Source organism: Manacus candei, unplaced genomic scaffold, assembly GCF_025592945.1.
Source record: "Manacus candei isolate 608988 ecotype Guabito, Panama unplaced genomic scaffold, ASM2559294v1 h1tg000015l, whole genome shotgun sequence".
NCBI classification, from domain to species: domain Eukaryota; kingdom Metazoa; phylum Chordata; class Aves; order Passeriformes; family Pipridae; genus Manacus; species Manacus candei.
The window spans coordinates 14298612-14370700 of record NW_026138063.1 but is presented as its reverse complement, the minus strand read 5'-3'; the positions used below and the strand labels follow the sequence as shown (position 1 = coordinate 14370700).

The window sequence follows — 72089 nt, the reverse complement described above, 5'->3', positions numbered from 1 at the left end:
CCCCTTTCCCTAGTGTTTTCGAAGAATTAGTCACCGAAGTCTATTGAACACTCATAATATTTGATCAACCCAAAACTGCATTTTCCAAAAGTTCAGCTCTTTGACTAAGCACATCTGCTCTATAAGAAGACAAGCTGAGAGAGTTGGAATTGTTCAGCCTGAAGAAGAGAAAGAGCCAGGGAGACCATATAGCACATTCCAGTACTTAAATGAGTTACAACAGGGCTGGAAATGGACTTTTTATTCATACATATTTGAGATAAAGATTACATTTGAGAACCTCCCAGGCGGTTTATGGAGAGTTTATAAATAGCAAAAATTAGTAGAAACACTGAAACTATCCTTGATGAGGTGTTTGCTCAGATATAGCTACCGGTTCTTTCCTCTGACATTTTAAAAAATTGGCCTATTAGAGTACCTCAGTTCTTCTTCATTGGATTTCTTGGCTGTTTTCATGCTGTAAAATTTCCCCTGTGATCCCAACTCAAAATATGAAACTTTTAATGTGAAACTTTAAACTGTAAATTATTCTGGGCTATTTTTTTAGGACAGAGCAGGATCGTATTTACATTAAGATTCATGGAATAAATTCTTGTATTTTAATTGCATATAATGCTAAGGGGCTTTTGTTTGCACAGATTAAATAAGGAGTGCAACAATGTAGTTTAAATCCTCCAGAAACCTGATGAAGACAGCAGTATACTATACAGTTTATTTCTAATTTAATGGTTTAGAAAACCATTGCAATTCTCATTCTCTAACAGCCTGATGGAGCAGCTGAGGAAGTGACAAGATGGAATGTAGAGCATGTACCAAGCTAATCAAATAGGGAGTGAGCAATTTCAATTCACAGTGTTATAGTGCTGATGTTTCCTATATTCCCACAACAAGCTCAGGCAAGGAGGATTGTAAAATCACATCCTTTTTCGGTTTGCTGTAGTTTATACTTCCCAAAGACCATTGGGATACTAGATTCAATCAGACACAGCAGAAGAGAAGTCCCCAGACAAGTCATTTATTCCTCAGTATGGTACAAACAGTGTTCCTGTAAGAGCTGAGGAAAGAAAGGCCACTGTAATATAATAGGATACAATGCAGAGGTCCCTTCATGTCTCTAAGTGCATCCAGATTTGTAGAGAACATTTTATCCCTTATAGGACAGCTACTGAACAAGCAGATCCACATTTTTTTTCCCCCCTTATGTGTAATAATACCTTAGATAATACCTTACACCTCCAACACCAGGAAAGCCTTTTCTTCCTTCCTGAAGTAAACATCCAGAAATCAATACTAGTTTTTGCAACTCTTCATAGGAGATACTTAAACAAAATCTGCTCTGAATTGAACCTAAGTATTTACTCTGTGTTTTGGACTACATGGAAGAAACCTCTGGAGGACTCTTAGCTTGAATATCTTTAAAAGCAACAGATGCAATCTGACTGCAACCAACTGATCCTCAAAACTGGGATATAAATACTCCAATACATCTCAGTGATGTTAGCAATATGACCTTTACAGATTAATGTATTCTTGTCTTTGCAAACAGCCCTATTTATGGCTGACCTAATTACTTAAGAACTCATTAATCTGAGATCTAAATTCTTAGATAGGGAAGTTTAGAGTTGTCTTTAGAGTAAGCTACGTGTCCCTATTATTTTGGACAAATATAATCAGACCTCCCGGGGATCGATATACAGCTGATTTAGATTTATAATTAGAACAGGGCTCCTGTTGGTGCTGGAGAAGGTAAGTGATGAACAAAGCATGGGAATGAAAGGCCTAAGAGCATTTTCAGTGCTCACTGCTGCAGTTGTCTCAATCTCTGGATTTTCCATTCTGAAAACACAGAGAAGGCTGCTGAAGTATCACTGCCATCTCTTCCCAGCAATGAACCACCTTCAATCCAAACCTTCACAAATATTTCAGCTCAAAAAATGAGCACTTACCACTGCCCCCCAAAAAAGACAGGTGGCAGTGCTGTGAAACTATGAGCCCCCAAGCTTTCCTTTACTGCTGCTCCTAAATCCACACAGAGAAATGGCCACCTCATCCTGGGCTGCTCAGCCTTAAGCCTTGCCCAAGGTCCAGACTGGCCATATGTTGGGCCTTAAGCAGCAACACCAAACAGTTCCAAAAAGCAAGATAAGGTGCTGCAGCCGTGCAGTGTAGCTGAAAAATCCCTGCCTCAGCATTGCCAGGCAGTCCAGAAACATCTATTTCCTGAATTACTCACCACTGTCTGTAACCATAACCTTAGGCATCACCACATGCTTTTGGCATGGGAATAGAATTGGTGCCTGGGAAAGGCAGTCTGCTGCCATTTTGTCCCAGCCATAAGCTCTCCTCTATTGACCTTTTACATGTTATCAAGCCCTGTGCCAGCCCCAGGCTCCCACCTCTGCTGCAGATGTGGAGAAGGGCAGTTTCACACAGGTGGTCCCCCAACTTTCCCTGGCTAACAATTCGAGAATAAACCTCACTGATTATCTCCTCCTCCTGATTAAAGACCCAAGCCCTAACCCAAGTGCGAGAGTTAGCTGTTTTTAAAGGGAGGGAGGGAGAAGGCCTTCAATACCAAGGAGTGCAGGCAATGACAGAGCCCTTAATGGCCCCACTCCAGAATTCATTTTTCCTGTCACGCTTTTGGTTTTGTACTAAGGAAACCCTAGATTTAACTCTCCCTACATATGTCTGCTGGTCCAGAAAAAAACAAGTAGTTGACTCCAGATAGAGGAAACCCTGAGGACTGCTTGAAAATGGTATCAAAGCACACTGATGTTAAGCAAGGTGTTAAACAGCAGATTATACTAAACATTTACTGAGGGCAGACCTCATCACAGTCTACAACTTCCTTTTGAGGAAGGACAAGCACTGGTCTCTGTGGTGACCAGTGACAGGACCCAAGGAAATGGCCTGAAATTGTGTCAGGGAAGGTTTAGGTTGGATATTAGACCACTCAGAGGATGGTTGGGTACTGAACAGGCTCCCCAGGGAAGTGGTCGCAGCACCAAGCCTGACAGAGTTCAAGAGGTGTTTGGATGATACTCTCAGACACATGGTGTGACTCTTGGGGATGGTCCCATGCAGAGCCAGGGGTTGGACTTGATGATCCTTGTGGGTCCCTTCCAACTCAGGATATTCTGTGATTCTGTGAAATAATCACCTCCTGTTAGTTGACATCCATTTAAAGTAGGAAGATTCCCAATACTATTATTTACTGTTTTCTATATGGTTCAGCTACATTTTAGATAGGTTATAGGGGGGAAAGCTTTGAAACTTTATAGTGAGGCATAAATTATTTTAATAACACTTCATATAATTGTGTTTATATTAATTCTCAATGGTCTTAAAATGTCTTAACTATCTAAAAGTATGTGAAGAGGAAACAAACTCAAAAAAACTGTGATGTAGATCCTCTTATAATTTTTAGACTGAATACATCAAAAGCCATATATATTTATTAGTTGTATTTTATATGTCTCTAAGTTTATTCAGTTTCTAAAATAAAATCTAGAATAAACCTACTGGTGTCATGACCACATTCATGTTAAATGTAATTTCTCTGATGACAATTGCAGCTGTGTTCAGGACTTATGAGTGCTGACCCCAAAGGACAATACAGTCACAGTGTATATGCAAATACACTAAAACACTGTAACAACATATGCACACCTGCACTCCAAATATCATCACAACAGGTTCTTGTGATGAGTCAAGCTGTGCTCAGAGGGCTTGGAGGTTTTTTGCTAAAGCAATAACTGGTTCTGTCAGATACCAGTAACTTCATGTGACAGCCATAATTTTCCTACTTTGTCTTGATTCAGGACAGTATTGCTCCAGTGGCTGTAAAACATGACAAAGGATTGTAACAAGCTGCAGTTCAAAATACTTTTAAATTAAAACAGTGCTGAAAGGGTTCAAATAGCAAGCTAAAAATATGAGAGAGATCAATGTATATTTAACAACACCTCTTTAAAAGCCAGCCTTATATAACTCTGGGCTGTTACAAGCCCCTTATGAGCAGTGACATTTTAAGAAAGGCTTCTGTCCATTTCTCTTCCCTTTTACCCTGTAGAATGCTTGCTTTTCCCTGTGCCCTTTTCAATCAGGCTGGCATTAATAAAATAAGGGGAAACAGTGAAAAATGCGCAGTAGAAAAAGGAGACAAGTTTGTAAAAGTGCTAAAAAGCTTCAGCTCCCAAGGCAGAGGTTCTGAAGTAAAATTTCTGACATTTGTTGCTGAGGTGCTGTGCTATGTGAGTGAATAGTGGAAGGTGGAAGGCTGACACTAATAGTTTAAGTATGCTTTCAAATCTGAATACAACTTCATTCAACAATATATATCCAGGAATATTGACCATCCAACTCATAGATACTTGGTACCCCGGTAGTACATCAAGAGTCAGGGAAAAATATCATACTCATTATATTCCCCTAAATACTATACTGGAGAGGGATAAAGACCTTGCACCTTACCATTTACTTCTCTGTAGTTGAAAAAGAGATTTAACAGAGACAGCAGTATAAATTATTTTAGTATTAATCTAAAAACAGCTATTCCTTGAATGCCTATAGCTTGAGAAAGCCATTCCTTTTACTGTTTTAAATTTGCATGTGATTTGGTGATGCCTTAGTTTGCTGTACATGTAGCACGGCTGGTGCTTACACAATTGTGTAAGTGACTAACACTTCCTTCCAGTTATGAGTTAATAAAAGAAAGTTTCTATGTTAGAAAAACAGATATGATTTTTAGAAAGTCAATGACAGTTTTGTCACTGGCCACATTGGAAGTTTAGTATATTCCTAGAGGAATGTTATGATGCACAGGTGATAGAGTTTCTGGAGGCAATAAACAAGCATGACCCTGCTTGAGCAGTTGGACAAGATCTCCATAGATCCCTTCCACCTTCAACCATTCTGTGATTCTGTGAAGTGTGGACTATTGAAAAAGAAAATATAATTAATGATAGCCAACATTAATGGCAAATAGATTACTGAAATTTTGAAACAAAATGCCCCTTTTCAATTCAAATTTTGTTAGTGTTGAAAGTTTTGGAGTTTAAGCAACATTTATATGCTGTAGGCTTGCAAAGTGTAAGGCTGTTTGGAAAGACAGTAATATCATTAAATGTTGCATTCTGGAGGTAAGTTTGTACCAGTATAAATCATTTCATTTGACTTAATTATACAGAAACAGTGCTTACTGTTATTATCTGATTATTAACCCCTATGTGAGCTATTTACATCTCAGTCTTGATTAATCAGCATAATGATTACCTGCCTGTTGTGGTAATTAAGTAGACAATCTAGCAACAAAATAATGAGATTTTTGGTATTCTTTTTAGGTTGGACATAATGAGCATGGAATGTAACAGTGGGTCTTGAATATAATGCTAATGAGATTAACTTTTAAGAGGCCGATTTTTTTTTTCCACTTACAGGTATTTATTTTTTTGTCAAAGGAAAGCTAAAAATGTTTAGGAGCCAAATAAACTAAAAGGTCTGATTATAATGCATAAGACTTCATGACATGCCAGAAGAGGAAGGGTCTGTGTACACCTGAACCACGTTTGTGCCAGCATTCACACAGGTGCTTAGCAAATCCTCAGTGGTGTGAAATGCCACCCTTCCTTTTCCACTGGTGGTACTTCAACAGGTTTCCTCCAACTGATGAGTAACATCAGGAGAAAATTTTTAAAATCAATGAGATTCTTCATCATCAGATTTTTTTTCCAGGCACTTAAAGTTATGTATGTTCAGTGTTTAGTCAAATGAGGAAAATACTTTCAGTTTAGAATCAGAACAATATCACGTAAGACTGATCCAAGTTGCAGAGTTATCTCCAAAGGGAAATGAGAGAAGTTTGCTGACTGTGGGCATTGGAAATTAGATTCAATAACGCTCTAAGAAATTTACAGCAAGGTACTAATATTGCAAATGCTCCAGTGTACAGCATATGGCTCTGATCTGAAAATACTGAAGCATGAGCTCATTTTTACTTGAGTAGTCCTATGGGACTAACATCTTAAATTCATCTGGAATTCTGCAGCTGGTGTACATTTTGGAGGATTACTTGTAAGTGTTCATTTTGCCAGCATATTTAACTACTGCTGCATCACATTATTGTTTCTGCCCTTAATCCCAAATTAAGCATTTTTCACTATGATTTCTTAGTATATTTTACTCTCTTCTGTATTGGCTGCTTGGTGAACATATAATAGCCCACAGAAGATAAAGCCACTCACTGTATGAATAGATACCTTTAGAAGACCAGACCTTTAGAGATTTTAATGGTTTCCTCTGAGCTTAGAGTTTAGAGTTAATTATCTGCTCTTCATCTCAAGACAACTGAAAGCAACACCTTCAAACCACATTACAAATATATGTGGAAAGTTGTTATCTCCCTTCTTGATAATAATGTGCCCTGATAGCACATCTGACATGTTGGCATTATTTGCTTCATACTTACAAAGTAATCTTATATGCAAGTGGCTCTGTGTGCTGGGAAAATTCTTTTCTGACTGTCTAACTTCATCTCAGCCAGTTTGTAAACCATACCTCACTATTTTCATTCAGTGTTTCAAACATATTTTCATTGTTTAATTATTTTTTTTATTATGTTTAAAATCCCTCATTACTCTTGGTTAGTTCAAACTCACAAAGTGTGGTAGGACACACATGCTAATCAAGTACAGGTATTTTCTCTGTGTAGGGAAAATCCAAACACAAATCATCACTGACATCATCTTTTGTAAGATAGAAAAATCAAAATCTTCTTTATTTCATTAGAACAACATTTTCAAGAAAGATAGTTCTTAATGGGGTGCTACTAAGCTGTCCATGGATTAAGAACTAAAGCTTTAGTATTCTTACTTGATTTTGATTCTGACCTCTTTGAAACATTGATTGCTTGTGATCATATTCCAACTCTGCTCTCAAAAGTCTCTTTCATCATCTCTCTGAATGTTACATGGAGCACTCAGGGAGTCCCATACCACTTCTCCCCTGAGGCCTTTCTCATCTGGTTTTGCTCTTTGTCTTTTTCTGTAATTGCGTTTGTGTATTAAAGGTTACCATGTTTTATTTCTCTAAGGATAGACATTTGGGGATGGTTTTGTTTTCTAATGCAGAATAGTATTGAAGGCCTCAACTCTGCATTAAACTGAATAGTGAATACATGATAAATACAGGAGGGCTGTTGAGGCCTGTCCAGAGGTTATTGCATAGTTGAGACCAAAACAGAAAACAGATTTTATGCATACACTAAGGAATATGCAGCACCAACTTATTATAAAGTCCTCTGATACTTCAAATGCTCATGTGTATTTAACTTCACAGCCATGAGTAATTCATTGAGAGTAATGGAACTGCTCGTGTCCACTTCACATTAAGTGTTTGCTTATCCAGGAATGAATGTTTATGTCCTCAGTTGCAGTATAGTTCCTTGGAGGAAAGTTTTAACTTGCTTTTCTTCTCAGTGCAATGAACCTTACATAAGCTCTACATTTGAAGAACTGTCTTTAAACAAAAGGGAACTGTGTCTTCTACTTTCAGTGGATATATTTTACAACCAAGGTATTTTAAACCTTTTATTATTTTTTTTAGTGAAGAGTTTTAGTTTTAGAGTTGTTTTTCTCAGTAAAGAAAAAATACTGGTGTTTTGCTTTGCTCTAAGGATGGGCTTAAAAGAGGTCATTCTGTAGGCTGCATGAATAATTGGAGAATGGAGGAGAGAGAAGAGCAATAGCTTTTATTTCTTAATCTTATTTTTTTAAATATTGTTAATGATGAAAATGTTTGCAGAAAAGATTAAACTCAACCAAAGCTTCAGTAGATTGAAAGGAAGATGAGTTTAATGTCTGAGATTATCTTTTGAATAGTTTCTCTTTTTTAAGCATTGCTCTGTCAGCTAAATATAGTTCTGATTTTTACATTTTTATAGACCATGTGAGTTCCCTGCAGGCATATTGTCTCTCTTCAGTGATTTATATAGTTTGAATTATAGGGGATGATAAGCATTTGCTGTTCAATAGTGTAGTTAATGCTCAGCCCCCCCGGGTAACAGAGCAGTGAAGCATTTACTACTCAGTGGTAGTTCTGCAACAATCAGCAGCAGTGCGGCTCTATCACAGTAAATTTATATCAGTACACATTCACTCAACATAGCTTAGGGAAAACAATTAGAATGGACATTTTCCAGTCTTTTTGGGTGGCACAACAGGAGGAGTTAACTATTGTAACCAAATCAGAAACAGAAATCACAGATGTGCAACATGAAAATTACCAACTTTTATTTTCTCTCCTTTTTTTCCCTTCTAGCATGAAAAATAAATAAATGCTTGGAGTAGGAAGCTTTTGGAAAGCTGAAAGCTGAAAAAGTTTCCATATTGGCAGACTCACTGTCGTTCTGGTGTAGATGCCAGAGACTCTGGGACGGCTCCTAGCCCTTCACTCCAGTGTTTAGGAGGACCCTCCTCTATCAGGTAGGTCAGCTTTCAGGCACTGTAGCTATATAACACTTCTGTTCCTGTGACTGTGATGAGAAAAGAGCAAGGACTGCATCAGCCAAGCAATAATAGCGTTTCTCTTCCAGGTTATTTTTCTTTAGCATGGCTGAAAGTGTTTTATAAAGGAAGTCAATATTGTCAGGGAAGAGGAGCACAAGTAGTGTTCTCCTCTATATTTCTAGTTGCAGGACAGGATAAGGCAAAAAGCATGTAAAGCTTTGAGCCTGGTGTCACTGGCAGAATTGTGGTGGGTTTGATTGTGGGTCAGTTTACAAAACCTGCTGGCAATAGATGAGGTACACCTGCCTCGGAGGGGGAAAAGGTTCTTTGCACAGGAGTTAGCAGGGCTCACTGAGAGATTAAGCTGGATTTGAAGTGGAAAAGGGCTAAAAATAGGGTCCCTAGAGATAAGCGGGGGGCAGCACACCAATATTTGAGGGACTCAAGCAACATCCTTGAGTCTGCCATCTCAGTGGAGGTAGGGGACAGAGATACATGCAGCAGCAAAGATCCAAAGGTTACTGATGTGTTAGAAACCGTGGAACTACTTGAGAATGGTCATTTAGGAATTAGGATTTCTCCCCCAGGGAAAGTGGTGGGATCTACACCAATGCATGCAGCATGGGCAACAAACAAGAGGAACTGGAAGCCCTTATGCAGCAGCAAAAAATACGACATAGTTGGCATCATGGAAACATGGTGGCATGAATCCCACAACTGGAGTTCTGCAGCTCTTCAGAAGGGATAGGCAAGAAAGGAGAGATGATGGAGTATCCCTATAGTTTAGGGAATGCCTTGATTGTCTAGAGCTTATTGATGGTGGCAACAGGGTTGAGTGTTTATGGGTAAGAATCAGTAGGAAGGCCAACAAGGCAGATATTATCATGGAAGTCTTCTTAGATCACCCGACCAGGATGAAGAGGCAGATGAAATATTCTCAAAGCAGGTGGGAGAAGTTTCGCCATTTCTAGCCCTTTTTCTCGTGGGGGACTTAAATTTACCAGATATCTGCTGGAAATACAATACAACAGAGAAGTTTAGTCGGGAGAAAAGGAGGCTCAGGGGAGACCTTATCACTCTCTACAACTACCTGAAAAGAGACTGTAGCAAGGTGGGGGTTGGCCTCTTCTCTTAGATAATAAGAGGTAGGATAAGAGAAAATGGCCTTAAGTTGCAGCAGGGTAGGTTTAGATTGGATTTTAGGAAAATTTCCTTAACCAAAAAGGGTTGTCAAGCACTGGAACAGGCTCCCCAGGGAATTGCTTGAGTCACAATCCCTGAAGGTATTTAAAAGACATGTAGATGTGGCATTTAGGGACATGGTTTAGTGGTGAACTTGGCAGTATTCAATTAACAATTGGACTTGGTGATCTTAATGGTCTTTTCCAACCTGAAAAATTCTATGATTCTATCTTTGTAGGAAAAATGTAGAAACCAAAGCAGAAAGAGGCCTCAGGAGTTAGCCACAGTCCTTCAACAAGACTGTGACAGAGTAAAAAGTAAAGCTGAGATTCCCAGGGTGTCTTGCTTAATGCTTTAGCTGCTGCAGTCAACACTGCCCTCTCTCTCTGAAATGAATCTGGAAGCCTCAGGCTGCCGTACAACCTGTAGCAAGAATAAGGACTGGCAAAGTTATTTTTTCACTTGTAAAATATAAAAGATGTGGCAGAGTAAGATACAAAAGATAAAGAAAAGAAACTACAGTAGACAAGATGAGTTTCAGCCTAGAAAACACAGAGGGAAAGTGTGAAGTGGGATTTCTGTGAGTACTCCATTCCCACAGATGCTGTTGTGATTGTGAGAAAAGATGATTGCAGTGAACTGAAGAGGTGTTAACTCTGCTTTGGTGACAGGGAATCTATATGTAGTGACCATTATACCTACACTACATTTTTAAGCCTGACTGGCTGTAGAGAGCCAGCAGGCATAAATATAGGCATGCTTAAGTGCATCTCTCATGGCCCTCAAATCTCAACATTGTACATTTGCCAGCATCTTACTGCACCAGAGAGCCTGAACAGGCTGTCTGCGGGAAGCCTTCAAGCTGAGAGGGCAAGTCAGGTTTCCAGAAGATGTCTGTGTTATGCTTTGTGCTTGCCTGCCTGCTACAGTGTGGAAACAGCATAAGGGCATTGTGAAGAACCTCAGAAAGGGTACTGTTGACAGGCAAGTGGAGAAGATTGAGAGAAAAAAGTATGATTTTTATTAAAGTCACGGAGACAAAACTGCTGACATCCTCTGACAGTGGTGAGAATGTGACACTACCCTGTGGTTGTGAATTAGAATTGGGACTGTTTTAGAATCAGCATAAAAATTAGGAGTTGCAAAACTTTCAAAGAACAGGAATCTGATGAGTAATGGGGGAAAAAATTAAATGTAAACAGCTAATTGACTGAGAATCCTGAGAAAATCCTAGATGAGCTCTTCCAGCCCGTGCTCCAATGGGCATGGATTTGTCCCTGCAGTCAGCAGGCATAAGCATCATTCCCCCACATCCAGGCTGACTCTGACCTTAAAGCGTGGGCACTGACAATAAAGCAAGGAGGACTACTTACGTAAAGCCTGGAATGAATCCTACAGTGCTGACAAAGATAAATCTTATCCAGTAAAACAGTGTGGCCTGTTTGGTCACTCTAGTCAAGGAAATCAAAATTATATTTGAGTCCTAGAAGAAAGTTTAAAACTGTGAAATGGAAAAAGAAAAGAGCTATGTATAAAATCAAAGAGAAAAATGAAAAGGTCACACTTAGAGTCAAAGAGAAGAGGAAGGGGCACTAAACTAATAGCAAACCAGCTTACTGTGAGGCAGAATAATAATCTCAGCAGCTTCAGGATTCAGGTAACTAACCTGTTTCTTCACCTAAAGCTAAAATACAGGTCTCTTGGGGAGAGTGGTAGTAATATTTGAATAATTTCAGTAGTAATATCAGAAGGAAGTTGAGAATAATGAAGGATTCATTAGGTCAGGATTCAGAACCTGTGGTCTCGGAAATAGGAGAGGAGCAGCTGTGGAAGGCAGATACAGTATTGATATTGTAAGTCTCAGTGCACATGTACATAATACAAAGAATCTGTATCACTTTATCTCTGATAAAGCATTTACCTCTGCTGTTACCTCCATCCCCTTCCTTGCATCACAGTATGCCTAAGGCAAGAGGAGTGAGCTGAGGCATAATGTGGAGTTACACAATGCAAATAAAGGCAAAGGAGCTGCACAGAACATCTATTATAAGTGATAGTGTGTATGATTGAAAGAGCAGATGTCTTCAACTGATAAGAAAAAGATATTTCTTTAAACTTCGTCCAGCTGAAAGAGAAATCATGGATGCAGTCAGAATGGCACTGTACCAACCACTTTTATAGGCTCTTTCCAGAGCAGAATTACATATGGAGACGATTTTTTATAATGTGCTGTAAAATACATTCCAGGGAGCAATCCCATACTGGCAGAGATTGAACTAGACAGTTTAATAAACCTTCCATCCCTAATTTCTTTCTGCCTGTGATTCTTTAAGCTGAAGCCACATAATTTTATGTTCTCTATAGCTTTTCAGTCATCCAATATCTTCTGACTTATAGCTTGACCTGTGTGTAACAAACACCAGGTTGCTTGAGGAAGAAAGACACCCTAATCATAACAGCAGGTTTCAGATACCCAACTGCCAACTCCAGACCCTGCTTTTATTTATTTATTTAGTCTGGGGAATTAAATATACCAATAAGAAATACCTACATTGGCTAGCCTCACTTAGGGCCTTTATTAAATCCTCATATTAAGAAAGTGCCGAGTAATAAAATTAATATAAAAATACAAGGCAAAAACTGGAACATTTCTGATTTTTTTTCATTGAAAAACAATAGGTGTTTAAGAAGGCTGAAGTCTGTAACAAAGTTGTGCTGGAATCCAAGGCTTTAATAGCCCGCATTCTCACCAGTGCAAGCATGAGAAAAGTTGTAAAACTGCTAGAAACATTTATAAAAACATTTCAAAAATACTTTGATCTGTGCAAGATCTTTCAACAAGAAGCTGTCAGGTGAGATTGTTCACTGTTTTGTTAATGAGCAGTACAATCAAAAGAAGTGCGAACCGTTAGTAGGTGAACAAATTGGGAATAGAGATCTGTGCAATTGTAATAATGCCATACCAAAAGTAGTAAGATAAATGCTCCCCCCGCCCCAAATTGTACTCATTGTCACACTGAATGCTACATTTTTCCAAATGATAGTAAGTGAGGGAGGACCTGAATTGCAAGTTAATATCCAGCATTTTTTTACTCATAATTTTCATCGGAGGGGGTCTGGGGCTATTAAGAAGGAGGGAGAGTAAGAAATCAAAAAATATATGTTTGTAATACTTCTGAACATTATGTCATTTTCTATTTTTAAGAGTGTTTTAAATAGTGTGAGGACTGATTATGAATCAGTAAATCATAATTAATTATAAATCAGTTTTCGCTCCCGGTGTAATATCAAGTTTTGAAAGAGCTCTTGTTTGAACAACTAGAATTTCAATTTTTATGCTCAAGACATGACAGTATCACCCAGGATTCTACCAGGAAGTCTGTTTCACTATGAATGTGTCAAACTCAAGCATGGCAGTGTTGATTCCTCATGAAGTAGACATGCAGAAAGCAAGTGACTGGACATATCAACCTGTATTGATTTTTCTATCAGTGAGAGCTTGCTGAGTCTGTCTTAATAATACAATTGAATCTGAGACAGGGCAATTAAACATATCTATGATGGGCTTAATCCAGGGAAATACAGAACACCCAAACTCTACTTTAACAAAGCAACAAACAGCATATTTTAAGACTGTGTTTAGATCTGGAAGCTTCCTAAACACGGTCACTGTGGGAGCTGAGTGCAGTGACTGTCTAAACCAACCTCCCAGAGGTGTGTGTGCAATGGCATGGAAAGCCCACACTTAGTGTCCTGTGGTTTTGGGTCAGTTTCAGTTAAAATTCAGTTTGGAACATCCAGATGAGAAGTGCTAAAGTAGATGAATTAGTCAGGGAAGAATCTGGTGTACATTCATTTACCTTCAGCTTGACCAATATGCTATTGCCATGTGCAGTAGTGCAGGCTCTAGAGGCTCTCAGTGCCTGAATCTGACCTGGTGAGCTACTCTTATAAACACCTCAGACAAGAGGAATCAAGATTATTTATTGAAAGAAGACTGCTTCAAACATGTGACATTTGTGTTATGTGGCAATGTTGAAGCGGGTCTGTGATTTGTATTTCCTTTTTCCAGAATAACAGATCAAAATTTGAAGCCACATATGAGAATAAAGTGCAGGTTCAATGATGAGGTGGCAAATGAAAAAGGCAATTGATTTGTACTTGTAAATTATGTCTTTACCTTGAACACAATGCAGTGGTCCAATGTGCTGTAGATTTGACTTTGTTCAAGGTAATTTGATATTGATCAGCCTTCAGCTGTAGTGCTACAACAATCAAACTGATCAAATGTAATGCTACACAGATATGGGTTTTTAGATACGTTATTTCTATGAGAAATCATCGCATCAGACAGAAACAAAGCAGACTGGCAAAAGAATATTTGTCATCCTTAGTTTCTTTTTCTCCCTTCTCATGTGTTTGAATTGAGTTTTATTTTTAACATTGGCAAATAGCTAAGAAATATGTGGTTATTTCCGAAATTCTGTGAACATTGTTTTTTTCATTTGAACCTCTTAAGTGCACTAATAATATGAACAAAGAACTTAAACCAGACATTTGAAAAAGAGGCAATAGCTGAAATCTTTCTTTTAAATTCAATTACTTACTCCAGCCCATCTCTGGAATTCAGTAAGTTCCTTAAATTCAATGGAGTCTGTTCTCACTCACTTTAATGAAGAGAGTGTTTAGACCCTGCCAAAACTCATAAATGACACCTGTCTTCTTCTAACTCCCTGTGTTAGAGTACTGGCAATGGGGTCTATAGCAGTTTAAACTCAGTAGCAGTTTAAGTTTCCTGTAATTCACCATTTGCAGCTGATCAACCCAGTGACCACATGAGCCTATATATATACTTTCATACATAATTCTATTGTTTCTGCTGTGACAGTAAGATTGATCCAAGGTGTATTGACATCTAGAAAATTTATTTGGTCTTTGACCAGTATAATTTGTGTTGCATTTCTACAACCAGGCACATTTTGAAAGATATTTTATTTATAGAAAAGGTATGAATGTCTTATATATGCTGTCTTGTTTTCCTCCATATTCAACATTTTAATTTTAACACTTTTTTTTCTTGAAAATCAAAAAGTGTTTTTTAATGGGGAAATAGATGTTCGCAAGAGTCATGCAATTTAAACTTGGGTAGTGATTTACCTTCATGCTAAAAGGGATTTAGAATTATAGGCTTCACTCCCAAGTTCAATATATAAATAGAGGTAATCAGTGTGATTGCTTAAAATAACCTATTTTCAGTGGGAATTGCAGAGACATTCAAAATTCATCAAGATATGGACTTATGTTGCTCAGCCAAATAATCACCATGGTGTTGTAGACAATTAAAGGCATTAAATCTTCACATATTAGATTCTGAGTAACAGAGTCTTGGGCAGGCTTCTTATACAAAGAATATAAAACATGTTAATTAATAAATCCAAGTGCAAACTCATTAGCTTAAGACTGTATAGCACAAACATGAAAACAGTTACGGTTTTCCCCTTAGGATGAAACCTTCACAATTATAAACAGAGCCTGGGAAGACGTGCTTAGGAGGTACTTCTTTTGGATGAGCTAATTAAAAATGTTCTGTTTATATTTGTGTGCACCCAAGTGAACAGGACTATTATGGCAGGAGGAACAAGATAATTTTAAAATCCCAGTCACAGTTGGTTCAAGTGGCTAAGCTCAGTTTTGAGACAGTGGTTTGAATTCAGGTTGGACACATTTTCTGCAGTATAATTTTAGAAGATAATAAAAATTCAAACAACTCCTGAGGGTAAGTCGTATCACCTAGAAGAGGAATTCAGATGTCCTTTTTAAATTAAAAGCACTGAGTTAGAAAAAATAGAAACCATACTGGATTCAGCTAAATGCTTAATAAAAGATTTAGAAGCCATGGCATTCAGAATCCTCTTGTCCACTATTCAAGAGTAAGAACTACAGTCTTTCCTGTGCAGCATTTACACTTGCTGCAGCATCATGTCTTTTGTCATTAAATATACATATACCCATCAAAACAAATCCCATTGGTTACACTGGTGCTTCATTTTGTCATGATGCTTTGTCATCTGACAAGAATAGATTGATGTCAGTGAAACAAGCTCAGCAGTAATCTCTGCTGATGTATTCATCTGTTCAGGAGCTGTTGTATGTGAAAATATACACATACAAACATTTCTGCTGAGAATAATTCTTTTTATACTATCTTGTGAGCAATAATATTAACAATAAAATAAGAGAGCTGCAGATGTAGCCCTGAGCATGTAAAATTCTACAACAGCCTTCTCAATTGTAATATTAAGGGTCAAACTGCTGTCATTGCAGGCAAATACAACAGTGCCGACTACATGACTCCTTACTCCCTCTATGAACAGGGTGAGAATCAAGTTAGCTTTTGTAATTAGGAAAATACCTCTAGCTGAATTGCCAGATATATTGCATGTATATGTACATTGTGCATTATAGAAAGATGGAAATCAATGCACTTGGTCATGTCAGGGAACATGTCAAAAAGCTGTGTGGGAAATTCTGCCATAATGTAGTTATATTGCTTTACCTTTGCCCAATATAACAATATTTGTTTACTTATTCTTGGTTTATTATCAAAATGTATGTTAGTCAGACATGGAGTCACTGCTTCATAGAAGTCACTATTGAAATTTGATGGTTATCCTAGTGGAGGAAGGAATGAATTCTCTTTGTTTTGAATTCAATGTCCACAGTTCTACTTGGTTCACAGTATTTTTAAGCAGAGGGGTTTTTGTTTCCTGTTGAGAAGGAAAGCATTTCGACTGGCTTGAAGGTTTAATATGCTCCCATGCACTTTTTATGACTTAATCATTAGAAACAAACAGCTTCTTGATCTCTGTTACTTGATGCAAGTCTATTGTTTTTTACAGTCCATCTTGATTACAAGAAATAGAAATGTCTTGCTGATGAGCCAGTAAAAAATAGTTTGCAATCATTTACTATCTGTAGAAAATATCTGAATCATGTTCTTGAAATTTAGGCAATGAAATTTGGCTAATTTTATTCTGAGACAACCAGTTGTTGGGCAGTGTCTATGTTAATGGAATTCCCATCTTTCTTCTGTTGATCTGTCTCTCCATGCATGTTTGTCTATGTTCTCCTACTTTTGAACTGATTGACTAGTTTAAACTGAAGTCTCCCAGGTATTTGTTCAAGGTATTACTACAAATTTAAGAAAATATATAGCCAGTTAGAAAAGGGAGATTTAGTGTGCCTTCTCAAAGGTACACTAATGCTTTAGAGAAAGCAAAGTCACTTTTTCATCTCTGCAATGGAAAAATAACAAGTCACTTTTTCACATCTGGTCCAACTAACAGGGTAAGGTAAATTCTCTGAATTTGCTTCTCATGCAGTTTGTCCAGAATCACAGCTGCTCTTGGCTGAAATTAAATGGAAAATGCCAAGGCTGCCGTTCTGATCACTTATTTAAATTAGTAAGAATATTTTCCTGGAGCTTCCTTGTATTCTGGAAAAATTCCATGAACACTCTTTAGGAGAAAAAGCTTTCTGTTTCTACCTAGTAAATGGAAATTTGTGAAGTAGATACTGTCTCATGTTTTCTTGATAAAACAAAAGCCCCGTAAAACAAAATGTTAGCAGGTGAAATGGAATTATGGTGCAGTTAGGTTTTCAATGCATTAATAGCTAAGGAGCTGTGCAAGAAATCACCTAGTACCATGAGAAGAGAAGGGAAGAGAACATGATCACAAATGTGTGAGAGTACTATTTCAATCTGAGAAATGCTAGTTTCTCCTTGAACAAAACAAATTCTTGCACAGAGAAGGAGGTTTTACATCACTTCATGTTGCACAATTTTCTTCTTTCTTTAAGGTAGGTGTTTGTGAAAGAGCTACAAAGGAAGTGAGTGTACTGAATGTAGGAGACAAACCATCCTTAGTGAGTTTTGCTGTGGGGTAGAGATAGTCATGGATTTGGTGACAGTGGGTGGTGACAGAGCTTACATATGAGATGAGACACTGGATTTTTCTCAGCATTGTCGCAGCTGTGCCCCTGCTCGAGTTTGTTAAGATAACAAGAGACTTTCCTGCTAGTACCACACAAGTAACAACTCTAAGACTCTTCACAAGCCCATTACAACAAACCATATCATGTAAACCTTTCCAATTAATTCAAGCTGAAAACAGAAAGCAACAGAGGGTGTGGATGACAAGGTGTAACACAGACTTATTTGGGTTGAGCTGATTGACAACAAACTTGAAGCTGACCATAAATTCTGACTGTGTGTCCTAGTCCTCCTTGTACAAAAGAAACAGTTGTCCTCGTGAATAGCTACAAGGCTGTTCAATGAAATATTAGATACTGAAGTAAAAAGTTAGGCACTGGAATTCTCCATTTGAAGATTTCTCTAAGTATTTTTTTCATCTGCCAACTTCTTAATGAAAAAATTCCTGTATTTCTACTGTGCTCAAATTAAATGTCAGAAGTTAATCCCTACTCTTCAAACTTTAGCCCAGTTCCTTGTTTGGCAAATTTGAAATATATGTAGATATGAAATATGTGTAGATTTGTTAGGGCTTGACATCAAATTAAAAAGAAGCAATTCGCTCATCTATACCACCTAACACATTCTGACTTCATCCATTCTGGGGTTGGATAAAAAGTGACAAAGGAAATTCATTAGTCACAATGCCAGGTGAGCCCAAGATCATGGGAAAAAATAATTTTTTAAAAATAGAAAGAGAATTTATTCTCCGATGGATATTTCTATACTCCATGGCAGAATCCTGCTAAAGATCTGAGGAAAAAAAGTTCCTGAAAATGGGAAAGGTCATCTTCTGTGCACTATTTACATCCATCATAAATCAGCCTTAGGCTTCTGCTGAAATGCTTTATGTTCAGGCTTGATTGCCTTTTAAAAGTGCAGCGTTTTTACTCATTTTTTCTTTACTTGTGGTTCATCTGGAGATGGAAAATCTGTGACAAAGAGCAGGTAAGGAGACAAAATGGGCAGTGACAAGGTAAAAGAATCTAGCCAGAGAAGCAGGCATGCCAAACAGAAGAATAGTATTTTTATAGGCACCTTAGGGTCCCTGAAAATGCTCTTTTTGCAGAATATGAACTTGAAGATGTAGCTGCAAACAGAGAGCATGTCTAGGACCTCCTATCACACCTGTACACACAGTTCTTTCCACATGCCTACAGTGATTACATCTACTTTATGTACATTTGACACATATGAAGTGCACATTCAATAAAAAGCTCACTAGACTAAATTTTGAAGCTGTCTGGAAGCTGCTTGTTATATCCATTGTTTGGTAAACTGAGAATACAGAATGTGTAGAATACAGACATCTTAGAATGAAATTCTTGCTCTTTGTTTAACTTGAAACTTCCAAGTATACGCCTGCTTTACTAAATCTTAGCTGTAAAAATTCTAACTAGGTGAAATAATTAGGGCAAACAAAGCCCAAGCCAGATACAACAATTTAGAAGCAATATACGATTGGAACATGAGTCCAATTCTTACCATATTCCTAACTTAATTGTGCAGATTCACCAGTTCAGGGTGTTTTACATAGGCAGCTGAATGTCTAGGCACCTCTTTGGTTTGTATTGTTTTATTCAATGTTATATAAGCTGAGAGCTGATTTATTTGAGACTGGACTTCTACTGAATGTGAACCTGGTGCCCTCCAGTTTTTTAATTTTTGGATTTTCAAAAAGCTCCATCCTGGTGATGAACTCTGTGGTTCTACCACCCTTTAATGCAAAATGTTTACATCATTATTTCTAAATGAATCATTCACTTGTTAAAAAGTAACAGAGGGGAAAGAAAAAGACAACGTCAACAAAAAAACCCAACAAAAACACCAAGCTTAAGGAATTTCAATAGAAAAGCAATAACCTGGATCCCTCTAGAGGCCATTTGTGTAATATTTGGTAGAAAAAAAAAAAAAAAGAACTGAACTTGTCTCATAATTCCCTCTCTACAAGTAAAGGAAGCTTATCTATCTCATGTTGTTGTTATTATCTTGCCAGCATGCTTCTGTTGGGTGGTGAGAGCCACATAATTATTATACTCACTCTCCTTCAAACCAGTTCTTGCTTAGTACTGAGTAGCAGCAGGAGTTTCTGTATGCACGAATTCAGTCTTACATGAATTTCTAAAGGCATGTTTCCTTGAAGACCGTTTTTAGAAAGCTGGTTTTTTTTATGTCAGAAGCCAGTTGAGGCATCAGAAATTGAGGTTTCCACTTATAGTAGTATTGCCAAGGAGCTAATTAAACAGGTCAAACAAGAGGGATACGTTTACTTTCCCATCTGTGCATTGATTCTGATCTCAGGTATAGTAAGAATACCCTTAAGTATGTCTGAAAATCAAAACTTAAATCCCGTAAAAGGCAAGACAGACCATTTTGATGGTGGAAACCTGCAGGCAGTGAGCCATAGGGTGAGCGGTTTGCTTGGAAATGAGGAGTGCTCGCCACAGCAAGGGAAGGAATGAAGCTTTCTGAACCCTTCACATCGTTTCTGGGATAAAAACAAGGGCCAAATGTAAGGGAGCACTTAGCTTATGATTAAGTTAATGCCTGTTGAACACTGTGCACAATACATTTTCCACATTAAATGCTTCCAGGGCCTGAAGCACTGCTACTCCAATGGCTTACTCAGGACAACCTGCTCACTGGGGTATGTACATCGACTTAAAGGATAGAGATTCTACTGGTGTATCAGCAGTCCCTGTGACACAGCAGACTGTGAAAAAAGCATGTGAAGTATTGGCAATGTGTCACAATCTGTCCTTCATTGATTGATTGCAAAACACTGCCACCAAAAAAAAAGAGCCAAATCAATTTAGATGGCTAATTGAAAAAAACCCAGAATGTCTTCATTGTGATCTTGATAAAATTCATCATATAAACTTTGCTGCCAGTTATGTATGTACTTTGTGTCATTTGAGTCGATGGTAGGTAAATACTTTGCAATTTAAATGCCCTTTAGAATACTTTTGGTTCATCTCTGGTTCTTGTTCTGTTTCTCCTGAACATTTTCATCATCATCCTTTCTAGCAAAGTGCTTTAATCCTCTATCACTGTGTCATTCCATGGGATCCTCCCAAGTATTTGAAAATCAATTTTAATTTTTTAACTAAATTAATATGAAGAGTGATATATACATTTATCCTTCTGGCATAGAGCAAAATAGTTTTTGATCATTCATTATGTGCAAAACATCCTGTTGTACACCATAAAATGTAATTTCACTCACATGAGTCAATGCTGATGAGGTGGTTTTGAAGAACTAATTTTTGGCTAAAATTACTGGCCATATTCGACTTTGCTGTAGAGGTGAAAAGAATAATGTTATAATGAAAGATAAAGATGTGGGAGAATATTCATAAAGGCCATTTACAAAAGAATTTACAGAAAACACCATCTTTTTGTGCAGCATTATGCTGCCTTCGAAAAATATCTGTAACTTGTACATATTGGACACTACAATATAATAAAACATAGGCAGATTATGCATCATCTGGATTAATTTTCTTACCACAAAATGTCAGTGTGCCAGAGTATAATAATCTGGGGTTCACAGGAAGTACTGGTGGTGTCAAAATCTCTCTCCGTTACTTTTGTTCTGGAGCTCAGCCAAGAACTGTTGACAACAGGGGAAGACTCCAGTGGGCTTGGTATCATTCTTCACTCTGCTTCATCACTTTGCCTAAGTGCCCCTTTACATTTCGTCCACGTACTTGTTCGAAGCTTCATTTCAGACCAGAAAGTGTATTTGAAAGTATGTGAGCTGTCACTGGGTACTTTTAAGCAATGTAATTCTTCTATTCTGGGTTGATTGACTGGGCAATTGATTTATTGTTGTTTACTATTGGTTCAGTAATTAAGTGGGAAGCAATAACTCAGGGGCTGCGTCTGCCAGTAAGTGGAGCTCTTTGCTAGCCTAGGGAGGTGTGTCCTCACCAGGAGCCTTGCTTTATGCCTAAACTGAAACCACTGGAGAGTTGGTATTCAATTTTCCTTTGGCTTTTTTGTAATTTCCACATTATGTTCCAGTTCTGTTGGTTTGTAAAACAAGAGGATGATAGCTAAAATCAGGCAATTTATAAATCATTTTATTTCCACTGAGATTTTATTGCTTCTTTGACAGACAGATGTCGTCATTCCCTTTGTCCCTTAAAAGAAAGCGGTGATTTTAAAATTTCATTTTTAATCTATGTTTTTGTAAGAAATATGTCCTAGTAATTTTAGTAAAAATAGTGAAGTTTGCCATACCAGGAATATGGGGAATGGAGGGGACAGTCTTCCTATAATTTTCATACTATACTTTTCATTGCCCACTGATGAATACTTATAGGAATAGTTCCTAAGAACAGAATATCAACACAGTTGTTCCATGTTCTACTTCATTTCATAAATGGTTTAAAGCATAGGACGGTGAAGGGTCTTTTAGTGAGAACCACTTTTCCAAGTATCAACTTTATTTTAAATTCTCCTTCCTTTCTACTATAAACTATCTTGATTAGGAAGGATTTCTAATGAAAACATATAACTTTCCAGTCACTTAGAGAGAAGCATGGAAAAAATTGTAGTCAATCAATATGAAATGTCAGGATTAGTTTTCTAACTGAAATTCTCAAATGAAATCCAGATTGAACATAGCATTTTCCTGCTAATGCTAGAAGTATGCTGCTTTATGTATTTTATTAATGCTGAAGTCTCATTTATTTATGCTGGTATGTGTTTCACTTGGTATGTTACTCCATGTATGCTGACAGTGTTTTATCCTAATCATTGTACACATGCATTGGCTAATCCTAAATCAGCCAACCTTCTGAAGGTTGCTTGTTTGGGGCATAATATACACTCTGTAATGTTGTGGTTTTTTCCTCAGAGCCAGACAGTGTTCTTGGTACCCCGTGGTCAAAACAGTATTGCTATTCTTATAGAAGAGCATGACTATTTTGACAGGAAAAATATATTATTTTAGGTGTGTAACTATGATTTAATAAGACAGAAAGAAGAAGATGCATCCCCTTCTTACATATCCTTGTGTGCTTGGCAGGGAACTCGTTCTTTCCTCCTGTTGTGTTGAGGATCAGTTAAGCAGGGAGAATTTACCACTCCTTGACCATGACTCTTGCTAACTCACGTGGCTTCAAACTGAAGATGGAGGGGAAGGGGGACTGGATTTCTGAAAAGGTTTAAAAGAATTAACCCTCCTTTTTAAGTGCTTCTGAGGAATATCAACTAATAAATTAGCAATGTCAGTCATGGTAGCAACTAAAAAGTCCAAGAAAGTAGAGCTTGCTGCATCCCCAGTGTATGGGTGGAGGTATAGACTGGGAGATGGATTAAGTGAATTAGCACATGGTGAAGTCAGAAATTGTATCCAGCTCTCTTGTACTCAAATCCTACTCCAAGAGGCCTCTCACTTCTGCTCCTTTTGAAAATACTGGTGTTATGAGCCAGCATTAATTTTTCTCTTCTTTCATTGCCAGGACAGAGCTCCCTGGAAATGCTTTGTAACCTTCCATGCTGCTCCAAGTCTTTATAGCCCTGGACATATTCAAGCAGAGCTTTGAAGGAGACCTTCATAGACTAACTCTGTGAACTGTGGAAATAAGGGAAATTCAAAACAGCGAAGTAAGGAAATGGAAATATAATGGGTTTGTAAATTAAGGCTATGGCAGTCTTTGCAAGCTGCCTGTTGCTCCCAGGATTAATTTTTGACTCTTCACAACTTTCTGAGCTGCAAGAAATCATGTGGATTCTAGCTTCCAGATTTGCTCTCGTGTCCTAGAAGCTTCTTAAAGCTTCTTACCCTGAGTTTGTTTAGCATCTTTTGTGAAAAGATGCTGTCTCCTCTCTTCCTTGCTGACCCATTGATTTCTGAAAGTATTAGAACAAAAATAATTAATCTCTGAAAGGAATTTTAAAAAAAGCGTGTAATCATAGAACGTGAATATTAAATAGCCACAATCCTCCCCTTGTAGAGGCCATTTCTTGAGTGGGAATGTAGGGAGGGTCACTGTATCTAAAGAAAAAAAATGATACCTAAACGTGCACTTAGGAGAGGTCTCTCTAACTATAGGCAAAGTATGAAATAAAGGGGAAACAATCTTCATTAGACAAGAGTGGCTTATGCTTTCCACGGTCCTTTCACTCCCTGTTGTGTTTCCCAGCCTCTGCGGAAACCAAAGCTCATCTGTTCTTTCCCTGAGGTCTTCAAGGGACTGATTGTTTTTCACAGTACAAAGACATACTTCATTTAGCTTTTGGGGGCTTTCAGTGGTGCTGTGAAGTCGCTTGTATATTCGGAAAAGTACACCTGTATATCTCTGCAGGATCACATTGTTTCATTACTGCTACAGCACAGTAAGACTGCATCTCGGATCACTCCCAGGCAAATCTGGCTTGTTTCACATAAAAGTAGGGTCTCCCATAAACCACAGCTCAATTTAGAAACATACTCAGGGACTGTTACCTCTTATAAGGTAAGGAAGGCAGTGAATAGTTTCACTCAATCAGAACAAAACAAATAAAAAAACCCTTCCCTGAAAACCCACGACATTAGTGCAATAAGCCTCAAGGCTTCAGTAACTTTTGCTCCTCTCAATTGTCTGTGACTTTGTTAGAGGATTCATTAGTTAAGGTTAATGAGTGCTTGCCTATACACTCTCATCTTCATAACTAACACACCAGCACTTGTCTCAGAGCATTACAGTGACATTACATCAGCCCACATAGTGAACTGTGATTTATTAGGCTGCAAAACAACAGCAGTGTAAAACTAGTTAGAATGGATACAGGGAGGAGAAAAAATATTGGACTCTCATTTCATGTATTTCCTTAGGAGGGGATATAGACATTCTGTCCAGATCAAGGCCCCTCTATACTCTGTGCTTTATCTTTATATTCAAAATACCATGTAGGGCAGGCTGGATTTTATGACTGTACGTTAAAATTCTCCTGTCAATTTACATGAATGTTGAAGGAGGTGTCAAAACTCTTTAAATTCAAGGTAGGGACCAACTGACAACTTCATACCCATAAATTCAAATATGGGGAGGTGTAACATTAACTTTAGTTGAAGAGTGCAGGGACTGCAAACTGAAGAAGTGCTTAACTGCTCTGATGGATCACTGCCTCCTTCTTCCCTGTTTTACATCAGACTGGTACAGTTGAATTGAACAAGAAAGACAGAGTAATGTAGCCACAGTTCATGGACAGACTGCAAATTTAACTTTTTAAGACAACCTCCCCTTTGACTTAAGTCAGTGTTGGCAGCTTAAATTAAGTAGAAGGATGTTTTTTGTAGCTTTATGTTCCTGTGCTTCAATCAGACCTGGAGAGAGTCTCTCAAAAGAAATATCGGAATGACTGGAGACATTTTGAGTCACTGGTGCTGCAGGAGAGATGGTGCTGTGGTACAGAAAGTGCTTGGTACCTGCTGTGGTACAGAAAGTGCTCAGGGGGTAATCAGGTACTGAAAAGGGACTGATGCTGGAAGCCCTGACTGACATTAGCTTTCCTCACCAAAAGACCTGCTCCAATATCGAGGGCTTCTCTGAAGTACACATCTTAAAATAGCCTGTTGCAAAGGGTAAAGAGTACCCCAAGAAATGTTTAAAAAAACAGAGATAAGAAAGCAGTGAATTATTTTGCCCTTCTCTCATGTTGTTCTACAAAAAATGGACAAGTTGCTTAAATACATTATTTTGGTAAGTATTTTGATGTTTAATCACTATTTTGCAGGTTATTCTGTTAGATAGGTGTAGCCTCTGGATGTACTGCAATCTAATTGAGAAAAATTAATTCCCAAGTGTGGCTTCCTTGTGCCATACAAACCACAGCAGTAAATGTTATTGCCATCAACTTTGGTTGTCCTTTCAGTGATTTTCATGTAGGGGCTTTGTGCAGCCAAAATTATTTCCCAATCCTTTGTGAAAATAAAAAAGCAAAGTCAAGAAAATAACGTTATATGAAAGCTCAATCACAAGGGAATATTTAAAAGAGTTGAAAAGTTCCTGTAAGCTCCCCAAGATCATAGTGGAGTTAAAAAGAGGAGGACTGGATGGACCTCAGATAGAGTCAGGTAAAATTATTCAAGAAGATAAGTGATATTTTCAACTTCAGAAAAGTGAGCATGCACATTTGGAGAGTACTGCTGTTTCTTTAAACATTGGTTAAGAAAAAAACATGCTAATAGTGTGAGATCTACTGATAAATTCAAGAAATACAATTTTGTACCTAATGCAGGAAACAAGCCTGACATTTCAATGAATGCCCACAGCAGTAGGTTGAAAAGAATAGGTAGATAGCTTTATCCATTACCAGCTGTCTTTCTTGTCCCTGGTCTTTTAGAGCAGTCAGAGTTGGAATAAAAGGAGAGAATTTCTTCTTTTGATAGAGAAAGGACGAAAAAATTAACTTTATTAAAATCAGGATGCCATATCTTCATTTATTATTATCATCTTCCATTTTTCTTTTCGGCTCTAGCACAATATTTTGAGAATAGTTGGAATCAGCAGAGTAAAACTTCAAGCAAAAGAAAAGGTCATTCTGTAGAAATAAATATCAAAAATAGGTCAGTAACCTGTATCATAAAGCCTTCTTTATGCTGCTCTGGTAGTGGTAAAGGTTATTAAGGACCCAGGAAGAGTCCCAAAGGTTACCCCTTTGGAAAAAAATCACCATCACTGGATCGACATTGTTCCACAGCATTGCATGGAAAGCAGGGTTCTTCGAAACATAATGAAGCATGGAAAGAAGAGGAGGAGAATGGCAACCTTCAATCTAAAATAATGGAAAAAAACTCCATTCTCTTAAGCAGTTTTAGTGCATCTCTCTAGAGTGCTGAGGTTGTCAGGGGGATTGTGTGGTAGAGCAGAGAACAGGGAAACACTGGTTCTCTGTTTTTAGGCAGGTGGCCTGCAAAATTGTTCTTGCTGCATTTGCCCCCTTCCAAAACAGGTCTTGTTTTAAAGTTGACTCGGTAGCATATGTGTCTGTGCCTTTCTTAATGTCAGCTATAGAAATTTCAGTCTTTACAGACTTGAGGCTGCAAGCCTGCTTAGGTAGAAATTCATGCCTATTTTGCATTTTGTTTCCTTCTGTATCAATGGGAAAGTTAGAGGGCATGTCTGAAGTGATTTGGTTTCTCAGGACAGATGCAGCCCAGCTCCTGATAAGACTGAGGTTCATGGGCAGTCACTAGCAGAGTAAGGATAACTGTTACATGTGCTATTGGTTGAACTCTGCAGTACACCTGCAGAGACAAAAGAAAACCAAGTCCAGATCTGGTGCACAAGAGTTACTTCTCTGAATGGTATGTCATTTATTCAGAAATATGCATAACACTGCATGGGGAAGTGTCACTGAGTGAGATGGAAGGCCTAAAACCCCATTAGTCCCCTAGTAAATCTGCTTTGAAGACAGTAAGGGCTAATCTGATCTATTGAACTTGGTACAATATTCCCCCAGGCAGATGATTTACAGTGCCTTCAAGTGCAAGTGCAGATCATTGCTGCTGCCCCCGGGGGTCAGAGAGGCAAAGCTCTGGCTGCTCAGTTTTCAGAGCAGTGGTACGTTTGAATTCTTGGTTTCAGTCGCAGTGAGAGGTTTTTCATTTGGGTTGTACTTATTTTCTTTAAACTTTAATAACATGAATTAATCACCCAAGTCAGATTTCTGCCTGCTCTGTTCAAGAAGGACTAAAGGACATTGATGCTGTGAAATCTGAACTGTAATCTAAACAGTGTTCAGTTTCAAGTATCAGAATAAATATCTCTGTGCATCTGAGCTTAAACTATGATTCTTTCCCTCCTGACACTCCTCTGTCAAATCCATTGTCTCTCCCACATTGACAGGAAGCCTTTGACTCACGTACTGGAAAGCAGAGCAGCATCATACACGTGTGTGAAACTGGTCAAAGACAGCTGTGACTTTACTAGAGACCTGCACACTTCCAAAAATTGAGAATAACTGTTGATGGCAAATGTACTGTGCTGAATAAAACTTGGGTCCTGGGCCTGATGGTGCAAGGCAAGAACCTGATACTGCCACCAACAGGACCAGAGAAGAGTGATGGCTCTGGGGACCTCCCTGCTCACCCAGACACTCAGCTCCTGTGGCACAGGCTAAGCCCAAAATTGATGGTTTAAATAATCCCTGCTAAACTTGTTGAGCTCTGCTATGAGCAGGATCTGTCCTCTTGTTGCAAGACATAGAAGAAAAAATGTATGATTCACCTGGACTCAGGGGACTGACATGCCTTTGTATTATCATTGTTGCTGCAAAAGTCAACTCTTATTTGTGCCACACAAATTTTCAGACTGCATTAGCATCTGTGTGATGCTTTGCCATGCTCACTGCTGAGCAAAGGTTATTGCATCCTGTGTAAAATCAAGAGGTGCACTACACTGGAAAAATGTTATTTTGCATCAACAACCATCTTGAACCCGCCCATGTCAGTCTCCAGACTGTTTCTGGGACAGAGCCATGCTATGTTCCTCCTCATGGCAAAATCACATAAATAATAAATAATGAAGAAAAACTGGGAACGGGCTCACATAGGATTCAGATTTCTGATTCTGAAGCCTTTATCCAGTCAGTGGGAAAACTGCTGTTCTTTTTTGAACATTGTGTAAAATAAGAGTTTATTTACAGATAAAGAAATAACAGAAGAGTGCAATGGTATAAAACTTCACATACTGACTCTACTTCCTCAGAAAGAGTAGGTAGTCTGTTTATTTTTGTTGTTCTTTTAACTTTGTTTTTTACTCAATAGTGACAATATTTTTTATCTTGTTTTGTTGTTTGAAGCTGAGAACCCTTTCATAGGCTGCATGCTTGGTGCCACTTGAAGATGGAAATTTATGTGGTATACATTTTTTCTCACTATGTCTTTTTGGCTAACCTTCTTCATAAAATCTCTGTCCAAAAGCCAAATATAAATTTAAAACACTAGCTTCAGTGCTGATGATTGAAGCTGCTGAACCAGTGGATGTCTCTATGACACAGGCATATCATATTCTGGTTTCAACCTCTGAATACATGAGCTTCTTTTCCCCCCCCTTCAAAAAGGTGTGGTTGGCCAGTGGAAGTTCTGTCCTGCAGCTCCTATTGCTGCCAGTTTCTCGTGTAGTAAAGTCTATGATTCCAGTGGTGCTGTAAACTTCATCACTTCTGAAGGCATTTCTGCACATGCTGGACTGTAAAGTGACACTTGCCAGGTGGTTTCTGTGCTCAACTACATCTGCTTTACCTCTCATAACTTATTCTGATTGTAAATGCTGTTGGTCCTGGCCCTGAGCCTCGCTCTTACTTTGACCATTGATTAATGAGTGCAGTTTCTGAAGTCTACTCTGAAATTACACCTAGTTACAGTGCTCTGGGTGAGGTAGAGAGGACTTTCACACTGTTCCATATTGTCTATGATTTCAGGCAAGAAAATATTACATTACCAAGCACAGTATCTCTTATTTATTGGATGACTCCCCTTGGTTTTTATAAAAATTGCTGGAAAAATTAAATGGAAATTTCTTAATTTTTAGGCCTATTTTGGGTCTTGAAAATTTCAAGGCAAATTTGTTTAAAATGCCAAAATATTTTAAATGTGCTGTTTCAGAAGTACCACAGGTCCTTGGAAATATCCCTTCATGGAAAGTAGCCTTCTAAATGTTTAACAGATGATAATAGGATTCAGACTCTTCAGGCTAAGAGCTTTCAGAAGTTTATTCAGTTTGTTTATCCAGGTAGAGAAGGGACACAGCATGTAATTGAATAAACAATGGTTTAATTAATTTTTCAGTCTTGCAGTATAGCTAATTTGTACATGTGAATGATAACCTGTTTGGCAGATGCTGGTTTCAGATCATAAAGAGACCAAAGAAACAAAAAGTGGCTTTTCATTCCCCTCTGTACTTTACTACTAAAGAAAGTATTATAAATCTTCCAACTTTTTTATAGATAATACAGACATATTATGAAGCTGGTTGTGAAAATAGTTTGTCTTTCACTTCAACAGGAACTATACCCTTTCCTGGGGGAAGGCAGATTGAGTGTCCAGACCTGGTTTGCACAGCACTTCCAGCAGCTCCCTAGGAATATGGGCTTATTGGCAGACCCGACCAGCTGTAGGGGCTGGTACATTGCCTGGGTATATGTGTAGACACTACCAGGCTTTGGTTGGGTTGGCAGGGTTGGATGAAGCACCATGGAAACATGGCCAACTTTTTTTTGCTTTCTCCCTTCTGAATACAGGGCTGGGAATAAGAGAGACGTCTGAGCAAGAGGAATTTGGCCGTTCCTACATCTAATACGCAGTTTCAAGCTTTGGGGTTGTACTTTTGGCTTGGGTTTTCGCTTGTTTGTTTTGTCTCTTTCTACCGAAGCAAACAGAGCATTTGTAAAGTGCAGATACATTCTGAAAAAACCACAATAAACAGAAAGAAAATCACAATAATTAGAAAGACTGAGTTAAGGTCAAAGATAGAGTTGGTTAAAGTCATCACTCAAAGTTGCTCTGTAGTTTTCCTGTGCTGCAGCACAGCTTCTCAGCCTTATGCTGGGCACTGCCAATCCTGTTTGCTTGATTGTCTTTCTCCACGTCTTAGTCTTTTTTTAGAAGTCCTGAGCCCACAGCTGCATGAAGAAAGAATATACAAACACTAAGACTTCATAATAAATACAAGGTTGGTTTCAAACCTCGGTCAGGCTGAAGGAATCACACTGAGAGCTTAAAACCTCCAGTTTTTGTCGGATTTGTCTTACAGTGCCATTTTTAGGATCCTGATATTTTTACCGTTTTTAATTTGTTCTTTGGCAGTGATTTCAGGAAAAAAGGCAAGCATGAATTATCGAGAAAGTGCAGTTCCTGACACAGGTGGTGTGACTGGAGGATCATAGGGGTAATTTAGCAACTAGTATGAAAAGACCTTGTCAGGAATGTTCAGGCTGTGTTTACATTGCCCTGTATGTTTTTCAGCTCCATTGATATGGAAATACAGTGAAGATCTAACTGCAAAAAGAATTTGGATGAGTGTTAATTGAAATAAATAAAGAAAGCATCAGCAAAGATTTTTTCATTCTAATCAGACCAAGCATGTCAGAAAGTCATTGGTTATGCAGATTACATCATCTGGTAGCATCTGTAGATCACATGGATTGAAAACAAGCAAATCGTTTGCAAAGAATTAGAATAATAGTAGGTGTAGAAAGTCCTAAGCAAGTTTTAAGTCTCCAGGAAAGGTGTTTCTGGCCTGCACCATTCTGAACAATAATCAACTAATACCACAACTAATCACTCTCTTAGTAAGATCTGCATAAGAGAAAAGTAACAGAGGGGATCTCTCATCTCCTTCCAGAGCCATAAATTTTGGGAAAGAGCGAGCATAAGGACACATCCACAGATGTGCAACAGCAGCCAGAAGCTAGGAAATTGAGGAAGATGTTGGCTCAAAGCATAAAAGTCAAACTTAAGGCTCAGCAAGCAAGATGTTAAAAGTGAAAACCAGCCCCCACCTACCACGTGGCTGATACGGAACTGGGAGTGGAAGCTTTTGAAGTGTTGGCTGGATCTCTGGTGGGAAGGCTGTGTTCTCTCCACCCATTCACTGGAAAAGCCTCTGGTGTTTGCTGTTGGCTTTACTTACTTCTGGAATATCCTTTGTGCTAATAGATTTGTCTCTGGCCCAATACAGTAAGAAGTTTCTTCTGAAAAAGAAAAAAGGCAAAACCAGAAACAACAAAACCAACAATTAAAACCACAATAATAGGATTTAGAAACAAAACTAAATAAGTTTGTAGGAGCAGACTGGCTGTTAACCTTTTCTGTACACAGATTGTTGTGATTTATTTTTGGAATATGTCACTAAGCTCTAGGTTTATTCATGAATACTCTGAGAAATTTACTTTCCTTTTATTACAGGACAGAAGATCCCACAACTCTCTGATCTTTTCTTTCACTTTCTGCCTTATAGTTTGAAAGACTCTTTTTTTTTTTCCTGGCTCCCCTGAGTTATATTGCTTGGCTTTTTACAGAAGTACAATTTCTGTGCACCAAACTCTTCTCACATAATATAACTAAATCCATATGTCCAATTGATACAACTCAACACAAAACTCTGGCAGATGCCCTCTCAGAATCTGGCTACCACTTTGGCATTTTTCAGCCCATGCAGTTTTTTAAGAGATTTTTGCACATGCAGCTCTAACATTTGGCAGTGGGAAATCAGAGCACCTTCTTTCCTGCTGTAGATCTTGAACCATATTTTAAAGACTTGGTTCCCAGTTTTTGCATTCAAAGCACAGTGACTTAAAAATTAGCTGTCCTGTTTTCCTAGTCCTTCCTGTTTTTTAAAGACATGCTAAAAATTTGAAGACATTTGTTTAAAAAGGTATGGAAACGTCAGCATTTTCCTAATGTTCCTCTGTCCTAATTCAATTGCTTTGAAACACAAGTTGGATCAGAAGATGGTACTTGGTTGCAGATGTTGTTCTGATTCTTACTAAGCTACATGAGAGCTGAAGAAATGGAAGCAGTGGACTGTGGGTTGTGTTTGTCCATTACATTTCGCAGCAACTCATCTCCATCAAAATTAGCTCTGCCAGTTTTCTGCTTTTGATTTAGACAGAAAAAGGCACAACAGTATTCAAGCTCCTGCAACAGTCAAAGTCTGTTCAGTTTCCTTATCTGAAGGCTGCCATTTTGGTTCATATGCCTGTGAAATAAAGTTCTGTTTTCATGTGTCCTTGTTCTATGACCAAAATCCGTAAATGAAAAAGATTAAACACTAAAAGACGAGCTCACAACGTACTTCTACGGCACTGAGCCTGAAAAAAAAGTCAAGCTGTAAAAACTGTCTGAGCTACCAAAAGGAGTTGTGAGGAAGTATGAGTGTTTTCAAAGATATTTGGAGAGAATACGTGTTTATATAGTAAATTAATTTCAAACGAAAGCAATTTATCTTGTCTGAAAATTTGCATGGGTTTAATGCAATTGAATTAGAAAAACAAGAACAGGATACTTGAAAATTCTTACATATTTAAAAGCAGCACTAGACACTTTCTATTTTAGAACAATATTTAATTGCTTTCTGTAAAATGCATTGGCAGGACAGTCATCTTCTCACCAGCAGGTAACAACAGTTCCAAAAAATGTGGTTTCTCCAACGTAGCTGTAGGAACTGTTGCTACCTAGAAACTAACATGGTCATTAATCAAAACAAAAAGAACAAACTGTTATATAAAACAATAATTTTGCCAGGCAAGTACTTTGAGTCTGCCTAAAACAGATGATCAGAACATACTATTCAGTTCTTGGTTTATTGTCTCCATAAAAGCTTGGAAGAATACATGTCTGGTCCAGTAATTTTTTTTTTCCAGGCACAAATATAATGGACTTCTGTAAGTGGTTTCAGGGATTTTTTGGTGGACTTTTTTTGTCTGTTGATTGTTAGGTTTGGGGGTTCTTTTTTGGTTGGTTGGGTTTTTTAATCTTTCTAGTTCTTGAAACATTTTTACCTTATTGTGTCTGGTTTATTGCTGTGGTGGTTCAAGCACATGCATTGTCCACCTTGATTGCATTGGAAGTGCTGGAAAGGAGTGAACACCAATGGGAAGTTTCACTGAGGGTGTTATTATCAATAGGTATGTTGCTGGTGATAACATGGAAATGTTTAGGATGATCTGAAGTAGTCTTAAGGATAACAGGGTGAAAACAAGCAGAAGGAAATTTGTGCTGATTCTTAGGGAAAAATACTCTTCGTATTGCATCCTGTTAAATTCCACAAAAGGTCACTAGGGAACAGGGGCTTGGAGTCATCTCAGACTGAAATTTGAGGTTCATTTGCAGGAAACTGTTTTGGCAGGATAAGGGACCCTTCTGATCCAAGATTAATCTTAACATTTATAGCAAATGTTGTGATTCCATGGGCCTTACTGAGCACTGGTACCTTTCTCAGTTTGAATGTCCAAGTGCCATTTCAAACCAGCACTGGGAATCCCTATTCACTGGTGATAATACCATTCATCTGGAAAATATTAATTGACCTGAGAGACGTTTCAGAGACTAAGGCACTATGGTGTTGTCTTAGGAAGTATATAAATTATATAGATCTTTCTTACGTAGAGGTCTGTAATTGGAGCTCAAGCAGCCAATTTTCTCCTAACTTACAGTAAATGGGAGAGAAGAAATAAATTAGTTAGAAACCTGAGCTTGAATAAGAATTTATTTGGTTAGAAATAATTCAATAGTCACTCAACTATTTATTTTGGGTTTGTATTCCATTTCAGAGGCTGTACAAAAAGGGAGTACAGGAATTGAATTAATGGAAAAATAAAGTGAAATTCAGATATGGTATTGTAAAATGTTTAATATTAATATTGTACATTTATCCTACATGGGCTACTTATTGGTTCCAGTAAGCTGCTTCTTTCATCCCTGTTATGCTCAATTTGATTTTGCTATCCCTTTTTTATAGGGATACATTTTTAAATTATGTGCTAGTTTACTTGTGACTCCTGCTCTCCTAAATAGTTGAAGATTTGGAAAACCATGTCTTACTTTTTCTACTCCTTCACAGTGTTGTAGAGGCTGAAGAAGTATTTTCTAATTTCAATTTCAATTATTTTTAGGCTAAAGGAGTGACTGAACACAGATTACCTCCTCCTGGTCCTCCCCCAGGCAATGTACCACTGGCAAAAAGAGAATACTCTAAATTCCTTTGCTGTACAGTGATCTTTGTGTCTGTTATAACAAAGGCATTATAAGAAGTTTTTAAATATTAAAGAATGCAAGATTTTTCTTGTATAGAATCTGCACAGCTAGAGCATTATAAAAAAAGGATTTATAAGGCTCTTTGCTCATTTGCTTGATAAAACTAACAGAAACACTCAATAAAAAAGAAAAGAGCTTACTCGATTTGGTATGCATACCAGGATGCTTGGTAAGCTGCCCAGGTGGTAAAAGAGTGTGATCCTTTCTATGGCATTCTTGTGAACGATACCTTGCATTGCATCCTGGTTAGAGAGAAATATTTTTGGATATTGTTTTGAAGAAGTGAGGTGGCAACCTTCAAAGTAATTTCTTTGAAAAATCTGGCAGACATTTTTGACAGTACCTTGCTTTTATTATTGTAGAGCATTTTTCTGATGAATCAATGTAAGTTACTTACAAAGGAGTTCCATTCTATGACTCTTTGAGGTTAGTTTATTTACTTTTATATTAATAAAAAGCAGCAGAGAAAAATCATGAATGTGTTAGTTTCCAATTCATATATTATAGCATCATAAATAATGCTATATCAAGTTGTTACTTAAAGCAGATGTACTTTTATATAATAAGATTAGACTTTGTTAAAACTGATGGATAGAAAACCTGCCTTCACCTCTCCCTCTTGCTGTCATCTTTGTTCAGTGTTTGGAAGCCAGTGACCTGTAAGAGTCTCTTAGAAATCCCAATGTGATATGTAGGAAGCAGTCAAGTGTCACTGCTGGTCTCTGGCTTGTACAGCTTCTCAAATCCCACAGATGTGATTTAAACAGCTCTAAACCTGCTTTTACACAACACTTGTAAGGAAGCCAAATTGCCCTTTTCTAAAGCCTTGAATTCATAAAAGACACAACTGGTATAAAGCCACCTTGAGTCTTCTTAATACTTGTTCAGCCTTAGGCTAAATACAACTCACCATGGCTGAGCTCTCTGACTGTATCTAAAAATGCTTCAATGAATAAGATCAAGTCTTTTCTGAATACTTCTAGATATTATTTTCTGGTATCTTGAGAAACTTTTTTTTTACTTATTGTGATCAGTATAATCCAAAAGTGACTACTTTCTTTAGGTTTACACTTACATACCTTTAGCTTCAAATCTGCTCAAAAATAACATACTGTTGGATAATATGGTGCATAAAAATCATTCTGCCTTTGAACTTTATTTGACCTATCAAATTACTAGTAAAAATCACTTGTAGTCTGAGCTTACAAAGATAACAGACTGAGGTTTTCAGTCAACTTGTACAGCAAGCTCTGTGACATTGACTTAAAACACTCTCTGACCATTTATTCATTACCAAGAAATCAAAATAGTTTGTTATTCAAATGAGCAAATGTAACAATACATTATTACTGTCAATTCAGTAGCTTCCCAGCCCATTTCTAAATTAACAGGTTTAACAAACTAATTTTCTTCCTAGAGAAGTTGGCCCGGAAAAAAAAGCAAAACAAAACCAGACCAAAATCAAATAAACAAATAAACACCACAACCCCCCCCCCCAGTGGTATTTAGAGTTATGAGGCAAATTTACAGAAATGTGGCATGCATTTATACACTGAAAGAGATGGAAGATAAAAGCACAGACTGTAGGACCAGAACTTCTTGACTCAAACCAGAATTCTTAGACTAAATCAAAATGAGTAGTTAGGTGTTTGATAGATATAAACTAGCATGTAATTACCTGTACCAGACAACATAATTTGATATTAAACCCTTTAAAGAGCTTTCTTTATTTTTATGGATATAATCTGAAAGGATTGCAGCTCTTATCCTCACCTTTATGTTGACTGCAGCTCTATGGAGTAGTATTTAGTTCTGCCTTTAGCAAAGTTCTATTGTGTTGTTGTGCAACGTTGGTGTTGCTAACTGATCTCCTTCTGTATCCTGATAAAATGAGTGCCACTGGCATCAAAAGGTTCTTATCATGAAAGTATCGTGAAAATAATATTTAATTAAATGGCATTTGTAGTGTATTTTTTCTCTTTCATTGTTCCTTCTGTAATTACCTTTCTTCCTCCTTAGTTATGTAGAAATTTCAGTCCAAGAAGCACTGGATGAGGCTCCAGAGGCAGCAGTTGAAAGGAATAGTCAGAGAAGCACTGGAAGGACATCCCACCAGCAAATATGGAGATCTGACCTAGGTACTTGTATGTCTGTCAGTTTGTCTGTCCAATGTAGACACATATCTCCAATCAGAGTAAACTGGCTTATGTATTTTTTACTCAGAAGAATATTATGAAGAATATATTATCTTCTCTGGTTGCTTCATGTAAATAGGCCACTGTTGAGATGGGACAGAAGGAAGGGGTGTAAAGCAAATGTATATAATTGCCATTTCCACTCTCCCATGGGCAGTAGTGTCTGTGTGAACTCAGAGTTTGGAAGTGCTTGGAAAAGTGTAGGTAATCCTGTGCATCACCAAGTACTCATTGCCAGTGGGGTTCCCATTTCTCCTCATTCTAAGAATTTCTGCAAGTCTAGGAAATAAGCTCTATTTCATTACAGTTTATAACTAGATTTTTTTCATCATAAAGTTTAGAAGATTAAGTATTTCTGCAATAAAATTAATCTTTGTTTATACATTCTATTGCATGTGCTAGTTTTTCTTATTACAGGAATTAACCTCTAGTACCAAAACTCACCATAAACTGTAAAAATTAAAGAGGACACTAAAAACATAGTATTAAAAAAGACATAAATCAAATTAAAATTAACAATAAGTTTTCTAGTTGAGCTGTTTATTGCCATTCATATTAAATTTTATGGGAGAATAAAAATGTCTGTTATTTCTGTGCATCTGACCATAAAATTGCAAACTTACCCATTAGTTAGAATAATGATGTTCAAAGCAAACATGCATTCTGAATGACCAAACCATCTGAAATTTAAAAATATTTGAAATTAATGACATGGAAAACAATATATTTAAAACAAATCTATACAAAGTTAATATATTTCAATGTAAGTAGGTTAGGCACTATCAAATATTAGATTACAAATTGTTATCTGCAATAAGAAATCTCCATTAGCATCATTTACAAGAAGCCTTTCACAGAAATACACTATTCAGAGTAATTAAATCTCTTGAGTCACAAGTATAGCAAGTATCTGAAAAGTGATACATAATCGCTGGCAGAAAATTTGACAATGACAAAAAAACCCCAATAAAGTAGCAATTGGTAATGGTGCTAGGTAAGTCCTACAGCTCAGCTTCAGTGAGCAAGCATGTTTACTGAAACAGTGCAGATTATGGTTTCTACAGAAGAAGAAACCTTTATGACTAAATACTCAAGTTTGTATATTCAGTAGATGTTTGCTGTTTTAGCTGTGTTGCTGTTCTATGTGTCCTGAGTTTTTATTTGAGTCTGGGAATTGAAAAGCCTCAAAAAATTTGAAGTAAGTCAAACTGGTTTTCACATCAAAATGTAAAAGGGGCGAGTTTCACAAGGTTGCAATAGGAAGCCAAAATCAGAACTGTTATTTCTAAGCCTGATACCAAGGCAGTCGTAAGGATCTGAAACCTGTGATATGATTTGCACCATATCCACTTCTTTTTGAAACTAGATAAGTTTTCAGTAATCTTCTATTTATTATGTGCTTTCTCAAATTCTAATATTTAGCCTCTAATATTGCTCTTGTTAAAACATCCTGTTGTTACAGAACTTTACTTTGTGATGATTCACCACACCAAGATGTCTTTCTGTTGAATTATGACAGTGTTGCTGAGTCTTCATTCTTTATTTCATGACATATTTAAAGATAAATAGTTCCTACCTGAAAAGCAAATTCTTTTATGTGACTAAAATACGTGATAACCAGCTCAGACTAATTCATTCCTCTGTGACCTTAGGCAGGACAGTTCAGTTCTCTGTAGCTAACATTCTTATCTATAAAATGTGAATGGTATCACTTCATTTGTTATCTAAAAAGAAAGCAACTACAGAGCTTTTTGCCTCTAGCACTGTGATAATGCAAATCTGAGCGGCATTACTGTTCATGATCAAAGAAATTAAAAAGTACTACATGGGACTAAGCAAGTGTTTTACACCTAGACACAAGCACTTCAACCTTTGAGTACTTACACAGAGATTTGGGAGTTTGTTATTTACTAGCTTAAGACAACCAAACAGTTGGTTTTCTATTCATTACTGAACCTGCCACGTAAAGAGTTCAATTTGCAAGTGCATTGCATTTGATTTGCTTGGTGAGGGGAACAAAGATCTCAGTCAACAGGGTCTCTGGAGAGGTGCCTGTGAAGTCTAAAATGCCTTTAGGAAAACTGCAAAATCTCCAACCTGTCCATTTCCACCACATCGAGAAATTCCACACCAACAGCAGCATGACTGGGCTGCAGTCATCTGTATGAGGAGTTTGTTTTCTGAGGTGTGAGCCTGATGAATATTCTTCATTTAACAGTGTTTTTTTATGATTTAACATTGTTGTTTTAGTTTTCAATATTTACACCTTTCAGAAAATTGAGTGTTGGTAAACGCAAAATAGGCACAAATATCTTTCATGTCTCTAAGTGGGGAGAATGATAAAGGCCATAATTTGGTTTTAATTTTTATTGTCATTGTCAGTCTTGTGTATAAACCATTTCTAACTGCCTTGCTCTAAGGGGTTGGATTAATATTTTTTTTTCTCTTCTAAACTACTCAGAAATGCAGTTCATTCTTTTTCTCATTTTATGACTTTTCTATTTTTATGACTTAAAAAATTATTTATTTTTATGATATCACTTACTGTGGTATTAGACTTCCTCTAACCCACAGTTTATCTCCATCTTATCTTGCAGACTCACAGGAAAGTTCCTCCTCTCATAGGCACACTTCATCTCACATACAGATACCTCCTTCCTGCTAAGCTGTTATTAAACAACGTGTAGTTGTGCTTCTATCCATTTGAAAATCACAAAGCACCAAATACACTTAGAATGTATCAATTAATTTAACTCACAGTTTCTTCTGTAAAGGATTGTAATTGCTTAGGACAGGACACATGTCTACATGGCACTCCTAAACCTCATCATACCTTCATGTTGTGCTTTCCATGTAGTTTAGAGACATCTAAGGAAGGCTACTGTAGCCTAGTTACAAAATAAGCATGGTTCAGTTCTTACAACTTTCTTTAAAGAAAATCTAGAGAGTTATATTTATAGATAGATAATATTTTTGTAATTTGTTATTCCGACTACTTCCCAAATTTAAGCATATCTTCAGAACATTATTCTGCTGTACAGCAGGATTTTTGCACTATGTTAGCTGGAAGGATGTCTGCCTATGAGATATGCTTTGTAAAGCCTTATGTACACAGGTGAGACCCAGGTGTAAACTATTAAAATCTTTCCTTCTGGTCCTGCACTCTGGTTTCCAGGGGAGATGAAGCCAGGGCCATGCAAACTTCACCATTACTTCTCTGGTCTGACTCCTGATCTGGGTAACCAGGAACCCGAGACTCACCAAAGCAACCAGAGCACCCTGAGAAAAGTATATGGTTATCTGAATTTGGATTTTGAACTTGCATGTGCTTTCAGATAAAAAGGAACACCTTGCAGGACTCTAACTGGCACACTTAAATAATAGTAGCATTTAAAGTTCAGTTCTTTTTTTTTCCTTTATAAATTGGGCTTCATTTGGGGGATTTGATTTACATGAAACCTGGAAGAAGACAAGGTTGCTATTGTATTGCTCTGTTATTGCCATATAATGCCATCCATCATAGATTAAAAAGGTGATGGTATGATGTTTCTCTCTTTGGGTGCAATGATATTCAATATGCTTTTTGGAGAGCTGTATGGTCAAAGTCAGAGAAACCAGAGCTTTTCTTCTGACCTTTCTCATGTCCTTTCTAGAATTCTGATAGAGTGGGAAAATGACTTCTAGGTCTGTAAGGTCTTCTTAAAACAAATAAAGGGATGTGGATTTGGTATCAGATAGCCAATATCTTGAAGAACAAGAAAGCATTTAAAAGTTGGCACGGATTGAGTCTTTTATTTAAATTCTGATGTGCTGTAAATAAATTTTGAGTGCCCTAAAATCAGTGAAGTAGAACACTTCAGAAAAGTTTTAGGGATGACATTACTGTTCTCTGAAGAGATGACTTCATTTCATCACTATTTTTTCACTCCCTACCTCCAGTGTGGAAATGCTCTTGCCCAAAAAGAGAGCACCTGAGAGAGGGCAGGCAGCTTACAGTTGTTTTTGCATCCTGCTCTGGGCTGCCTTTTTTTCCTTGGTACTTTATAAATTGATCTCTGCTTATAGACAGAAAATGCCTGTGGGTTGTAAGATTGTACAGATTTAGCCTGCTTTGTATAAAAGAAAGTATAATGCAGGATTCAGTGAAAAGATAGGCAGATGGCTTTGCTTCTTGTGCTTTCCTTTTTAAAACTTAGAGAGTAACAATGCTCTGAGTGTACTGGAGAGCTTGGGATGTAGACTGGAAGATTTATTTGAAGTTTTTATTGTTGGGCTTGTTCTGCATCTGTCTGGATCCATCTGCCTAGGTCTGATCATGTCTGATCTGGGTCACAGAACCAGATGAATGTCTCTGCCCTTAGCCTGAGTTGGGAGATTTTTTAATGTACTTTTTATCTGTCCTTCACTGATGTATCTACTGCTTGGCCCAGAATATTCCCTTACAATTTTTTAAACACATTGCTCCCTTTTTGTTTTGCAGGATATACAGGGAGAAAGTCAATAGTGAATAAAATTTAGTAGCTGTTGATGTGCTACTAAATAAAAATAATTCAGTATCTATACAGCAAGTCTGGTTATCATAAGCAGACATAAAAAGCAGTAAAAATTTAATTAAACAAGTTGTATTATTGTTATCCTTCAACCTCAAATAGAGCAGGAAATAGTAATATTAAAACTGCTGAACCACATACTAGGAGATTTGCAGACATTTATGCAAGAAAATAAGTAAGATCAAAATTAGTTTTAAGTTGAACTAAGTCAATGGTTATAAAATGAAGTTGCCTGAATTATGTTCTCCCTGAAAAAAGGTATATCTCACCTGAGAAGAGACACGAAAAATAAATTACTTTGCACCATAGATATACTTTACTGTATACATATGGGAGGCACCTGTAGCTGTTCTAGGAATGCTCTGTCTAGAAGTACAGGAATATGGAAGATGATTCAACTGGTTTTTTGCTTCCACAGTCTATTCCTCTGCCAGGCTTAGTTTGAGCACAGCAGAATTGTAAGCCCAGTGCATATCACAGAATGATATTTCTGATCATTTAGAACAGAGTCTATAAAATATTCATAAAACCTCTGCAATTTGAATTAGCCTTTCAAGTAATGAAAAAATACATCAAAAGAACACAATAAATGAGGGTGTCCCTCTACTACATGTGATATGAAGCATAAGGATTTCTTTTAAATATTTGATTCATGAAAAGTAAATGAGACATTTTCTGATGCAACAATTATGGAATTTCATAGAGTATGAAAGAGTAACAGGAAAGATACTGTGTTATTGTTAACGGCTCTATTTCTTACCATCTAAACTAATGAGCACCTTTGATCTTCTCTGATTTCTTCATGCTTCGTTGTTTCCATCATTGTCAAAAGCCTGCTTCCTCACTTCCCTTGGAAAATAATCTACATAATGCAAAGTGACTGTTTGTGGAGTGCAGTGAGTATTCCACTAGCCAGGAAGAAAGGGCATCATCTGATAAAAGGAGACACATCCTTGAGACAGCTACAAAATTAGTTAATTTTAGCAGAGAGCAGATTTTTTTTTTCTGCCAGTCAGGATTTAAACAAAGAAATCATCTCACATTTGGCAAACAGTTTTGCTTCTAAAGGAAAACATAACACTGAATGAAAGGGGTTTTTTTTTCTCAGATAATGTTGTTCTTTGAACATTTTTAACTGCCTGTTTAATGAAAAAGCAAAAAAACTGAAAAACTATAATAGTTATTGTTCCAGTGACATAGGCAATGCTCATGTCATCTTTTTATGAATGCATTTTTAATTTCAGTTTTCAGATTCCTACATCGCTAATTTTTGCTTTTGGTCCCCAGACACCAGATAGCTATGTAGGAGGACACCTGCCACTTTACATATTGCTGATGTACAAGTTTGAATAAATTTCTTTGAAGCATTGATGTTGGATATTAAAATGTAAGGCTCTAATCCTATAGTGTCTCTTAAATTTGAAAGTACTTCTTAATTTTAATAGTGCCTGCCTCAAGTATACCTATATAGATATTTATAGGAACAAGACTGAAGGATTTTAAAGACTTTCGATTACAAATGTGTGTGTAGGTAGCACAGGACGATTATGTTTGAATACTTCTGTAAAAAAAATCATATTTTAAAAAAAAAACAAATTCTTATTCACAAATAGGTAATATTGGCATGGTAGATTCCAAAAAAGAGAAGACCCTACATGTGATACAGGACCTCATTCATACTGCATTTGTGCCCAGCACAATTGCCATTGGCTTCAGAGGATTTACACCCATGTGAATGACGTGTGAACCCATCTGAAAGACACAATGTTCAGGAAGGTAATTTAAAGCCTCTTCTGTCTCTAAACTGGCTGAATTTTCAAACTGCAAGCAAAGGTAAAGTACAGCTACAACATGACCTGTCCATCCGAGGTGTCCAGGTGCTCCCTACTCAGAGGCAGTAACTTGTCTGTTCTGCAGCACATCACAGCGCCCTCCCCCTGCCGAGGGCAGCCCTCGAACCGAGTCCAGCCACTCTGTGCCTTTGTCAGCGAGACAGTGCTGGCTCCCCTGGGCCTTTGTTTTTCTGAAAGTGGGAAAATAAAGCAAAGTCTGTCTTAGGAATTGATCCCAGTGGGACCAGAAAATGGACAGAGATGAAGAGGCCACAGATTGCCCACCTACTGCTCTGCAAAATATCTGACTAGAGAGAAGTTAATTCTGATATTCCTTTTTGAAACTAACCTTCCTTAAACAACAAGAAAACAAACCAAAAAAGAACCAGTTTAATTCAAAGAAGCAGTCTGAGAGATCAGCAATAAGCTAGCTTATCCCTAGAGGAAGGATAACATACTCCATTCCTCCTCTCATCATACACTCCCGGGAATATCTTGATCAATATCAGAGTTGTATGTAATATGTAAAAGAGATTACATTTCATAAGATATATTTTAAATTATACATTTCCACACACTGTATTAATATGAAATGCAATTTTATCTGATTTTAATACTTTAATGTTAGCTTCCATTATTTGCACAGTAAGCAAACGAAGAGATGCACATGAAATCTGGATTTCATTAGATAGGACATGCTATCACTTACTGACTGACATAAGTAGAATACATTAACTACAAGCATTATATAATACTTTTCTGTCCTGAGATGATGCACAGCAACACAACAGTTGAATTTAATGCTGACTGCCAAAACTCATCTCTCTTTGTTTTCTTAAAAATATAGTTCTGCAGAAGGTAAACTGACATTTTCTTTTATTTTATTCTTTTTCTTTTTTTTTTTTTTTTTGGTGGCTGTGATTATTTACTAGATTTATCAACCTTTAAAAAGCATTTGTTATTTCTTTCAAATACTGTCCTTTCAGCCTTTCATTAATTCTACTTGTAATGACCAAATAAAAATACTACACAATTCTCCCATAGCTGAGTCTTGGTGCTGTTGCTGTCAGTGGCAACTTTCTTTACCTAAATGTGTTATTATTATATCACATACAAGAGCACCAGAAGAAAGAACTAAATAGAGAAGGAGTTTGAAGAAGAGAAGTTAGCAAGGCTGGGCCCTGACCCAGGGAAATGTCTGCCTCCAGGTATTTTGAAAACCTACTACAGAATGAAATTGCTTTTTCACTTTTTAGCTCCCATGGAGCATGTTCTAAATGCCTGTGTGATTCATCAATGTCCCTGATAATTCTCTGAGACATCTACTTATAGCCTTACTAATGCTATTTTGTTCCTTGCTGCTTTCTGAGCAGGCAGGTTGGAGGAGCTGCGCTCTGCCGGAGGCTGGTACCTGCCGGCATTGCCCGGGCTGAGCCAGGCACTCACCCAGCCTGCTGCCTTCATGCAAAACTGCAGCCCCAGGAGGGGTTTTCACTCCAGCAGTAGCACTATTCATTGTGGACAAATAACAGGTGTCACTTCTTGCTGCTATGTTATGGCTCCTGGTGACCAACAAAACCAAGGGCAGTAATCAGTTGTGGTTTCTCCATTGCTCTCGGGCTGCTTTTCCTCTCTGAAGTACTGTTCTAGCCCTTTCATTACAGTGGCATCTGAGCACCTCATTGCCTTTAATCCCTCAGCAGCTTCAAAGCTGTATCCAGCACTGCAGCTGCAGGAGACCACCTCATGCACCACCATGGCATGCAGAGATCTTCAGAGGGGGTTCATGCAGGTGGTGACTGCTCAGAGGTCAGCATGAGCTCACCCAGCCACCTCCTTGGGTTCGCTTTGTGTCCTGTAGCAGCCTGCTGGGACTGTGGTGAGTACCCTGTACTGTTCTGGTAGATGTGACCCTTCAGCTCACTGTAGCCACTTTCCTGATGAGTTTGTGCGGGTGGACATGCTCACAGCACCTGGGAGCCTTGCATCCACACTGTATTAGCAATGACAGTGCTACAGGACATTTGGAAGACACAAGTGTCCTAAGGCCTGAGATTTCATCAGGGCAAGAAAGAGGATGGTGACCGGTGATGTGTTACCTCCACACATGTCCCCCTCCGTTTTCTGTTGTTTGGGTTTTTCTTCTTGGTTGTTCATTCCCGTTAGGTGAAAAGCTTTCTACACTGCAATTTGTTATACATAATTCACATAGAAAACTGTTAGGCAATATTAAAACATTTTTTTATTTTATAGGAGAAGAGTCAACATAAACCAGAACCACTGAATTCCTGCCCATCTCCAGGGGTCTGATTTCCAGTAGCTCCTTCTACTTCCACGTGGCTTTTTGATTTTTCCTCACAGCAGACTCTTTCTTATGTTCAGGAAACCTTTGTATCTTTATTCATAGCTACCTACATAAATTCTTGGCTTGTTATTTATCTTTTATGATAATGCCCCTTTTATCTTAAAATACTACACTGAATTTTTCTTAATTTTATGTTAAAGGTTATGCTGACAAAGGCTGATAAAACACACAGAGCATTATTTGTATTTACTTACAAAGCTTTAGTATCTAGAACAACAGCATTATTTCTATGAAGTATTATCCCATAAAGTTCATTTTGAAAGTGAATGCCATATCTCATTTTGCTTTGACATGCAAATGCATTTAAGTCTATCTATCTAAGCCTTTACAGCACATCCATCACACCAGAAGTGTGCTCATGCCAGTGAATCAAAAGCTACAGCAGCAGTTAACAAGCAGCAAGCTAATTAATGGCTCAAACAAAAAGTTTTAAGAGTGATTTTTTTCAGACACTTCACTCAAAAGTGATTGAGAAGGAAATGCCTTTTTAAAATTTTTATATAATGTCACACTAAATGAACCATAAAGAAACAATATAGAAAATACATAGCTTGGAATTTATGAGAACATTTCACAACTATTAAAGACCACATTTAAAGGTCCATATTTTAAATGGAGCTGAGGGACCTTTGAAAGCAGATTTACCAGCAAGGTCATCTTTAAAAATGGAAAGGAAGAAAACCAGATCCCAAACGTCACAGTCAGGAACATAACAAAGCCTAGAATTGCTGGACAAGAGAGGAAGAATGGACACTAAAATGCTAAGAAATCATTATATAGATCATATTTATTTGAATCCAAAGAGAAATGTTGACTGTCAGTCACCAGCTAAATGAAAAATGGCATTGCAGCTGGCTTTCAAAAAGTAGAATTCTTTTGAACCAGCCATCCTCACTGGCTGCTTAGAACTGCTGCTCTTCACTAGCTTAGCTGATGACATGTTACTGCATCTCAGAACATACAAATCTTGCCTCATGACAAAACAGTTGTCAAAACATTTTTTTTCTGATGACATATGGAAAGAAATTCTTTATACATATTGAAACCATTTTTCTTCCTTTGAAGGAGTTTCAGACATATGATACACAGTATAGTATAAAATCCAGTTCAAAAAAAAAACTAGAACAAAAAAAATCTAAAAAATTTAAAATTTTTACTTTTGGGAGAATCTTTTCTCCATCTTTACATCAATAGATTCAGTTTCTGTGAAATGGGTATTGCTTTTTCAAAGTAGAGTTGATGTTGATAAGACAGTATATTGACTTGGATTTGGATTCTCTGCCAACGTTTCTTTCAAACTTTCTTTACAAATTGACCTAATAATAGAAATATGATCCATATTGTGTGAAAATAAAGGTCCTTTTTGCTTTGAGGCAATTAGTTTCCCACCCCCCCCAAAAAGAAAACGCCCAAATCCCTTCTTGAAAGGGAGAACAAAAAAATCTAACTATTAATATTTTTTGGCAGTAAATATAAGGTCAAGCTCTTTCAGTATCTGAAAAATGGTAAACAAAAAAAATAATAAATAAACCTTGTTGCATTCTTGAGTTCTTTTTTTTTCAGTAGCCCGTGCCCCCTCCCAGTGTTTGTCACACTTAATGTGTGGCAATAATTTAAACAGCGTCAGACACACACTTGTCCTTCCCTGACCCAAAAGTATTAGATTGTGGTCTGTCAGGAGAACCAGGGCTATTTGGGGAGCAATGTATTGCAACTGGACACATGATGGGAGGGTAGTGGGAGAACATACCCTCTGCATTAAACAATCACAGTGATCTGCATCTGCAATAGGTGGTCAGAGGTGGGCAGGGGCCCACTTTGTGCCCAATGATGATTTAGAGATGTTTTGCACCAAAGAGTCTGCATTTTAAGAATTACTTCATAACTAGAAAGTTCTTTTGTTCTATCTCTGGGTGAGGAGCTGAGAAAAGTCATGAAGCTCAGACTGCAGAGTTATTTCTGACTGTGGGACTACAAATTCACAGCCTTATTTTAACAGCAGCTGCAATGGGGAGTGTGGTGAGTGGGCAACAGGTAAGGCTCTCTGGGGGAATGTCCCTGGGCTCTGCTCTGGCCACGCTGCCCAGGGAGGACAAGGACAGGGCAGGGACCTGCCACTCTCTGGGGCAGGCGTGGGGAGCTGTGGAGGCTGTGAACACCCTGGTGTGACTTTTGCCTTCAATGAGCTGGCAAAGGAATGAGGAAAACTTGCCAGAGATTCCTCTTGCTTCTTTTCTTGCACAACGCTGGGAAAGGACAGTTTTCTGGCTGCTAAGATAATTCTCTGCTTGAAATTTGAATACCTTTTGCCTTTGACAAAGACATTATTACTGAAGTTTTTACAAAATGATATTAGTCTATTTCAGATGCATTGAAGAGTAGCACTTCATTCACAGCTACTGTAGATGAGTCCAGAACAGAGCTGAATGGTAATTAGCAGTGATAACTGTTTGCCACCTTTTTTTTTAGTCAGAAATTTCAAGCCCTGTAAATCGGAAGTGTCTAACGCTAATAACTTATTTATTTTTGTATAACATTGAACTTGACAACCATTTTTAGTTATCAGTTCTTAAAGAAAACATTTTAGAGCTAGAATCTTGTAAAATTGCAGCCTGGAGCAGACTTCACCAAAGTTAATGAGCCATGAAAAATAAGATTTAGCTTGAGAAGGCTGTTAATACATTTTTGCAGCTGTAGCCTATACTAGCAGGCTATGATCAGTTAAAATAGATACCTCAATTAATCCTTTCTTGGAAATTGAGAAAATAACCTGTATGGTTTTATTGAAAAAAATAATAATTGTCAGGTTTTCTACAGGGTTTTAGTACCTTTGTGGCATCAAGATGAGAAGAACCCTCACACCAAGAGGGAGAACACTCATTCCAGTGCAGTGTTAGTGCAAGGTACTGAGCATCACTCTCCTTCGTGCCCAGCAAAGCAGGGGTGCTGCGTACTGAGGGTTTGCTTTCCGTACACCTTGGGCTGGCCCTTTGCTACCCAGGGCTGGAGCTGTGAAAACTCTACTGGCCTGCTGCAGTATCACATTGCTAAAGCTGGGAGGAACCTGGGGAGACGTGCTGATCAAGCCTGAGCTCTCTCCTAGGCTTTACCTCACCATCACTGCCACAGGCAAGGCATCAGGTTTGGATTTACAAAGAATCAAACTAACACAGTGGTATATCTTACCCATGTAGTTTAAATACCCTGTCTGAACATTATGCTCTGAAAACAATCGCAAAATACTCTTTTGTATGTTCTGCATGATATTTGGTGTTGTCTTCTCTTTTTTCCTAACCTGAAATAATAGTAAACTGTATCAGGAAAAAAGAATGCAAAAATGCAATGGTAAATTCGGGTGTCTGGGTTTTGGTTTCATGCTAACACTGTATCTACATATTTATAGGTTTTCTTTTAGAAGAATAGATTGTGTCTTTCCCTACTTTAAACTAAGGATGTCACATAAATGCAAAGAAAGCAAATAACAGAGAACTCTAAAACCCATTTACTTTTTTGGCAGAGTGAACCAATGCAGTTCATCTGTCATAAAGTTTTACTCAATTTTATGCTGCACTCACAGATTTTTGACTTGCAGGATATCCTTTTTTTCAAGACAGAGTTCTGGAAAAAGCAGAAAACAAAAAATTGTCACTACATTCACCGTGTTGGTCTCTTGTTCCAGGTGTCATTTTTGCTCATGCTGCTTGGTAAGATCATATAAGAAATGACAAAGAAAGGTCAAAGAACTGTCACTTCTATATTAAAATAAAATAGCCTCTCATTTGCTGTCCTTCTTCACAATTTTCAGAATTTAATGTCAGTAAATGAGTGGCTCGCAAGTGACATTTATAAATTCAGTACATTTTGTTCTATATAGAAAACAGAAATGGAACTTGTCACCTTCTGTGTGTTTTCTTGATATCAGATATTAGAAAACTATCTGACTACATGAAGAAGTATTTATCAAACTAAACATGCTATCTATATGTAAACACCCCCACCTGTTGCAGAGATTACTTTTATATCCCCATTTTTCTCCAGTTCTGGTGGCATATTGTAGCATTCAAAGTGCTGATAAAAATGATTGGTTTCTGCTGACTACAGAATGGGAAATGACAAATTGATTGAAATCCACGGATTAAAATAAAAATAATTGCTAAACTTGCTACTGTCACTAGTACACATTTGCTTGCCACACAATGTCCATATTAAATAAACAAATGTCTCTCTAGTCTGAAAAGAATGCTTGCACCATAAGTGGCTATAAACATTAGCACTACTCCTTGGAGGGCGAATGTTTTTATGAGATTCAGCACTGAACATCCCTCATTATTTTTTAGATATTGTACTGGCTGCTGCCTGCCAGCACCTAAGTATCATGTGTTTAAGATGTCCAGAAGGGTTTTCTTGATTGAAGGAGATACAATGACAGATTCTGCTGGATCAGGTCTCTACAATACACCTTCTGTTACTGCTCAGGTAGTGCAGATGAGTGAGAGAAGGTAACCTTTCTTCTTGTCAGTAATTCCAGAAATTTTTAGAAGAGTCTACGTTCTTTTATGGAGAAGTTGTATGGATTTTCAATACTAGACTTTCTGCAATATTTGGGCTTGTGGGTGCAGGCAATTTTTTTTCATACCAAGCAGAAATACAAATGGAAACAACACTTTGCTGTTCCTCTGTCTGTAAAAGTGATTTTCCTGTTGCTGCTATTCACTGGCTATTGAGTTGGAAAAGTAAATTCTGGATTTTGGCAACTTAGATCCATTGAAATTAGCAGAAAAATATATAGTCAACTTAGCAGAGGCTGAAGTTGCCATCAAGAGTGTGAGAAGGTCTGGTTTTATAGCACAGTTTGGTTCATATTCTGTGGAGCACGAAGTAGATATGAATATCTAAGGATAGTTAGGAACACATCAACATAAATATCAGTAAAATCAGTTGTGGTCAAGATAATGCCTATGCAAGACACAGATCTACCAGGACTATCTCCAGCCATTCTAAAGTTTCTCTGGGATGCAATAACTAACCTTTTTTATGACCTCTAGCTCAAACCTACCTTTGGTACTTGAGGGCTGAAAAACAGAAAATATGACATATGTGGTTCATAAGAAGGCCACAAAATTACAAGCCAATAAATCTGATGTCAATACCTCAAAAATCATTAGAAAGTACAAGAAAAATTGAAATAGATAAACTAGAATATAGATGAGTCTTTATTCTTTGGGTTTTTTAAGCAGACAAAAAGTCTTTGATAAAGGAGACCCACTTGATATATTTGGCTTTCAAAAAGGCTCTCAAAATCTCCCTCACTAAAGGAGAAGGATTAAAGAGCTGAAAACAGAGAGTAGAAGTTGAAGCTTCACTAAAGAAATACCCTTTGAGGGTATTTCTATAAAAACCCTTTGAGAGAGGCAACTGGTCATTGAAATGGTAGATAAAATTCAACAAAATAAATGGGAAATTATATAGATGAAGGAAAGAGAAATCACAGTTTCACATATAAAATGATGGGTTCTAAATTACTGCAGACTGCATCTTGCGGAGTAATACACAATTCATCAGCTCACAGAATAGAAAAGATAAATGTTAGGGACTATAAAGAACAGGGAAAAAAGAAAGCTCTCTCTGACTGAGGTAGTTTCTGATTTCATGTTTGGTCTGTCTTAGACATCTGCTTTTGGTCATGGCTTGAGACAGCATATTAGGAACTTTGGTCTTACCCCGTATAGCCATTTTAATGCTTTTACCCACATGCCTCAGTGTATTAAGCAGTTTACTCAATAAAAAGTATAAAAGACATACTTCTATAAATAAAATAACTAAGGCTTGCTTTTCCAATGAGTATATATGTATATATGTATGTTTAATTTTTCTAATCCTAAATTGCAATGTTGTTTTTATTCCATCTTATATCCTCTATATTTATAGCTCCTTACATGCTCCTAATATGTTTCTCAAGACCATGGCTCTGACTAGGAAGATGAAGGAACATTAAATCAACCATACTGAACTTGCCTGAACATAATTTGACTGGCAGTTTGCCTTAAAGACTATTTTGCTCTCTGTGTATCCTTTTGATTTTACAACAGAAATTTCCCTTAAGCAGCACTTATATTACAATGCTTTCCCTAAGACAGGTTAATTGCTATTATTTTTTAATTATTCTCTACTCAGCTTCAGAAGAGCTGTCAAAATATATCTTCACAGTAATATATTTCACAATAAAATTTGAATGAAGACTGGACCATTGAAATAGTAGTAAAAAAAGAAATTTTATTTCTAGGAAAGTTAGTTTTTCTCATCAGCTACCTTGGAAGAAATTGGCCCAGCATAATGCATTGCATACATTTTTTGCAAAAATGCTAGGAACAGCTTACTGAGAGCAACAACAATTAAAACAATTAAAATGATTTGATAGGGGAAAGATGCAAGCTTATAAAAACATACAAAAAATATTTTTATTAGATGCGAAGCATACGTAGAATTGAGCTCTTTCAAGTACCATCCTCCTTCTGATGTTCCTACACCAAGCTCAGAATTAAACAAATTGAAAAATTGGTATAAAATTATGTCCCAGCCTAGAAAATTTCTTCATCACTTTGCTGTAGGTTGCCAAAGAACTGTATAATAAATCAGGGTCTACCTTGGATCTTGCCAAATTATTCTCTATTTTCCCTTGGTTTTTGAGATATATTATTTTCTTTTGGCTTTTGCTACTCTCCATGAGGGACAGCTTTTCTCTTACTTATCTATTTTCCTCTGCACTTAAACAAACTGGCCTTACCTTGTCAAAGCTCACATACCTCAGGAGTCTGAGTGCACAATTTCTTCTGAAATAGGTACAGATATCCACAGGATGAAGCTTCCTCACTATTTCAGGCTGATCTAGATGGTGTGTTGTCAATGGCACAGTCTTTCAATTAGTCATAGAAAGCAATTGTTTTATCACTTGTTTGGGTACCTCAGAATGAAACTCAAGACTACTCTTTGGATCTCTTTCTTTTTCTCTTCGCTCATAATCAAAATCACCCATCACGTAAGTTAAATTAATCTCAGCATTGCCAAGGAAACCAGACCCTTGGGTTATATTTCCCTCTTAAAATTTCTGAATACCCATCTTTTGCTGGGTGAAGTAAATGCATTGGGCCACCATGTCTGCAGGGTGCCCGGGTTTTCAAGCACACAGCTTCCAATGCCTTCTGCTATGGGGCAGTGGGGTGTGTTTTTGCAAAGAATTTGGTAATTACCAAAAAGTTCTGGCATATCTGAAACTGGTCACAGGTATCTAACATGAAATACAATTCTGGTTTAAGTTTGTAAGACAAAGTGAAATCAAAAAACTGTTCAATGTGGCAGATCTTTTTCAATGCATAGCTTGTATTTTTCAAGCCTACATAGTTAAACAAAAAGACAGAGGCCAGCACCTCCTACACATCTGAATTCGAAAAAAGTATTTCTCTGAAAAAGTAAAAGTTCCGTTTAGTTTCATGATTACTGTTCTAACATGTTCATTAAATGTAATGTAATACATGCAGGGTTTCCTAATATTTTTTCTTTAAGAGGATTTTAGGAGATGTTTTTGTTCTCATACAGCTCTCTCTGTACTCACTATTATTAGGCTGGTCAGATTTTGTAAGAGAGCTCAAACTTAGCCAAAGGGAGAGCCTTTAGGATTCAGAAAGAGCAGTAAGAGTTTGCAAATGCTCGTCTTGGTCTGTGCCTTTCTTTATGAGGACTGTACGTGAGCAAACACAGGTAATTGATCTTGCCTATCCCTGACTTGCCTATCCCTGTTGATTCCCAATTACTAGGTGTACCTCAACAAGATTATTTTTCAACTTTATCTTACTCTGAATCTCAAGCAAAGCAGCACAATCTTTTTTAGTAAAGTAATGTGTTTGTGGAACAGGGTTTAACATTCAGACAGAAATTGATGGCAGGATGAATTTGCTACATTTCTCTGCTTCCCACCTTCTTCCCTTAGCACAGTACTGCCTGTTCTAGAATAGAATAGAAAAGGTACTACTTTTCTGCAACTTTTTTTGTCAGCATTTTGTGGTTGTTCTAAGTCTGTGATTTGGGGGCCTTCTCCATGGAATTTAGCCATTCCAATGATACTTTGTAATTTGCTTTGTTCGGGGGAGTTTTTCAGCCGCACAAGTAGCAGAAGTCAAGAATACAGAAAACTAAAATAAATGTTCTTCCAAACAGTGAGGTGTTTATATAGGAGGCTTACTGAGAAGTGATGTCATTATGGGAGGAATCAAAATATCCTGTAGAGGTCTAATGGCCACATACAGCTTTAGTGAATAACGCTTTGTGTTGTTTGGAATACCTATTCCAAAAACAAAGCCACAACAAAACCCACATGAAAGCTAGAAACCTTTGTCCTGCAATTTTCTGGACCTCTGAAATGTCAGATCTAAATGAAATTCTAAGTAGAAAACTCTTTGAACCTTCAGAAAAAAAAAGTATTGTTTCAGTGCTTTTGTTGGCATATTTCAGCATGTTACTACAAAATTTTCTGTCTGGGCAAATGCCTGTTTATTTGTAATGGTACTGCCCAAGTGGCACAATATGGGGTAAGCATTTCATGTGCACTAACCATGGTGTGCACAGAAAATAAACAACAAGCCCAGCGCAAGAAATGGCAACATAAGTATGATTCAAAATGACTAAATGTGTGACTTAATTTTGTGCTATTAAGATAGCACGAATTAAATGTTTGTGCAGGGAACAACTATTTTTGGTGCTGTTCCATCCCTAATAGCAGCAAAGCAATTCAACTGAGGGCATCATGCAGTCAAAGGATTCACTGCAATATTGGCAATAGTTGGAAGGTTGCTTTTTTTTTCCTGTCTGATAATAGGAATCTCTCACTATGAAATTCCAGTTTTACTTCCATTTCAGTGTATAGGATCCTCACATCTCTGATTTTTCTGCCATCTATTTACTGTGTCATATTTATCATTAATGGGCACCCACATTCCAGGCCAGGAATGCCATGCAGGAGGCTGTGTATGACCTGCATCTTGGGCACGGTGGGGCTGTAATTGAGTGACAGATTGTTACTTCCTCAGGACTGCAGTCTGCAATATATATATGTGGCATTTCTAGTCATTGCCAGCTTAACCAGAGCATTTTCTTTTTATGAGCAATTGCTCAATAGGGATTGAAGTGTGCAATGAAATATCAATACCTGTAGGTGAAGCCGTTTTCCACCTAGCCTGTTTTTATGGCTACTCTCGATCACTTTTTCATGTGTTCCCGTAGTAACTGTCTAGGAACTGTCTTCTACCAACACCTACAGTGGAAAATGGAAACCCACCCGTAGTGATGACAGCTAAATGAATATGCAGTATAATGCAAATATCTCCACATGTTACCTGGAACAAAATAAATTATTCCTATATGTGCCAAGACATTTCCATGCAGATTTCACTGTTACAGCAGAATAAATCCAGTAACTCTGTTTCATAGTTGAAGAAGCATCAAAGGAAAGTTCACCATATTATTCCCACACTATTTTGTGTGGAAGTCACGTCTTGACCAAGGCTACAGAAGGCAGAAAAAAGTCAGCAGCAGCCTAAGGTTGAACTATCATTGAAAATAAGGGGTCAGTCCCTCTCTGGGCAGTATATGAGAGGAAATCTAGATCCCTGTATGTCACCACTGTCACCCACTTTTTGGTTCTATGTATTTTTCTGATCTTGAATTTGTGATGGGATTTGCTTTCTTTTGTAAAATTTGGCTGTGCTAAAGGTTTTAACCCTTTTCTGATTGCATGAGGAGGCAGAAATAGCAGTGTAACTTTCCTGCACTGCAAACCATGGAAACTTTGAGTGCTGCACAACTTCCTGTGGGTAAAGACTTTGACTTCTCTTCCCTGATGGAACAGTGTGTTGCCATCAGTGGAGAGCACTCCTAAGTAATGCCAGAATTTTATAAGTAGATATTGTGCTCAATTTTTTACTCACTTTTAACAAAAAAAAAAATAGAAATGGAAATCCTTCCTATAATAAGAATGGGTTTGGTGTAATTCTTTTAATTTTTCATAGTTTCTCTTTTGTCAAGAGAAAGCAAAAATCAGGAACATATACAAGCACAGGAAAGAAGAAAATTAAAAAAAAAAAAAAGGATTCTGTATAAATAAAAAACCCTCTTCAATTTTTGAGAAACTTTTTTTTCCCTAATACTTTTCATGTTTTTTTCCTCCTGGGAAGTAGGTTCAAACACTTCTTTCACTCACTCCTTTTTATTGATTTTGAATTTTAAAAAATAAGAATTAAATGCTATTCTTGTAAATAAAGGAGATTCTTATATCAGAAAATCCCTAGAAAAGTAGAAACAGGCCCTGTGCCGGCTTGTTTCGTATCCTGCTGCATAACAGCCTTAAAGAAAAACTTTTTCTTGTCAGCATAATGGGAGAAGGAGAATTTCCATTATGGTCTCTCACAAAAGAGAAACTAGTGACCAGTTCTGCGGTCATTTGCAGGATATAAATTATGTTAGTAAAATTTTGGTTCAAAGTTTTACAAGAAATTTACTATAGCTCTTCTGCTATACAGTATTTTACAGTTGAAAATTTCATAGGAGACAGGGGTGTATTCCATTCTATTTTCTGCATATAAAAGTTAACAACCACAGAAGCTGAAATTTTTTCTCCAAGACTGGGTGCATCCAACACTAAGTGTGTCCTATCCCATTTGCATCACTTGTATGAAAGCACTCCTGGCTGAGTTTAAGATTTTCCTGAGGAGGTCAGTGGACTTTATAATTACGTCTGAATGTATCTCGGAAACCATTGATAACTGGCCAAAAAAAGATGGCAATACCTGACTGGGAGAAGTGAGATATAAGAAAGGAAATGTGCTCTACAGTTTGAGTTCTATGATTCAAATTGGGGAAAAAAATCATAGATGTTCTTACCAATGAGGTATGAACATTTGAATAAAAATTTGATTGTAATCCCAAATCTGTTGAAGTCAGTGGAAGGACTCATATTGTCTTCAAAGAATGTTAAACTGTGGCATGGTTCCTCAGCTGCCTTTGGGTTATGGAAATCACAGGAACCATCTGCTGAAATCATTGTTTCAACAGAAAAGTCAAGAGTGCACTTTAAATCATTTTCCATTTAATACAGAATTGTTTCATACAGAGTGGAACCTTTTCTTTCAAATAAGGTGTCAAATATGGCTTTCTATATACATCAAAGAAATAGCTGTGTGGAAATAGATGTCACATTTCAAACTGGCACAGAATTGCCATTCTTTTTCAACTCAGAAGGTATCACAGATTTTTGCCAAAATACTTACCCGTCTGATCTCACTTATGTGTTAAAAATCATCACCACATACACTGCATTTAAGTTATTTTGACATTTGGTCTTTTTTGTGAATGTATAAAGCACGTTTAACCTACTTTCAAAAATATATTGTGTGCAATACAATTTGTTTCTTCAGCAAAAGTAAAACACTCTGTGAGGCACCTTTACGTGTGTTCTGCTGCAAAGCTCACATAGTTTTATCACTTTAACATTTAAACTGCTTCTGAAAGGAGGTCACTTGGAGTCTGTTCTCTGCCCTTAAAATAAAGACTCTTGTGTAAGGGTCAAAAGTCTGTACCCAAATGCTAAACTGCATGCAGTTAGATCAAAACTACCATGTCCAATATTGCTTTGGTTTATATCAAAATGAGGACCATGGATCTATTAATATACTACTTTAATATAATATTCATGTATTATAATGATAATATTACCATTTGGGGGCCTTATATTAACGTTTTGGGCCTTAATGGTCATAGTGAACACAACTCTGGTGACACATCCAGTCCTCATGTTCACTTAATGAGCTTCCAAGTATCATCAAAATGGACACAGATACTGTCAGAAAGTAAATACAGGAGGAAGGATTTAATTCTGGTTTTTAATCTAGAAAATAATTTTCAGAACTGATATCTTTTAGTGGAGTCATCGGTTTTCAGTTTACCTATGTTGATTAAATAAGCACAGGTTTTAATATCAGCCAGTAGAGTGGAGCTGAAATACAGCAACGAGATTTCCTATTCTATCAAAACAGACTTCAGACAGAAGATGCTGTTTGTAAGGAACTAAATATATGATTTTGGATATATTTTAATCCTTTGCTCTAGACAGTATAAACCTTTGGCAGTAAACAGTTTGGAAGAAAGCTAACATAGTTTTTGCTTAATAGTTAAATTCTTCATTCATTTAGCCCTTTCAATGTCTCTTTTACTGTGTGGAAAGTTTTGAAATCCCAAACCAAACAACAACAGTATTTTTAAAAAATGCTATAATGTTTGGAATTACATCACTAAAATCAGACACTTGTAGAAAAATCATAAATTTTTCACATCTATATCCTTTTGTAAATCAGATTCTTTTTTTAAGAGACAGATCACAGACACAACACAGAGTTGTGTAACATGGCTTTAATAAATTTCTGTCTGAACCCTGAACCAGCCAGTAAGTTTTTACCGAATATCAAGCTTTACATTTGCTCCTGCAAACTTCTATTTCAATGCAATACCAAATGGTGCCATGGTTACTAGGTACCAGTATGATCATGATAACCACAAACACACTTTTTTTCTTGCTTTTTCCCACTATGCCTCATCTGCCCCAGGCCTGCATTGACTCCCTTCTGGTGTTAGAGACACAGTCCTTCTCATGAATCATGAATTGTACGTTTACAAAGGGAAAATTACACTATTTGGAATCAGCTTCCAGTACTTGAGAAAATGTTGTAGGCTTTTAGAGGAAGTAATGTTTGCTGCATAGACAGAAAAAGGATAGTTTAATAAAACAGGTGACATAGTGGGTCTGAAAAATGAAGCAGTTTGAAATAAGGATTTGTGTTAATCTGCTGGAATAATTGCTTCTGGGATTTTCTGCTGGAATTGTTGCAGACAAGATGAACATAAATGATTATCAAATCCTTGTTTCTTACCTTTTGTTTTCTTTTTCACCCTGACTTCTACTTTTTCATTTTCCAGATATGGTGTTCCATCTTCTCTAGTGGTTCCTCCATATCTTTAAAATTCTTTCCATCTGTTAAGCAAAACTATCACCTTTTAATTATTGATTTTTTTTAACCTTTTCAATTCTCTTTTAATGGCGCAAAATAAAATGCTACAGTTACCAGTAGTTCTCCACTACTTAATAAAGACAAAGTTCACCTCAGCTGTCACTCTTAGCATCCTCCTTAGTTCTTGCTTTATTTTCTAGAGTCAGAGATGGCCACTGAGTAATTTCTTCAGGAGAGAAGAAACAATCACTAAGCAGATATTACAGTGTTTGGGAGACTATGGTTATTTATTTCATTAGCTAGCACTAGCATCTCAATAGTTATTTCTTCTTCTGACATCCTACAGTTAGACTTCAGAGAATTTAACTGTTTAAGCTGGTTTAATTAAAAAAATATCCTTGGTCTGGGTCCAGTTAGTCTGGAAATCTTCTTCCCAAGCTACACTGGAGATTATTGGCTTACTGTGGCCTGGTAAGCTTTCCAGGTGGTAAAACAGATGAGCAATCTGTATTGACCTGTGTACAGAGCCATGCTCCAAGAAGGAGGAATGTGCAGGTGTTTTCAGGGACCTAAATATTTCTGAGTTGGTTTGTTTGAATCCATTGCACTGGGTATTGCAGAACACTGACAATAAACAATTCTTGGTTTGGAGGAAGCTGTTTATAAATCACCTTCATTAATTTGATCAGACGCTTGTAACAGGAAATGGATAGGATAGGACAATCTGAACTGCTCTGTTCAGTAAGAGAAGGACTACAGAGTGGGCTGTCTGCTACTGGTGGGACCCCATGATTCCACCTTAAACTAGACAAAACCAGGTAAACCTTCCTCCAGCTGACAAAGCGACCTGCAGCTCATTGGTTTCACAGCACGTACTGAAAGAGATGAGCAATGTGTGAAGCTTCCTGAAATAACTGACCAGGAAAAACTGGGCATCCTTTAACATTGCAGTGGCAGTGGCTTACCTGTAGTATTAACGAAACCATGATATATCTTTTTGCATGTCATGTGTTTCTTAACTGGCTTCGTTACTTGGCTTTGTGTCTCCACTGGGCTCTTGTTCAAACAGAGTAGCTCATAGGTCACGAAGTAATGATGTGCTCAGCTAACAGAATATTTCTAATGATCTCGTGCATTATCCTTCCCAGTCTTTTAAAATCTAGCTTTCTGTGGGCTCCTGTCAGTTTTTAGTCTGCTGGACTTCGATTCAGCTCCATCTAAATTGCTTACTCAGACTCTCAGAAAGTGAATGTCAGCACTGGCACTGAAGTCCAATTAAGGAATTAAGACTGGAGTAATATTCAGAGGCCTCAGACAAGGTGAATGTCCTATTGCCTAAGGTATAGCATAAGAAATAACATGGTGTTAGGACATAGGCTACGGCATCAGAGGGAGAAAGTGTTTCTAAGGCACAGAAATAAAAGCAATTCACAGATCTCCTTCTCTGTCTTAATAAGAATTTTTCTTTCTGTACCCTGCTTTGTTATGTACTTTGTGCAGATGGCTTGAGCTAGATCCCAGTTGTTGCCTTTTCTACTGGCCTGTTCTTAAAAAACTTACTTTTAAAGATTTTCCTCTTGTATTTTAATATCTACCACAGCAGATAATCAGATTCCTAAACCACAAATTTGTTAAGGAGAAGGTCAGGTATGCCTGTGAATACACATGATATCACATGAACTCATCCCTTTGCCTGCTGCATGTTTCAGTGAGGAGCAGGCAGCACTCAGGCACAGTGAGAACAGCACAAGTCTTCACAACTCTGACACTCTGCTAAAGAGCTGCTTTTCTAAGGAGTTATTCTAGTAACTCTCAGTACCAAAGGAAAGGTCCAGCGTTTGAATGCACATCTTTGTCTGCTGGCTGGAGGACACTGGTAAGGCCCAGTATAACCCTTGAGAGGTCATGCAGGGATAGGACTCATGTCCTTAAACAACATCCAAGAGAATTAAGCAAATACTGGAGAGAGTAAACAGTATTTTAAGTAAAAGGAGACTACTTTTGGTGTCTCTGTTTACAACAGTCTCACTTCTCAGTGAACTCAGAAACCTCAAACTCTCTCTTCAGGTTTTTGCAGGTATAAAAATGAGCAAAACTTTTTCAGCTGACAGGATTTTGGCATGAGTCATTTGGCACCTAAATGCTGAGTTCATTTTGTCAGGCATAAATTATTTATTATGACTTATTTTTAAAAATAATAATTATTTCTTATGCCCAGTGTTTATCACACAGGGAATTATGCTTTTTTTGCAGCAAAATTACTAAATTTTTTAGAGAATTTTATCAATGAGTACACAAACAAAATTGACACAGCTTCAGCTTATATAACCCATCTTGTACCTCTCCATTTCTATCATAAACGTGATCTCAGCAATTCTTTTCATCTTTCACAAAATGCTTTAGAAAACACTTGCAAAAATAATAATCAGAAATTTAACTCCTTAGAGATCTGACAGGACTGTTTAAAAGAGCTTTAAATTTGTATTCTGAAAGCTCTGCTGTTGAAAATCTATTCTGATGAGTAAAAGTTCTAAATGCCCTTGACCATCAACAAGATTAAAAAATTAAGGTTGCTCATATTTTTTTCCATTTATAATTAATAGCAATGAAATGGTATCCACCAATTACGTATAAAAAGTTTTTACTTCCTAGGTGCCTTTTCTAGAGTCACCTGCTCCATATAATGTCCTATTAATTTTCATTTCCAAAATGAAGAATATATTCAACTGCTTCTGTATAACAAGTGCAGATTTTTGACAAATATATGCAGAATGATAGCTCTGCTGCACTTACGGGTCTTATTTAAATTAGATCCCAGCAAAAGGCTGGAAAATAATCAGATTTCAATGGACAAAGACCTAATTAATAAAGTGAAGTTTGCCAAAATACAAGTTCGGGTTGAATTTTCAAATTCAATTTAAAACATGTATTCCAAAAGAATGATTAATCAAGTAACTGGGGGGAAAAAAAGGGGCAGGAAAAAGAAATCAAGCAGAACTGTTTTACAGTAGGATGGTAAAAAGTTTAAAGAATTTTAAGCCCAAAATTTAGATGTAACATATGCCTACATTATTAATAAAGATGATAAAGTAGAATATGGAGATAAAACTGTGGTTAACTAATGAACTGTGACTATAGAAATTAAAATTACCATATTCAAAATTCATCCAAAGCTGAATTGGATTTCCAAAGCTGAGCTGGATTTCTTGCGTGCTCACGCAAGAAATATCAATCCAGAATACTAAAAGAACTGGTACGGGGTCAGACTTGAGATGCCTCATGCCAGAGGAAATGTAAAAGTAAAACTTCCATTGACGAAAAAGGGAAAACTGAAATCCAAACCACTGACTATGTCATCAACACCAAGACAGAATAAGTTAAACCAGAAAATATATGAATATCATAAAATAATGAAAAATATTGATAAAGAAAACAAGGAGTAAAATGCAGCATGTGATTAATAGTGAACAGATGTATCAAAGTCATTGAGCTGATCCTTGAATGAACATTGGATGGTTTTTTGTTGCTGTGCTTTGTTTTTTGAAGATGTGGAAAAGTCTGTATTCTGCAGGAGTCATTTGGGCTGCTGAGAACCCTGTGGAACCCCGGAGCATCCCAGCCAAGCAGCTGATTGTGTCAGTCTATTCACATATCCTACCATCACCTGCTTCCACTCTCAGCAGATTTGCAGATCTCTGAAGACTGCACCTTCATTACAATTAGAAGGTAGAAATAGGATCACTAAGCCACTACAAACTTAAGAGGATAATTATACCATTTAGCTATCAATGAATATATCAATTCCAGATATTTATAGATAAAATTGTGTGCGCCAGTTTGTGCATATGTGAGTAATTTTAGCTTTTTGGACTTTTTATTTCATGCAATATGTGGGAGACACAGTAACTTATTTTTAAAACCCACAAAACATAAGCTTCATTTCCTCCTACTTATAAAAAGATCTCAGTTTATATACTTACATGGAAATACAGTGTTCAGCTTCCTGCTAAACTCTCAGCATGTTTCTGCCAACTTCTCAAAATATTTTCCTTTACCCTTGTTGATTGTGAAAAAAATCCAAATCTTGTGGCAAAACATACTGGAAAAGAACAGAGGTTATAAGTCGCTACAATTAATTTTTCACATTGTGAGCTGATATTCATGAACCTTTTTCCTAGAGGTGTGAAAGATGAGAAATCAGACTACAGGAAGGGAAAGTCTGGGCCTGCCCAATAGAAACCATTTCTTCTGCCACCATGTCTGCCAACACATCTGCCACCGTGAATTAAATAATGTTCCATGGACCACAAGCCCATCATTCCTGAGAAACCTCTGCCAACTCCCTTGTAAACTGTAACTGCATTTCCTAACTAAAGACTCAGCAAAAAGTCACTCACTGCTCCCTCAGCACTGTGGTAAAAACAAACAGCATGCATTTATGTCCTTCAATACAGTTCATGTATGATGGACTCTGTTGCGGGCTCTCCATCACAGATTCCCTCAGACTGGAATTCACTGACAGCATAGCTGTGCTCGGGTCACATTTCTATGCAATATTTTTCTTATAGTCAAAGAAATTATTACACTTGCACTGAAACCAATCCGTTTCTTCAAGGCTGTGTCCTTATTGGAGTCACCATCCCACATAAAGGATCTGCTCTGATCTAGTACAAATGAAAACTAAATAATGAAATACTCAAGGCCACAGGAGAGTGATAACTCCAGCTTATGCTATTTCCACTGCCTGCCCCTACCATAATAATTTCTTCCAACTGGAGAAACAGAAATAAAGGCAAAGAAATCTTAAGTTCTGTTGCCCAGAGTAGGGAAAAAAAATTAAGATCAATAAAAATCTTTGAAGCTTAGTTTGGAATAATCTCCATTTTCTTCACTCCTGAAATAGTAACTTCACTTTTAGTGGTTGCTTCTTCCTCTTTTTGTTTACCAGATGTAGACAGTGAGTTATAGCAAAATAAAAACAGAACTATCTTCCCCCTTCCAGCCCTTATTCCTGCATGCTTCTTCATATGGTTTTATTTTTAAACATTTTCCCATAAAGATGTAACTTACTTTAGGGCTTACTTCAAGGAAGCTTCCAACAAGTTCCCATATGCGATTGCTTAACGCAGAACAGCTGAGCTTTGTAAATCAGCAACAGACCCAGCAGCACAATCTGACTGCACCAGGCTGATGACTACTATTTGTAGTGCAGTCAGTTCACTAATGAGGACCTGGCAAGAGGCACAATGCCCCCTGGACCTCATTAAATGAGCTTATTTCTGCCTGCTGAAACCTTACCTCAGGACTTGAGCACAGAGGCTGGAGCTGAAGTGCTACTGCAAAAATGGGGTCCTGTCTCCCTGTGGAGATGGGGTCTTCATGAAGAGTTTTGAGTTTCCTCCCTGTCACTGTCTCTCTAGGTGTGACATAAGGATGCAACGACACTTCAATAGAAACTTGTTGATGTTTGCACTGAGGAGGCTCAGCCCCAGCCTGGGGACCTCTCTGCAGTTGCCCCCTCACACATCAACTTCTCTCTCACTGACAGTCTTCAAGCATATGCTGGCCCTGAAGAGCTGGCCAGTTTTAAACTTAACAAATTGCACAGGCATCTTCCCAAAGTAAGGGAAATTGCCTGAGTAGCAGCAGAGCCAGCCCACGCCACGCTCTGCTCCCAGCAAGGCAGATTGGGGCTGCAGAACAGGGAAAAGCACATTAACATTGCTCTAGTCAAAACTCATTACTCAGTTCTCTCAGGTGTAGGGGAGTCTGAAAGTGAACTGCAGTCATTAGTGCTTCCTAACCTGCTCTCGTTCTCCTCAGCTGTCATGTCCAGGTTTGCTATTTCTAGCTCAGACCTGCTGGCGAAAGAGATGCTTATGAAGTGAAGCTGAAGTGCCAAGTCCAATGGTCCCTTGAGGCTGCACATTATTTTGCTTGGAGACTCATCTCCACTGTGACTAAACAGAAGAATAAAAACATGACAAATCTGATCAGTCTTTCCTCAGCCCACGAATATGCAACTTCTAGCACTCTACAAACAAGAACCTGAGGCTCTGGTTGTGCAAAATCCTCAAATTGCTTTAGAAGAGAAAGAACTACCTGAGGACCACTTGAGCTGTGACAACAGTTCTTTGAGAGAAGAAAAACTGTGCACACCTTATCCCATGCCAGAGCTTGATGCACAGTGCCTGCCAACTCTGCACTGCTAATGGCATGTGCAGGAGTCTTGTGCAAGTGCAGTGGGAGCATTAGGTTGGTTGGGGGAGCCCCTGCTGAGTTTTGGACTCAGCCTCTGGGGCTGGTACAGGACTGTCAGCAGAATGACCTTCTCCAGTCAGATTTTTGCTTTTAAGTCAGTGGGTGTTGGATTGCACCCAAAGCTGCAGAAGTATTTGGGAAAAAGACTTAGGATCATAACTGCAGATTTTCATTAGAAAAGATTAAAAGCTACTTTAAGTTAGCCTAACTAGGGGCTTTACTTACTAACACAGCATTATACATTTCCAAGTCCCTCTAAGTATAGCTGGAGGTGCAGTGTCAGCACAACTGCAGTTGGTGTCTGGAGACCACCCATGTCTGTGTCAGGTTGCTAGCCAGGCTGCACAGGTGGTGCTTGAAAATGTCCTGCTGCTTGGCTATCCCTGCAGAGGCAGGATTTATATAAAGAGATATGTGAGATGTGCTTTTCTAAATTAGTAATGACTTTATTAATCTGGACAGGAATATTCTGGCCATGCACATCTAATAAGAAATGAGAGAGCTATTTTCGCTCTTCTGTGTTGGGGCAGAAATATGTTTGACAATGCTGATAGCAGCCAGCTTTCTGAGACATCTATCAGAGATACTGGAGCTCAGAGTTAAACTGGGGCATTTGTTCCTGACAGCACCCCCAGCCATCCTAGCCTTTCAGGGAGTTTGCATCTCCCACTGGTTCAGTGGGGTGCAGAGTTGGCTTGCTGTTGTCATGGCTCTGGCTGTGCTGTCACTTCCATCTAAGCCTTTATTCACTTGATTGAAACACAGTGTACTGAAAGGCAGGGACAAAATCTCAGACTTTGTGGTGTGCCTTATTTGACAAAGTTCACACCTCTGCTGCAGCCCTAGTTTGTCATAATAAAGTAGCTGGTTTAGTGTACACAGAGCTGTTTCTTTTTCCTTTCAGTCTCCTGTTCTTCTGATGTATTGTGGTTCCGTGATGTGTCCCCTGATAACTGCTCTCACCACGTTTTCAGCAGACACATCTTGTGGCAGATTGCCATGTGGAAGGTAAGCAGTTTTTCCTGTTTTGAGATTTGCCATTCAGCATCTCAATGGAGAAAACTCACATTAACAAAGGAGAAAGCTGAGCAACGGATCCTCCAACAAGATCCAGGAGCCAGGCTGCACAGCTGAGCAAGGAGCCCTAAGGGGCTTCAGCAGCATTTCCCTGGTTCTCCCCTGTGGTGTGGGACAGCAGCTTAGGACCAGTGTGACAGATCTGCAGCTGCTCAAAACAGAGAGAGAAAGATTGGCTTTGGTTACGCTGTTTAATTTATGATGGGATCTGGACATATTTTCTGTTCCTCTTATATACAGTTCATGTCTTAAATACAGAGTCAAGTCATAACTAGTACTACTTGAAAGCACTTTGCCTTATGGATTCAATAGATTTTTCAAAAAAGGTAATTATAGTCCAAAGCATTTTGACTGAAGAGGACTGAAATAAAAAAGAAAAGCAAAAAAAAGAATAAGTACAGGAATATCACATCTAGCACCTAATATCTCTGTTTAGCCTCAGATAACTTTTTACCCCAACTCATTCATTTAATTACTGGACACAAGCTGTGACTGATTTGCTTTCACTGTTTTTGATGTCTATTTGATAAGAGACTGCTTGTTAACAAAGCTGCATGGAGGTTTAGGGAACAATTCAAGGTAGCATTAGAAAGCCACCTTTTAGTTTTCTCTAATTTGAATAGCAGACTTTTGTCTGAGTGACCCACATTTCATGTCTGTTACCTTTATAAGATAAAAGCAAAAGTAGAAAAGTTCCATAAACTTCACTCCTAGCATAGGGCAGCTCTCAAAGGTCTGGTGAGAAGCCACTGCATCTTGATCCTTTCTGAAATTTACCCATCAAAAATTAGGTGAAGTGTACAGACAAGTTGTTTTGTTTTGGGCCATTCTGCCTAGTTACTGATACAGGAAAAAAAAATACTTCTTAAAAAAATAAGTAGCAAAGGCAATTAAAAAACACATTAAGTACATATATGATCGTATTCATCTCAGCTTTCTAAATTTCCACTAAAATTAAAATCCAGTGGTGCATTTCCCATGCTTACTTACAGAACTTAACCCACAGTACTTCATCAACACTACGTATCAACTGCTCACAGACAAACAGGCTAGCATTTTGATCATTACCTAAAAACTAATTTTCTGATTAATTTTTTGTTGTTGTTGTTCACCAAAACCCATTTGTGTTGCTAAATTATGTTACTGGCTTAATCAAGTTTCATTAGAACCTATTCTGCCTAAAGTTTAGTCTCTAACTAAACGCTTTTACACATCCTTGACAGGATTTCTTCTAAGATGGACAAAATTAGTGTAAGACTCTTACCCATCTTGAGTGGTGTGCATCTGAGGGTCAGCTACACCTTGGTGGCTGAAGTTGTATTAATAATGAGTTGCAAAAATGCAGCTGTAGGATGAAACCCCACAGAAGTACTCACAGCACTGAACACTGGGAATTGTGTGAGATTTTGCAGGTTTTCTCTTGCCATGAGATCCTGAACCCCCAGAAAACTTTCCAACCTGGCTGTAAGTGGAGGCCAGGCAGGCCTTCTGACAGGCTCTGTGGAAAACAGGATTGTAACAATAATTTAAACAATTGCTTTAAAGTCAATGTGCATGAGAAATATCTTTTCAGATGAGTTCTACTGATAGTGGCTTCAGACTGAACTGTTAAACAGATTAGTTCTAGATGGGACCTAGCATTGCCAATGCAAACTCTTTACATCCAGCTACAATCACTATGTCCCAGTGGAAATGTTTCCACATAACTACATCCCTCAAGCTGGGGAAAAAAGAGGAAAAATTTGCGCTTTTACTATTCAACTGCTGAATTATTTATCTTCCATTTTCTATTTCCAGTATGAATTAAGCTGTGCAATAGATCCCCAGAATCACTGATCTGTTTAAATAAACAATGTGACACACATCGGGCCACAAGGACCATCTGACACTGATTTCTTTAGTTTCCATTTGTGGAGCAGGAAAATTATATACTGCACAGTTTGAACAGACCTATGCATGTGATTTGACCAAAGATCTCCATTTGTGGTGGTAAGTTCCACACACCACTTGATGGTATGTTTTTCATAAATGGAAACATTTCTGGATCTCAGAAGGGAAAGGAGATGACATTTCCGTAAGAGAACTTGCTACATATACATTTGTGGTTCTGTCATTGGCACAACACTAGTAAATGCCAAACTTGTAGGGTTCAGGATCATATATGTGTTAACCACAGACTTGTTTCTCCTTTGAAGGAACTGAAAAGGAGCTTGATGGAAACTGTTTTTCTGCCAATTTGTGATACGATTTACAGGTTAGAAAGGCTAAATTCATAGGTACCAGTTACTCTTATGCAGCAAGATTGCTTCCATAAGAAAAGAGGTACTATTTCCTGGTCTAAATATATATTAAGTAAAAAGACTTCTTGCACACAGAGTTTAAAATTGCACAAATGTTAATCGAGCAATTGAGCAAACATTCAGACTCCAAGACAGGAACACTGCAGGAGAAGAGCATGTCTCTCCCTCACAGAGTGGAGGATGCTTTGTAGCACAGGACTCCTGCCTCTGTCTCAAGGAAGCATCTCCTTAAGATTGCCCCACAACCACATAGAGACATGGAGACCACCCAGGTCTGATAGACTCACCAGAGTAAAGGTTGCACCAGCATTGCTTCCTTCTTGGTCCTCAGGTTCAGGAACTTGAGTTTCTGGGTTTCACCTTGTGGTCAAGACCCTGAAGCCAGCAGTGTTGATATTCTACGCAAGTATTTTCTCATATATTATTTTGAATAAAGGATAACATTTCTTCTACAGCCAGTTTATTTTGTTCCCTTAGTATTTTAGGCTATTGGCAGTCTAACTGCCTGCTATTTATCTGAAAACTAATTTGATCAATCCCATAGCAGGCAGATCCATGACCCTTCTCCAGACAGTATTGAAAATGCTTACATTTAAATGTTTAGCATCAAGGAGGTTATAAATCCACATGATGTGATCAAGCTGAAGTTTCAAGGAACAACTATACTCAAAAATAACTAGTTCTGTTCCTACGGCCTTGAGATAATTTCTAAGATAGCTTGTCCCTCTAGTATCTGATTTATGTGCCATAACAGCATATAAACTCAAACAGTATTGTAAATCTGTAATCTATGTAACTCCATAGATTTCTAAATTTTCTAATGTTAGGAGGTAACCACATAGATTGACAGAGCAAATTAAAAATATTTGAGAGAAAATAAAAACTTCTGGGCCCTGGAGTCCTATAAAAAATTGAACTTCCCTGTATTTAGACATGCCAGGAGAGTTTTCAGTTCATAAGCTTCATGTAGTCGGGAAGTCCTTGGTACTCTGAGAAGACCAGTAAATGTGATTTGTGTTGAAGATCACATGTTCTGGCAATATAACTTTCCCATTTATGTCTTCAGGAATATTCCTTTGTTTTGAAGATTGATGTGTGCATGTCGTTCTGCTTGGTGTGGCAGAAGATGTAGGAAGGAACTGTCAAAGTTTGGACAGAGCTGATGGTAACTTGCTTGCCTGCATTTCATGTGGAGTAGCAGGCTCTCTGTATGCCTATGATAGAGGTGCTAACTTACATGTGGAAGTGTTAATTAATAACAATTCATAAGGTCACTTCTTTACAGTTGAAACTCCTTCCCTGTGGACAAGAACAGAGAGCAGCAGTGATGCCAAAGAGCACTAGAGCCATTGTAGATAAACAGGCATGTCCATTCCCTGAGATTCTCTGCCTAGAAAAAAATATTCTAGCATCCAAATAGTCCATACAACTTCTCACATAATACAAGCCCAGGCATATCCTCTGCTGGAGAACAGGCATGTCAATTTATCTAATAAGGATTTACAGATTTGTAGGAAAAGCTTGTAAATTAGTAACAAAGTGGAAAAGGAATGCAAAAGAGCCATGTCATTATTTTCTGTGGAAAAATATGCGAGACAACGAACAATTCCTGCCATCCCTGCCTAAGCACCTTCTCTGAGAGAACTGCTTGCAGGATAACAGAGTGAAGGTCATGAAGATCAAGGTGTTCCTTAAAGACTCTCAAGGCTCTGGGGTCAGTAGGAATTTCTCTTCAGATCTGTCTCCTCAAATGGCTTATCTCAGTCAAAAATTAAACCCAGGGAGGATGCTAAGAGGCTGGTTCAGAATGTAATAAAAACTATCTAAGAGAGGTATATTCCCTGGTCTTTTCTCCTAAGTGAGAGGGTGCTAAATCAGCTAAAAGAGCAAGCAGAGACCTGGCTCTGTTGAATTATACGACAGAGAAAGAGAAAATCCTTTGTGTAAGCCATTTTCCTACATGGTGAGTCAGGGAATTTACATTCCATTATGTGATCAGCAAGAAGTGTAAAGATACAACTCCTTGGAGCAGGTGTGAATAGACACACAGGATCAATCTACATGACAAAGCCTTTGTTTTCCAGTATCCTGTGGGCTAGAATTTCACAGATGGTGAGCAGGGAACATCAACTAAAAAAGAAAATTGATAGAGTATGAATTAACATTTCATTATGTCACATGTAGGAAGGTTGGATGACCTCAGACATGCAAATAATATGCATGTCCAATTGTATATATGCCACTCATATTTGTTGCATGACAGGACAAGCATGATCAGAAAAGCAGTGATGCTGCCATCTCACACGGAGGTGATAGGTGTGTAGTCTGGAGTAAGACTATAGTCAAGTTATATAGTCATTTAGAGAGAGATATTAGTTGTATCCTTTTGTGACAGCTGAGGTCCCTGCATCTAGAAAGCTGCTTCTCTGAATTTTATCTGTGAGGAAGGGACTAAGCATCCCTCTCCATGTGGGAGCAGCTGAAAGGATGCTTGGATGAGCCCTGAAGTCCATATGCTTATTTACCAGAAATGTAGAATTTTTACACTCGGGTTTGACTTATGCAACTCCTTCTGAGCAAATGGAGTTGCTGCTTCTTTATCTATCTGTCATGGTGTGTGCTAGCTGTGCTGCTATAGATCCTTGTATTGAGTTTAGCCCTAAAGCTATTAGAGTTTCACAAGTACTAAATTCTCCAACATAATTTTCAGAAATATAAAATAAGGCAGTAAAGTTGTTAAATTAGAAGTCAGTTGATATATTGTCAGCTCGAGGTCTTTCTAAGAAAACACATGGCAGAAAAGCAAAACAAAACTTAACAGTAACATAAATTCCAAGTTAATAAAATGCTCAGTGCAATTTGCAGCATTGATAGTAGTTACAGTTCTGTCCTATACTGACAGGAAGTATTTAAACATGCTTCCGTCTGTATGCACAATCCATCCTGCCAGACAAAACTGTGTGCTACATAAAGACAGATGGGAAAGAGCTGGTTTTTTTCTGTACTTGATTGTTGTGTTGTGTCAGACTAAGACTGGTCATAGTCATAAAGTTGGTTCATGCAACTATATATTTACCTAGAAGTTCTCAAGGCAGTCATTGAAACAATAGTTGTTTTCTTACCCAAGAAAAAAGTTCAGAGGGTTTGAAAGCATCTGAGCTCTTCTGGAAGATGCTATTGTAAGCAAAGATTGCTTAATGTTGCCTTCCTTTCAGTCACACAGGCAGATGGGTGGAACGTAGCAGGCACTGGACAGAAAATAAAGCACTTGGAGCTGGGAGCCAGACCAACATAACGAAACAAATGTTGGAGGTAAAACCTGTGAATCATTCCAGAAATAAAGTGGTAGTGATTTAAGCTTTGGAGAAATATTACGCTGTAGTAAAAATATGTGAATCTTCATCAAGAAATAAATCTAAAGCAGGACTATTTTTTTAAAGGACTTCAGAATTAAATGCCTCTGTCGTTCAGTAACTCCAGAGTTTGCAAGAGAAGTATAGACCATCTGTTCAAGAGACCAGTAACACAATCTGTGCAGCTAATCAGCACGATAGCAGTAGGAAATGATTTCATAGGGACCTATCACATCTGGTTTTAAAATTAGTAGACTTTTTTTTTTTTTCATATATTCTCTGCGTCTCTCACAAAACCTCTTTCCTGATAGGATTTGTGCTTTAGTAGATAGCTTTTAAAATTTTTCAGCAGTCTCTGCACAGGAACACAGGTGAGTATATAAATACATACCCAGTACAGTGCATGGTATTCCTGCAGCCTACTACTACTTCAGTGAATAGCAGTCAGGTCTATCTCAGCAATGGATAACATTACTATCATTATAAAAGGCTAATATAAAAATCTCTTTACATGGATAGTTTTGATTAATTATTAAAAAAAAAAGGAGTGCCCCATTGATTGAACACTCTACCTAGTTTTCATTTTTACTAGCCTACAAAATTATTGTCTGAGTATATTTCTTACTCTTTTTA

The 72089-nt window shown here is 37.7% G+C and overlaps 1 long non-coding RNA gene across 1 annotated transcript; it reads right to left on the bottom strand.

Moving 5' to 3' along the window:
- Window positions 1-31294: 31294 nt before the first annotated feature.
- Window positions 31295-67674, bottom strand: LOC127468339 (uncharacterized). The gene is made up of 6 exons (XR_007903525.1): window positions 67180-67674; window positions 64270-65951; window positions 62446-62564; window positions 58388-58488; window positions 37293-37349; window positions 31295-31410 (listed from the first exon to the last, which is right to left on the bottom strand). It is a non-coding gene; the product is annotated as an uncharacterized LOC127468339 (long non-coding RNA).
- Between the last annotated feature and the right edge of the window lie 4415 nt (window positions 67675-72089).